Source organism: Chelonia mydas, chromosome 4 (assembly GCF_015237465.2).
Source record: "Chelonia mydas isolate rCheMyd1 chromosome 4, rCheMyd1.pri.v2, whole genome shotgun sequence".
In the NCBI taxonomy this organism is placed as follows: domain Eukaryota; kingdom Metazoa; phylum Chordata; order Testudines; family Cheloniidae; genus Chelonia; species Chelonia mydas.
The window spans coordinates 16,506,852-16,578,722 of NC_057852.1; the positions used below are offsets into that span (position 1 = coordinate 16,506,852).

Below are 71,871 nucleotides of genomic sequence, written 5' to 3' on the forward strand. Positions count from 1 at the left end.
TTGAGGTTTCCCCCCAATAGTTTTTTTCTTTGAACAAAAAGCCTTTGATTAATAAGAGAACCCTTTTTGTTTGCAATGGCATTATTTGTTAAGGCAGAAATATACGTACATATATTTATAACTGAGGCCTTTTTGAGCTTTGCAAAAAAAAAATTGGTATTATGGCTATAACCTGACTGTAATATTAAAATAGTGTGGTACCACTTATACCAAAAATAACTTTTCATAATGATGAGTATCAAATTGACTTGTGTTGAAACAAAAGAAAAAGAAAAAAGTCACATGACCCAGCATACACCAACATAGGACAACATACAGGACAAACTAACAATTAAAGATGAACAGTAAGGCATTAAAGGCTTAGTTATTAAGGCAATGCATTTTAGAAAATAGAGAGGTGAACAAAAGGGTTAAACATTTAGTTAAACAAGATACTACCTTTTTGTTTAAAACTTATAATAAGAATTGATAAAAATTATTTTCCTACTTTGTCTTAATTTAGTCCCTTTCCATTACTTTATATACATTACTATTTAGAAATAGGGAAAACCCCTGTTTCAAATATTAGTGGCTAGGATTAGAAGCAGAGCTTGCATTTCTGTTGGTTAGCAACCATATCTTCAAGAAACTTAAGAGTCTTTTCAGCTGTTGCATGCCTGAAGGGTTAAGATAATTAATGTATTGGATTTATTTAAGTAAAGTTACCACCTTAAGCATCATGATGATTTGGTTTTTTGTTTCTTGTTTTCAATTGCTCTGTTTCTGTGATGGGGGGGCTTCTGTAACAGCTATAACTTTTAAAAACAAAGGGAGGGCAGAAGTGAGGAGAAAGTAATGTTGGGAGGGAGACAGAAGCCAAGAGACATTAATGAACTTTGTGAGGTCAGTTTAAAGTAAAGGCAGCAGCAGTGAGTTCAGTAGACTGAAAGAGGGTATAATATTTGAGAGGTTATATTAGCTCTGAGGGAAGTGCGGTTCCATGGGCTAGAGACGGGGGCTTGGGAACCAGGACCTCTGTTTTTTTATCCTGGCTCTGAGAGGAGAGTGGGGATTGCTGCCTGCTCCTGCAAAACATGAACTTGTTCCCCCAGTTTATGTTGCTTTTGCGTGTGTGCCAAACAGATTGCAGGAACGCCCATCCCTGCTGAAGTTGACCATTTCTGGGCAACTCCACGCATTAATGCATCCATTCTAGGTGTTAACCAGCTCACCTATGTTATTTCTATATTCTCTTTCATCCAACAAGTCGTGGCCTCTGTCTCTCAAGGTGCTCTGTTAACCAGACTGTTTCCTCATCCATCTTATCTACCAACCTAGTCAAATCATTTGATAATTCTTTTCCCTCTGCACTTCTCCCATTCATACAAGAACCGCTCTGGGTTTTGGCTTTGGTTTTGCCAGAAGCTGGCTCTCCTCATACAATGCTAGTTGCGGTGCAGTGGCCCTTGCCCGTGGACTGCTTGGATGACTGCCAGTCTTGGTCATTCCACATGTCCCCATTCCAACATCTATTCCAATTATCCCAGGTTCCCATCTTTTAATTTTGCTAGGGCCACCTTTTTGCATTTCTGTCCCCATCCTGCAAGCCCTGCCTAAGTATCTGAAGCCTATTGTTGTCCACCAAGATAAATAGGGGACAGCACTTCTCTTTTTTGCAGATTCTCTATGGCTGATTTCAATTTTCTATTCTGTTCCTCTGCTTACTGTAACATATCATTAGAGCCCTGCATATCCACAGATATCAGCTTTATGTCTGCAGATTTTCAGACCATTTTTGCGAATTGGATGCTGGTACAAATTTTGTATCCCCGCAGGGCTCTAAATATAGGATCTCAAAGGCAGGGAAGCAGCTGTTTGCAGCTTATAGCCTCGGAGGCTGCTTCCTCGCCTTCACATGGGAGACAGATCCTAGAGCCATGGGGGCAGATGCCCTATCGCACAACTGGCCACAGGATCTACTTTATGCATTTCCGCCCTTTCCAATATTGGGGGAAAGGTGATCCAGAAAATAACATGCAAACAGGCGATGGTAATTCGTTTAATTCATCGTTGGTCAAGGAGACCTTGGTTCTTGGATCTCAAAGCTGCAACGGGAATCCCCACTCCAGCTTCCATGAAGACCAGATGTCCTCTAGCAAGGTACTCAGAATAACTCATCTGGTGGCAAGCGAGAGCAGAGGAGGCATGGCCAGAGCACGTGGAGCCAAAATGCTGAACTGCTGCCGTGAAGCTTCAGAGAAAGGATTGTTGCTAGCAGGAAGGAAATTATTGGTAAGAAATTTTCCGTCCCCTCACTGCCCACCTCCATCTTCCAATTGAGGTGCCAATTCAACCGACAATAAATAGTGGCTCAGATTGCTTTGTGGTAGTACACTCACACAATCATAATATTGTAGAAGAACATTCAGATCCTTTTGTCTTGTTGGAAATAGTTGACAGCTGAGATTGGAAGTGAAAAGAAATGGTACCTCTTTTTTCAGTGCTTGACATGAACATCAGATTCCTCACCTCCCAAATCACTGCAGTTACTGTTTTAGGGTGTGATCAAATCACTTTTGGTCAGTCCAAAAAACATTTAGGAATCAGGAGAAGGCATGGAAGGGGGAGAAGACCAACTTTCTATGTTATGCAGGTGCCAAGAGTCAACATTTGGGAGGTTTCCATAAAGTGGAATGATCATACCTCTTATGGCTCAAACAAGGCCTTGTCTATTCTGGAGCAAACTGGACCGTAATGCTGTAGTAAGACCATCGAGTTCATCAGCATTTTGGTGAAGCAGCCTGACAGTTTCATTTAACTATTTATTTTTTAAATGAGGTATTAGACTGAATAAGGCAATTAGAACAGTATCCCTGTCATTCATTTTGATATGAAGTCTAATTTTACATTATCCTCATTATCAGATTTCAAAATGCCCAACTGCATTGTAGAAACTGGAGGTTTTGGCACTGGGGGAGTAGCATCTACTTCACTTTAATGAGACATGCTCTTGTGAATAATATTGTTAAATACACATTCAGTAAACCCAAATTTATTTACAGCTTAGATATTCACATAATACACATTTAGTCATGCAGCTTGATAAATTGCACTCCATGTAACTGAAACACACCATGACTTTGAATTTCCTTTTCCAGTGGTTGAAAAATGCTACAATAGTTATATAAAGATAATTAGTTTTAAAAAATGAACTAGCAACCTAAAGAAATAAAAATGCATCCACCAACACAAACAATTGCTGATTGTTTAATTTTACATGAAGTTTGTTAGAGCAGGTTTTTTCATTTGCAAGTTTCTAGTCAGGCTTCAGTAGTAATTATTAGTGCACATTAAACGTGTTTTGCAGACAAGTTTAAAAAAATAAATAAGGTCAGGTGTTCACACTGAAAGGCTCAGAGGTTTGGGAGGTAATCCATCAATATTATTAAATGCTAACAAAAGTCATTTTGAAACCAATTTAGTGTAGAACTCAAAGGAACTCCGCATGGTTAGACTTGTCAACAATCTACAATTTTACAATAAATACATAAACATAGTAGTACAAAAATTACAGTGCCCAGAATTCTCAGTCACAAGCATAAGTAAGTGTTCAAAGGCTTTACAATAGAGCCGTATCTACTGTAATAAGTCACCATCTCCATCCAAAACATGGCCATTGCCAAACGCCTCCTTTGAAATTCAAAGAAGTACTTTCCTTTTACCTCTGTTACCAAACAATTCCATTGTACAAGTATTAAAACACAGCCTTAGCTACTTGAAGCTAAGAGCAAAATAAAACAAGGGGAAAAAATCCTCTCTTAAAGAGGAACTTGTTTCTTCGCTTGGCTTCCCTTCTCCTACCCTCCCCAACGCATTTGATGGGACCCCTATCTAGGAAAGGCTTATACTAGTTTGTGTACGTTACAGAGCTTTAGGCATTCCAGCATGGGCTATTGGTTACATTTCTTTTTAGCTCGCTGACTGATGATATACCTTTTCTTGGGCCAAGGTGGTTTTTTCTTCAAGGCCACTTTCAGTAGTTCTCAGAGTGGCTACTAAGATGATCAAGAAAAGTTGTAGCCAAACATGTAGCTGGCATTTTCAGAGACCACGCATCAGCCACTAGGCTAAATGTTTCTATTGATTCTAAGCAAGACCCTGGATAGTCATTCCCAAAACAGGGACTTCAACATAACTAAAGAAAACAGGTGCCTGTCACAGGATCATTTCCTGTAGAACATCATCCCATCCACACTGAAGTAACTACTGTGTTAGAGGACATGATTACAACTGTGCTTCCCTGACAATCGACATACAGGTCAGTCTCACGTTGGACTGTTACTGAGTTGTAATCAGACCTGCCAACATACTGGTTACTGATGTAGAAGAAACTTGAAAGAAACACTGATTCTAACATTTATCACATTAGCCAGCAGCATTTAATGCAACTGTTCAAGTGAATGTAAACACAAGCAATTACTCTCCAGAAGCTATTTAAGACTTTAATTCCATTCAAAAACAAAGACTTTCCAACCAGCTTCAGAGACCATATACATTGAAATCTATATAATAAAATAAAGATCTTTCAATCCCTGCAACAGAACAACACAACTGTTCAGGAGTTTAAGGTATCTGGTTGGCATTAAGGAATCCAGACACTTTCTGTACTGACATGAAAAATTATTTTTTAAAAGTTTTTCAAGGCAAAATAAATTTAAAATAAACTGCAATTTTTAAAACCAGGATTCAGCCTGAAAGAGACTAATCTAGAGGCAAATACTGAGTCTCCTTTTATGAATAGCTACAGAAAACTTATGGTAACAGACATGTTTAAATAAGATAGACTACACAGTGCTAAAAGAACACTGATGCATTTGTTCATATTAATCAGAAGGCCATATTTGCTCTTTAGATCTGGATTATTTTTGTGGACAGTTACTTGGGATTATTTATACCAGTCTAATACAGGGCCAGTTGCTGGTGTAAACTCCTGCAATGTACACTAAGTGTAATGCTACAGTCTATTGACCACAACCGGTTAATAAACTTAAGCCTACAGTTGGTGGATAGTCTTTATAATATGTCAAGAGTAAAATTTTCAAAATCACAGAAGTCACTTAAGTTCTTGAGAAAAACCTCAATGGCACAAATCAGTGACACTGTCCATTTCAAATAAAGGAATTAATTTTAAAGTTACTGATGATGAAACGGAGTGGAAGGAGAGCATTCATTTTGATCTTTCAAAAAGAAAACATTTTCTGTTAAAAAAAAAGTACGAATCCATTGAATTCAGATTTAAATATAACAGCAATGTCATAGCATGCACACAACAATTAGATAGTAAGTCTAGAAGGTACACCACACTGTATGGATTTGAAAAAGTCTAAGACCAGGTCCCAAGAAGCAATTTATCATAGGAGCTTTAGAAGCATGCTGTTTAGGGCAAATTTCTTCAGAATACTCTTTAATGAAGTCTGAAAGTGAAGTCCAAATCAAGGAGAGAGTCATTTGCTGTTCACCAAGAGTACACATCGCTGCCTTTCATGTTTTACCAGTCAGAAGAAGGAATGTAATTATTCATATCCTGTTTTTACATGGTCTGATTACATAACCTCTCTGTAGGAAGACCTGCACAGTTGTTCTCTGCTTCACTGCAGAATGTACAGTGGCTGAGGTGAATATGAGTCATTTTGAAAACCTAAGCAGTCACTGTCTCAAAAAAACCTCTGTTGGTATGCCATCCCAGCAAGTAGAAACACAGTCCCGCAGGTAATAGAGAGCAGCTGCCTCAGTGCATGGTTTCGGAAATCAGCATGCAACTAAGGACTAGACATTCATAGTCAGAACTTCTGTTGCAGTACGAGAATTCTGAAAGATAGAGGGAGACAAGTTTCATCAGACTACAAACATCAACTGTCTACACTTTTTTTTAAAAAAAAAAACCCCCGAAAGGATTGACAAATGTTGGGGGAATTAACAAAATGGAGTGAAAAGAAGGGTGTCAGTGACAGCCCATTCTGCCATCCTTTCTCTCACAGAATAGCACCTTACTCTGTGCATCTCCCTAGTGATTTCAGAGTGGCTATTGAAGGAGTAAGATGTTACTCAGCGTGAGTAAAGGTGGCAGAATTTGTCTCAACACCAAATTGTTAAATTAAATTACTGTTTCTTCATATAGAGAAATTTCATGTTGGACAGACAGCTGGGATTTTGTCATTTAGAGAAATTTCATGTCAGACAGCAAGGACAGAAAAATGCAATGGAAGTATCTTTTCATCTTAAATTTCAATGGCAATATCTAGCACTAGAGGCTGGGGTGAGTAAGTATTCTAGAAAGAGTCCTAGTATAGACAGTGCAGACAAATGCCCTGTCCTTTACCAATATTACGAATTTAAGTGCAATTATAGCTAGATTACAGGTAAGACAATTCAGCCATGTTCCAGAGGATCCTAAATGTTTTCTGTTTATAGTTTTCACTGGTTAGCTATATCCTTCTAGCACTTAAAATAAAGTGCCTTTGCCAATTTTGTACTTTCCACATTTGAAAACCTCTAAGCCTTCCTCTGCTTTGAATGGAGCTCCATTTAACGTGGCTGTCTTTGCTTACTTGCAACATCTATAGTACTACATCATGCCAGAGCATTTCTGTGCCTTGTGGAGTCCCTTTGCTTTTCCATCTACCTGTGCTGTTACACATTTGCTTTTATTCTTTAGGGGAGAAAGCAGAAAGTGTGGGTGTGTTATAACAAGTTTTGGAGAAAAATAAGGAAGAGGCAATTTAGTGGAAAAAAGTAATATACTGTACAGTAAAAATCTAAGCAACATGCAGAGTAAATGTGATTATTGCAGAATATTAAATATCAAGAAAATAAAAACAAAATATATTGAGACATTATGAAAAAACTTATCAAAATTATAGCCTGAATGTTCACTAGAAAAAACATGCAGGACTTTTACTATGAGATTGTAAATCAAAGTTTGGATCTAAGTGGTAGTTAGCATCCCTGTATCAAGGATCTGATGGACTGATCTGAGTCTCTTCGGGCTTATCCTAGTTTAACAACTATGTAACTCCACTGGCTATAATGGAGTTTGGCCCAGTTTATACTTGCGTAAGCAAGCAGATACTCTGGACTGAATACATATATTCAGTTGCTGAGCTTGGTCATAGTGTCAGCTTCCCCTACACCTACATACACAAACAATGTTGAACACCCACCAGCTCTCCAGTTTTGTCTGAGGATCTTATCAGGAAATTCAGCTGTGTCTAGGAGAATATTCCATATAACTCTTCAAGTGATGTATCTTTCATGGATAAAAAGTGCTACCCTGTGGTTCTGTTCTAGAGCATTAGCACAAATAAGGAAAGAAAGCAAACTGAACCTTGTGACAGAAAGGCTCAAAGCAAGATGGTCAAACCCCATACCCACTATATCTTGTCTCCATGCATATAGGACTGCCATACCTTCATTCATAAATGTGTACTGTAGTCAGGACAGGGCTTGCTGTGTCTGTATTGCATGATATACACTGTAGATTGATGCCACCAATACAACATTACTACTGCAAGGATATGCCATACTTGGTGACTAGAGCCAAGGTAGTTTAATTGTCCTTTTGGAAAAAGCAAAGAGATTGTCTACGTTATAATATTCAACATAACTGCTGCAGCAGCAACTCTAGCCTGGAGGTTGAAGCTCTCATGCATTTGAATAATTTCTGATAAACATGCATGCATTGAAGGGAAAGTACTGTATATCTCTGGGCCAGCTTTAAATGGAAAATATATGCAAGTGCATTAAGTGTAGGCTCAGATTACATATTTGCAAGTCCATCTGACTACTTAAGCATACAAGGGCTTGTCTATACTCATGTTTTTGGCTACTGGTGCAAACTCTTAGTGGAGACACAATGCAAGAGCCAGTTTACACTAGTACCCAACATTTACATTAGGGGTTTGTATCAGTGCAGCTATATGGGTGGCTATAAACCCCAGTGCCCATAAGCAATTGCCACACGTGTAGAGATACACAATGCACATGGGCACACTGGATATTTAAGCATGCATGATACACATGTGCAAACAAAGGAGTACATCTAATTGGAAAATCTGGACCTGACTGGCGTTTAATACCCAGACCTACTAAAGTTAGTAAAGTGAGCTAATTGAACCCCAAGGACTAGAGAAGAAGCAAACAAGTAGATGCTCACTATCTACCAGGCTCCTCCAGGGCCCAATTCAACTCCCACGGAAACTAATAAGGTCTCTAGCAGGGTGGTTCCCCGCTCCTGCCCTGGGAGAGGGCTGGGGCTGTGGAGAAAAGCCCAGGCTGATTAAGGGAACAGCTGCAGCTGTGGCCAGCTCAATCAGGCCCAGCTGGCTCCTATAAGAGGCTGTGAGCCAGGAGCCATTAGTCAGTCTCCCTCTGCCTGTAGAGGGAGAAGGGCCTGGCTGCAAGGTGCCGAGCAGGACACCTAGATTGGAGCAGGGCTAGGGAAGGACCAGAGGAGAGTTCCAGCCTAGAAAGCCTCAAGCTGCAGGCCTGACTACAGGCCGAATAGGTGCAGAGTTGCAGAGGGGCAGCCCATGGGTAGGCAGAGGCAGCAGGTCCAAACCTCCTTGCCTGTGATGAGTGGAGTATACACCACAGTCTTCCCCCCGATACAAGGGGCTAAGTGGGGACTGGCAGCAGCCCAGACTGAGGCAAGGTGGGGAGACCCAGAACCTGAGAGTGTGGGGATACTGCCAGGGAGGCAGCACCCCAGAGAAAGGGGCATGGGGTCTTGGGAGGGGCCAGCGGTAAGGCAGATCACTGGCCTGCAGAGGGTGCTCCAGTGGCTGGATGAGCTAATTCCTGATGACTACCAGCAGGAAGCGCCACTGGGTGAGTCCGAACGTTTACACGGTCCTTTCACTAACTTTAATTAAAAAGTTATATTGGATCCTAGTACTCAATACAATACTACACTAGGGAAGCTGTCATTGGTACAATTAAAATGTTTTCCAAAGTTGAATCTCTACATGGGAATTTATAGCAAGTGGTTAACTTTCAATAAATCACAATTTTATTTCTAGTTATATTACAGTGGTATTCTCTGCAATAAATACCACATTGCCTTTTATGAAATGATGTGCCATTTGGCCATACCCAAGATCTTTTCTGTGTGAGTGCACCTCTCTGTAAAAATCCACAACTTTATTTTCCTTTAAATATCTCTCCTCCTGTGATGCCTATAAAACACTCAATGTTGACTAAACAGCTGATGTGCTGCTCAGTAGACTAATCATAACTGTCTTACTATTGTTGTGTGCGCCCTTAAACTGTTTGTCATAGCCACTCACTTCTTGTTATACACTTATAGTATGCCCTTTGGGGTAGGGATGTACTTTCCATTATTTATATATCGTATCTAACACAACTGAACTCCAATCCTGATTGGGAATTGTGAGGAGTATGTGTCCCACACAGGTAATGATAGTAAACTGGAGACACACAGCGATTAGTGCACTTGGTTGCACCTGGAAGATGGGCCAGGCTCAAGTGAAGATGAAGCACAGCTTGTGGTAAGCATAAAGGGAGGAAGTCAAGATGAGAAGGAGGCTGCAGGGAGAGAAGGGGGGGAGGGCGGGGAACCTCTACTGCTGTTCTCTGGCTGCTAGAGAGTGGAGGAAAGGCCTAGAGAAGCAGATATATAGTATGCTGGGGGGCTGTGAGAGGACCTGAAGGAAGGTCAAGGTACGAAGTCTAGTGAGGCAGCTGAGGGAGCAGATCATAGCTGCTTGCCATAAGACCTCTAGACTGCAACCCAGATGAGGTGGAGGGCCTGGGTTCCCCTACCAGTCCACCAGGAAACACCCTGACACAAAAGGGAGAACTATTATTTGTAGCCAAGCCTCCAGGAAGAAAGTCCTGGGACACATTGCTCTGCACAAGAGTAGGACAACCTTGCAGAGCCTGGGAAGGGGTGAAGAGTTATGTTTCTGTTTTTTGGAATCTTTGCTTACCCTAGAAGGGGTGAAACTGAAGGTAACCAGGCCAGGGACCCAAGGGAGACCACCTCAGGGCCAGAGTGGCTATCGACAAGGGACGCTAGAGGGGGAGAGCCTGCTATGCCACGCCAGGCCCAGCCTCAAGGGAATGCACCAGTGGTGAGTCTACTCTCCAGCTGGGGTTTAGGTTCTACAGCAATAGCTTATGGGACATACATTTACTAAATAAAACAATGGTACAAGTAATTTACCTGTAGGTGTAATTTGATATTTTTGCCTTAAAAATCAGAGCAGTCAGTGCACATTAATCCTTTGATTATCCTAGTCTAGTACCAACACTCATACTAGCTGGAAAACACTATAACCTAACAGCTCTTTATACTTACAGAGCACTATTTATCAAAGGATCTCAAAGCACTTCACAGACAGGTAATTATTCCCTTTTTAGAACTGGGGAAAATGACAGCCAGCAGTCAGTGAGAGCTGAGTGTGATCAGCACTCTGGGGGGGCGGGGGAAAAAACCCCCAAGCTCTGGAGCTGGGATTTTCCAAGGAGCCTAAGTGAGTTAGCCTTCCAAATCCTATTTCATTTTATTAGGAGAATAATAATCACCTGCCATACGTGGATGAACTGTTGACCAAGTGTGCTGCAATACCAAGAAATCATATAGTACAGGTAAAGTTCCAAGATCCTTTGGCGGTTAAATTGAGATTGTTGGGATACTGACACTACTTTATATGATTTGTATATTTTCCAATTTTATACAAGTGTTAATGATCCTTCCGCCCCCCCTTAACATGTCTTGCCACTAGATTATGATTTAGCTGAATTCCTGCAGGCTCAGAGAAGCTACTAGCATGACTGCAGCAAATGCATACAGTGAGCACAGTATAAAACACAGATATGGCTGCTTAATGTAGGACATGTTCACCCTTGTTTTTTAACGACCATTTAAAACACACTCCTTCTGGAAGGGCATCTAAAGAAAGTATAACCACCTAAGTACACTGCAAAAGATAATCATACCTGGGAAGTATCTTTCTGGAACTTTGGAAATGTAAAAGAGAAAAGCTACAGCAGCAATCAAGTACATCGCAATTACTCGAGGAGCAAACTCCTGCAAAAGAAAAATGAAGCTTTGCTTAGTATTAGAACATGAACATCTACCTCATAACCTTTGTCTAGCAAGTGCACTGTATACTTTGCAAGGACAAAGCTTTAATCTCATTATTTTATTTACATGAATGTTGAACAGACTTCAAATCTGTTAGAAGTATCAAAACCTGAGACCGAAGAGGTTAAAGCTTAGCCCCATCTTTGTGCTTGAAACCAACCCCACCTCCATTTTCTCTGGGCAAAGGTGAAAGTCCACAATAGGAGATGCGTTGTTTTTTTTTTTTTTTTTTTTTTAATACATTCACACTGTGCCTAAGAACAGATTTCCTTAGACCGGTCCCCAAAACTCTACACTGAAGCATTTCCATTAGTAAGAATGCATTTAAAACGCCTGACTAATGAAAAAAGTTGGATCAATCAATGCCTTGTAAGTTCCTTTTGGAGCTACGGACCTAGTAAAAGGTAGTGGGAGGGAAAAGGTTACTAAATCAGCTTGGAATCTTTGACCATGTGAAGCATAACTTACCACACATGATCTCACGAGGCTTCTAAACACCAGATGGGAAAAGGGATGAAACTGTTCAGTGGAAAGCAACCTATACATTAGTTTGGTTTTTTTAAGTCCCCATTACCACAGTATCTTGCTGCCAAAAACAAAGCTTTCTATTTTTAGATGTACAGGAACAAGATCAGTAACATGGACTTGTGCACAGAAGTACTTTGAATACCCAGGCAATACTACTTACTGCTAGTGAGTGTATAGAAAAAATACAGTTTTTAAAATTTTTTTGAAGTACAGCCTATTCTAAAGTCCATTACGGTGCCAGTATAAGAACCTGCACAGATTAGCATCATGGTAGGTTCTCATCTGTGTCTAGCTCATTATATAACTACTACAACTCCTATTTTACCATAAGACTGGTATATATTTCCCTCTTTCACCCTGCCATGCTCCTTGCTTTTCAGGATTAGGTAACCTTTACAACAGATTACTTTCCTAGCTGGTGTATAACTTAACATTAGTAACTTCATAAAATATGAATAATCGGTGGGTCACTTAAAAGGCAAAGTTACGTGTGTGTGTGTGTGTGTGTATATATATATATATATATGGCTCATTTCTGGCTTTGACACAAACTCCAAGTAAGGGGCTCTGCCCCAGAAGAAGACTAGAGTTAGAATCTGGCCCCTACCTCCCCCACTTTATTTCAGGGGGGGCGAAGGCAATAGAGAATCTGCACCAGTGCTCCCTGACGCAGACTACTACTTTCCACTACACTGATCTGACTGCACACTGCACCCGTCTGGAGGCAGGCAATACACTGACCCCACACGGGTTGTTGTGTCCCAGAGGTGTGTATCTAGGGTCACAGTAGCTCCCTTTTTTTTTTTCCTCTCCTCTCCTCCCCCGCCCTTTCTCACAAGGCAGGTTTAAATAGTATGTTGTAAACCAGATTTAATTGCTGCATCTTGTTTTTAGTTTCCCATCCTGAGTTTAATATTTGAAGCTCTGCATTAGGTAAATCCAATTAAAAGCTATTCATTTTTTAACCACTCTTATATTCCAAAAGTGGGGAGACAGCCAGAAAAGCAGAGGAACCGGGTCTGCTTCTCAGCTTACCTGCACAATAGATGCACCAACTCCTCCATTGAGCCAAACCCAGTGGATAGTAGGAATGACTCCATATCCGGAGACAGAGCAAAAGATGACAGAACGCAGTCTGTGCCACTGTTGAGTGAGGTAGCTGGGATGAATCTGAGCAAAGAATACTGCAAGGATCATAGCAAGCACAGTGATCAAGTATACCTGACGCCAGTACTGTGGAAAAGGAGAAAACAAAATACATGGTTTTTTTTTCTTTGGGTAGGTGTGAAGATAATTAATACCCTTGGCAGAACATGTACAAAATTAATTAGAAATCAAATTCAGAGAAGGCTAACCAGTTTTTTGTCCACGCACTTTTCACCATATACAAAATTGCATAAGCTACTGTGTTCCCTAAAGAGTTTTAAGTTTGCTCCTGCACTAGTTTGACAGGTTGGAATTGGTTCTACTGCTGAATTCAGATACTTTACATGTATTCTTTATTACCAATGGATAAAACATAAGGTTTTGATGGGAAACTACTTTCCCCTTCCCTACACACATACAAACGGATGGGGAAGAGAAGGCAGGTTGTGGACCATCCTAATCACCCCCATTTCTGAAAAGGCCCTTGGGGATGCAGTAATTTCCCCTAAACTCTTGCCTGTGTAAAACTAATACCTGTTTATATAAACTAGAAAGCCCTGCAACCACTCTTCTCCTAACTTCTCAACTATCCCCTTTCTTTTCTCTTATCTAATACCATCTCCTGTTTTCCCCATCCTTAAGTTCTTCCAGCCTTCTAGATCCTTGTCTGTTCCAAACCATTGGGTCTTTTTGACAAAGTGATTTTTGGCGTAACCTGATGAGCTGCAAAAAAACAGTGCCTTCAAGGGACAGCTGAATTCCAGGATGCCTTCCAAAAACCCAAATTTATTTCCAGTAAGAACCAGCAATTTGTGGCAGATAGGAAACCAACCTTGTTTTTGCCAAATGTAAGCTAGTCAACAAGTGTAAACAACATAGATCAGCTGGCAGGCCAGTAATGTTGAATTATTTTTGATTGTGTGCTCACTTCTGAGCCAACTTGCTGTGTTCAACAATTCTGGATGCAATAAAATCCAGGGTTTAAGGATCTTTCGTAACACATCAGTGATCAAAATCCAATTAATCACTTTTCATGGGAAAGGTATACTAATATTTGAAAGGACTCCAGTTCCCATCACTACTCAGTTAATTCTGCACCTCTGGCAGGTTGTGCAACTAACTTCTTACATGGGGTGTGAGAAATCAGCCGGGTGAGGCCATGCAGGTCAGATATGAAGTGTTCACTTTATTGCATAAAAAGCACATTAAAACTTACATTATTACAGTAAAATGCATAAAACACTCCTGATACGTAGCAGCCCAGGATCCCAATGGAAATTCCTGCATAATCTAATGCCATCCATCGACGGCTAGTCTTCTCTGAGCGATGGCAGCAGAAAAGATGATATCCTACCGAGCAAAGCATACAGACCTGTACAAATGTTCAAACAAATCCACGTTAATTTCTTCCAGGCCTAGTTTATGGCAACATGAAATTAAAGCAAAAAAATGCACTGGGCTTAGTCTATGAAGCTGTCAAGTCTAGAATTAACCTTCTGATGCTGTTATATATTTCACACTGCTACCGGGTGTCAGGAAATCATGCTTCCTACCAATGCTGAAATAGCTAGCTGACCAAACCAAGCTACTTAGAGAAAGGTCAACTGCAGTTAAGGGGAAAAATCCTACCCAGCCTGGGTAGGCACAAAAGGCTTGATTGGCAGTGCAACCAATGAGATTTTGCTGAGGAGGGGGAGCAGGAAGATATGCAGGGCAAGTCTGTATACAGGAGTGCATGGCTCTGCAGCAGCTGCTTATATTTCAGTGCGGAGAGGTGGTCTGGATGTGCACCTAGTGTATCCACTGGCCAAACCACCACATGTAGGGATGAGGAGGGAAAAAAGTGGGAAGCTTCTGGGGTATCCAGCTCTAATGCCATTCTACAAATTGAAGAGAGAGGATTCCATCACCCCAGACTTATTCAATGTATAGTCCACTTATGCTGGGACCAGTATTTGTCCCTTCCTTATTTATTCTCTCTCAAAGAATTTTTTTGAGAAAAAGAGAGTGTGACAGTACTTCCTAAGTGGTCTTCAACAACCATGGTTTGAAAAATTTACCAGTCACCTACTACATAGAGATGTCTACAAGGAGGGAGTCACTAATTGGGTAAATGGACAGAACCCTTCCTAGTCACCCAGTTCAAACCATAGCTGATGGGAAGAGCAAGAAAGTGCTGGTCTTCCTCTCCACTCCTTGCCCATGGGGGAGCCCGTATTTCATAAGGACTTTGGCAAGTAGCTGATTGTTACATTTGAAGCTGCTGGGAAGGAAAGGGTGGGAGTGTCTCTCTCTGACACACCTCAGTCCACACACCTTTCCTTTGGGCTGGTGAGGAAAAATATTTCTTCCATTCCTAGGAGGATGGAGTCTGTGCCTTTGCCCATCTGATAGAGCAGGGTGAAATTAACTAGAATCTGACAGGTTTCACTGCCGCTGATTTCACTACTAGGATGGTATTTGCCAAACTAGATCTGCATGTATCATCGATAGTCTATGTGGCCCTTATGTGTAACCTGCAGCATGAAACATTGAGAACTATGCAGTTAAGGATCAGAGATCCATGGAAGGATCTCTCTCAGTGCAATAACTGTTCAAAATTTTAATTTGCCAAAACACTTTGTAATGGAAACAGTAAAAAGAACAAAGTTCCTGTATACTTCACTGTTACTACAGCAACTGGACAGGTGCTTCCTCTTTCCCACATATTAGCAGTTACCCATCAGTGCAAAGAGTTCATATTAAATTCTTCAAACTTGAACACCCCATCAGAAGGCCAAAGGCTCAAACAGATTCCAACTTATGTCTTCTGCTCCTAGCACTGTACCCAAGCATTGTGGGGGTTCCAAGGGTATGTAATGTTCCATATCATACATGCTTCAAAGCAGGATGTATAAATTTAAGGTCGGAAAGACAGTTCTGAGTTTCAACCTTGAATTACCAGCACACATGCAAAAATTATTCAACATCTATAAATTTTTTACTCTAACATGACAACTTTTATTTTAACAAAAATATCATAGGTTAATCTCTGTGGCACACTGAATTTAGACATCCAGCTTATACACATCAGCCTCCAACTACATGTTTGATTCAATTCAGCAAATTACACTCTTCCAATTTTTTTTTAATTGCCAAAGTCATCACATTTTAATCCTAATTAAACCTCCACACAAGAGAATAATGGATAGGTGGTATTTGAATTTTAACCAACAAGAGGCTCCTTATGAGCCAAAATGTACAAGTTACAATTACAGTATTTTTGTCAACATATGCTGTATGCAGGTGATGGTACAATTTGATGTATCTACTAAGAATCAGTTTTCTGAGTATGGATAATTATTTCTCAGTTAAAAATTAAAAACAGGTTAAAGTCTGAAAGCTATTATCTCCTTGATGAGCGCAGATTGTTGTGTTGACAAATTCTTCCCTCCCTCAAGGAATCTTCTATATTCCTTATGTTCCTCTCTTTTAAAAGCTATCAAAGAATGGGATCCAAGCAAGGCCCATCAACATAGCTTATATATAATCAGGAGGGGCCACTATTGAGAAACCTGGAGTATAAAGCACTGGAATGCTATATTAACAATTCCCACTGGACTGGGAAGCAATGAACTAGGAAACATTCTATTGGCCATTAGCCAATGACAGTCACAAAACAATCCAAACAAGTGAAAATGTAATTACTTAGGAGCCTGAATCCAACAGGAGTTGAAGACACTTAACACTTTTCAGAAGATGTTCATTGAAAGGGTGCCCCCCACCCCTTATTACTGCTTTAATCTGCCAGCATGTTAGCTGCCCTGCATGTTAAACCAAGGCTGAAAGATCTTCCAGTGTACTTGTAAATGCCACTGAACAATAGATGTGGCAAAGTACTTGCCTTGCCAACTACTGTGCTAAATATTCCCTCTAGCTGTGTTCAACCATCTATGCTTCATACTACATCTGGCTATTTAGCTGAAAAATAATTGGACAACTATACTTCTTAGTCAAACAACCACATTTGAAATCCAGATTTTTCCCTAACCTGGTTGAAATCAAGTTCTGGTTTGCCACACTGTATAACCACGTACTACCACTAAACCTCTGTGTGGATATATTTTGAAGTATAGGTGATAAAACTGCTGAAGGTTTAAGACAGGCTTTTTAGAGACTAATTTTCTACCCCAAACCCTGATGTACTGATAGTTCACCTGTTCTTCCAAAAGCACAACTACATATTTTAAATTTCCCTTTCTGTTCACAGAGCTTTCTTTGCTACTTCAGTCAAGTCTCAAGATTGAACTAAACAATTATTATCCTGAAAATGACGAAAAATGACAGTGACAAATATTTTTAGGTTTCAGAGTAGCAGCCGTGTTAGTCTGTAACATAAGCTGTAGCTCACGAAAGCTTATGCTCTAATAAATTTGTTAGTCTCTAAGGTGCCACAGGTACTCCTTTTCTTTTTAAGTATTTTTTAAAAACTCCAGTATATGTTTCAAAACTAGTTCATGAAAGGACTTACTTGAAAGCAGAAGAGGCAAATAGAACAGATAACAAAGTCTTCTCTAGAGGCACTCGCTGAAGGTAATACAGAAGTCATGTCATATATGCCCAAAGTGAAGAAAAGGAAAAAGCCCAGTAAGTGACTCCAGATGTTTACTGTCTCATTGGATAAAATGAACAGACTAAAAGAAAAAAGATACAATAGCAGATATTCAGAAAGTGGTGCGTGGAACTGATAATCATCATTTTAGCAAACGTTCAAACGTTTAACAAAAGCACAAATCTTCCTTTTAACATCCCAATCAACTTATGTTACCTTTTTAAACACAGCCTAGAAGGGAGATAAGCCCTGTAGCCATCTGTAATATAAGGATTGTCCTTAAGGAACACAGGAATCTGCTCATAGGTATACAAGCGGATTCCCCGAGGTACCAGAACAGGCCAGTACTGGTAGCTTCCTAGCTCGATGTAATGGGCACTCTTCAAAAGCTTCTGATGCATGGTGGTAGTATCACAGTCAACAGCTAAGGCAAGACTGAACAGAATATCTAATTATGCTCCAGGCATCTGATCTCTGTTATAATATGCCTGAAAAACAAAACAACATTTGCTGGATCACTTATTACAGCTTATGTCACAGGTAGAAACAAGTTTGGCCACCACAAAATTTGGCAGCTACAGTGATGCCTTTCTGTAGTCAGGAATTGCCCCTTTCCGAGCAGTTCTCCTCCCTCTGTTATGGTCGGCTAATTGCCAGGCACAATTTTCTCACCGACTACCTTTACAAAATGAGTGGGCAGAGGGCCCAGAGTCACTCCTCTAACTACCCTGTCTGCTCAGTGCTCTGTCGTGGTCAAGTGTCCGTCTGCCCCCAGGGCGCAGGGGAAGCACAAGGCGCAGGGGGGCAATAACCCTCCAGCTGAGAAGGAACCAAATCCCAGCCACGCGCTGGCCACGATTCAGCCCGAGGCTGCTCCCTCAGAGGTGGGCACGGGGAGCTGGCGCCCTGGGTCGGTCCTGGCCCCGGTGACATTAGCGCAGGGCCTACGGCGGGGGCACGATCCCCCCTCGCGCCTGCCCTAGCCGGTGCCGCGGCGCTGTTCAGCCCAGCCAGGCCCCCCACCCCGGAAGCGGCTGCCCGGCCGGTGGGGCGCCCTTTGAGCGGGGCCGGGCAGCCAGGCCCGGCGAGACGAATGGGACCCTCCCCCCGATTTCACTCTGTTTTACCCAGACGCTAGAGAGGTTTGGGTCCCCCTGAGCGCGGGGCCCCGGTACAGCCGGGCCGGGCCCGCCCGTGCCTCCCCCTCCTCAGCCCTGGGAGCGGGGTCCCCGCTCCAAACTCCCCCCCCCCGCCCAGCCTAGCAGAGCCCGAGGGGCCGGGAGAACCGCCGCCGCTCACCGGCCGGGGCCGGGCCCCCCCACCAGCACATCCCGCAGCAGGAGGGCGGCGGCGCGGCGGCTCCCTCGCTGACAGGGAGGAACCGGGCGCTTCCTCGCCGGCCGGCTCCAGCCCCGCGCGCGGATGTCGCACTCACTGCGCGACGCGCCCCAAGGCGCAGGCCTCCACGTGCGTGCGCGGCGCCCCTCTCCGCACGGCTGGGGCCCGACCTCCGCGGCAGAGGGCAGGGGCGCGAGCTTGTGACGTCTCCAGCTCAACCGACGCATGTGCGCGCGGGCGCAGCCGGGGGACCGAAGGCGGCGGTTCGGGCCGCGCGCGGGGCTCGACGGGGAGACACTGCCGCAGCCCCCGCCCCCACCTGCTCTAGCGTGCCTGCAGGGGGCGCTGTGTGGGCGGGGAGAGGCCCCCCCAGCCGCCCCTACTAGCTGTCCCTCCGGCTGCCCTGGGGCAGCTGATCTCCAGGGCACAGTTGCTAGGGTGACCAGATATCCCGATTTTATAGGGACAGTCTCGATATTTGGGGTCTTTGTCTTATATCGGCGCCTGTCACCTCCCACCCTTGTCCTGATTGTTCACCCTTTGCTGCCTGGGCCCGTACAGGTGCCAGCCCTCACAATGAGCCAAAAGCCAAGCTAGCCCCATTTCAAACCAAACAAGCCGATCCTGAGGAACCCCAACACGCTAGGTGACTCAATCACCCCCCCGCACCCCGCCGGTGAGCAGGCTGGGACTGTGGTGGACCTGCTGCGCACCCCTGACTCTCTCCCCCTGCTTGCCCCCCCCCCCCAAGCTGGGAGCCGATCCAAAAAAAAAGAAGCAACGAGCTCCAAGCCAAAAACTAGCCCAAAAGCAACTCGCAAGCCACTTAAGCCAAAAACAAGCCCAATTTCTGCATTTTTTTGGTGTGGGTTTGGCATGTCTGCTCTAGGAGCCGCTGCGGAACGGGGTAGCTGGGAGGAGGGCTAGGTCAGTGGTTTGAGTATTGGCCTGCTAAACCCAGGGTTGTGAATTCAATCCTTGAGGGGGCCATTTAGGGATCTGGGGCAAAAATTGGGGATTGGTCCTGCTTTGAGCAGGGGGTTGGACTAGATGACCTCCTGAGATCCCTTCCAACCCCGATATTCTATGATTCTATGAACAGGGTGCCTGGGAGAGCTGTGGGGTGGGTTCTGGGGGAGGTGCTTGGGGGGCAGGGATGGGGGAGTCTAGTGCAGCAGCTGAGAACATGGGGGAAGCCTGGGGTCAATATGCTCCTGCTGTCTCTTGCCTCCTGTGCTCCTTTGTGTCAAGCATCCAGCAAGAGGCACCGTGGAAAGGGAAGCAGAGAGTCTGCCTGCTCTGTGGGTAGGTGTCCAAGGGGAAGAGCAGCTATAGGCAACCCCTGCAGTTATGCTAGATGTGTGAAAAATCCAGCCAGGGTGCAGGGAGGTGTAACAGGAAACTGTGACATAATCATGAGTTTACATATTTAGTACTGGTACACAACTGTAGCTGTCTTCAAAACTTGCTGATGACCTTTGAACGTTTTCATTTGGGTAAGAATTTCTGCTCATGTCAGTGGCAAAATTGTGGGCTTCAAACCTGCCAATATGAAGGTTTTTCTGGGTCAGGTGCTATATTTAAGATTTGGTACTTAATTTTTTAGGACCATATTGAATCCTCTGATTCAGTTAATACTCGTGTAAGATAAAGGAACTCACGGGATCTTGGCCTAGGAAGCAAGTCTCCTCCCTGTCCCCAAATTCTCTAAGGGGCATGGGTTGGAGGTTTTTGGTTTGCGCTGTCTGGCATGATAGCCTTCATAACGTCATGTTTCTTACAGGAAGCTACAATTATCCGGTGTTTGGCAGCCTTGTTCTGTCTAGTGTTGACAGTCCTCTTTTGTGGTGTATGAGAGTGGTTAATTTTAGTTTCTTGGGTTTACAAACTCCCCGTGTAAAGTTCAAACAGTGTTATGGATTTGATTCTCTAGCACATTTAAAAACAAATAGTTATTAAAAAAACAAAAACAAGATTACCTGACTCCTCCATTAAAACTACTGCAATACTTTCTCTTACCAAGCATGATGCATCACTTGTTATGACTTAGTAGCCTGCCAAAGAATGTATTCTGTATTCATTTGGTAAACTATCACTAGCTGCACATAATCCAATATTGGTTTCTCTTGCATGATTAGTGTGTATAGGTTCATAGTCATTTAGGACCCTTTCGTACTCCCATTGTTGTGAATGGGAGTTTTGCCATTGATTTCAGCTGACTAGGATTGGGCTCTAATAGGGGATAGTGTACCAGCCCTCACAGTGACTTGTCGCCTCTTCCTTTGCCTCCTTTCACCCCTCAGCACCGTTCCCTGTGCAGTTGCATTCAGCTCTCCTTGCACGTTTCTGTTGACTACCTTAGTTCAGTGGGAAGAAGCCCCAGGCAAATGTCTATTCGAGCTCCAAAAGGGAAAGCTTAGCAGGTTTGGCAGCTTCAAAAGGTGCATCAGTTGGGGAATTACAGTCAAAGCTCTGCTGTCCATTTCACGTCTTCAGTAAGTTTCCCCCTTTCCATTCTTCCAGCAGGAATCAGTGTCATGGGGTGGCCATGGAAAGGTGGTGGAGTGGTGGTTGTGATACAAGGGAAAACGGGACAGTGAGCAAAGAATATTTGTCATGCATATAGTGGAGAAGGAAGAAGCCAATGAAGGCAGAGGTTTGCAGGCACAGGGAAAAGATTGTGCATATAGAGGGAGAGACCTATTGGTAACGATGTGGAGAGATTATAATGCCAATATTCAGATGTAGGCCTCAGTCCTTCAAACGTGCGTAACTTCACTTACATCAGTAGTTCCGCTGAAGTCAGTGGGACTACTCACGTAAGTAAAGTTACATGTGTCTACTTGTTTGAGGGATCAGCCTCTTTCTGTTCACCCTGTCTCAATTTTTATTAGTAACAATATAGTCTGTTGATCAGGAATACATGCTTTAAACGCTTTATGCAAGAATAACAATGGCATAGTGAATTTTTATGATGAATACGGTAAATTAATTAAAATTTTCACAATATGTTTCAAAAAGAAATTTGCTAGACCAGAGCCATTCTTGGTGAGTGAAATTCAACTCTATGCAAGGGACCAGTACAAGGCCAATGCACTACTGAAGTCCTCAAGATCGGATTTATGTAGCGCGTAGTCCTCATGTGAATCCTCTGCACAGGGGTGACTCTTCCAATACATAAAAAGAGGTATATTTTCACTTTTCAGATATATGAAAGTAGAAGTAGTTGCCTTTTTTTGTCAAAATGAGGTGAGTTTCTTTAAATAGCCATTGAAAAAATGCTTATTTTAAAAATTACATTAGTCATTCCCTTCAATCTATACAGAACATTTACTGTAGACGCCAGCCTGTGGTGTTATTTAGTTGAGAAAATATTTTATTTAACAGAGAAAAAGGTTTACCCACGCTCTTGCAAACACTCAAACATGTAAGTGCTTTAGCAGTTTTACAAACATGAATCGTAAGATTTCAATACAGACCAAGTTGCAGTGGGCACTAAACTGCCAGTCTTTCCAAACTATGGGCCTGATGCAGCGAGGAGTTGAGTGCCTTCAGTTCCCATTGAAGTCACTGAGAGTTGATGATGTAAAGTACTTAATAGGAGGTGTGACTCAGTACGTTGCAGAACGAAGCCCTTCATACTTGCGCTGCCTGTATTGGTTAAATAGAGTGAATATTGAAAATGTTTTGCAGTGTTAGTATTTCCTTTGCTCCAGTGTACACTGTATTAAGTGAACAATGACCAAGGCAAAAATCTTGCAATAAATAGAAATCTTCTAAAGCAGCGGTGTCCAATACGTTCGCCACTAGCCACACGTGGCTAATAGACTATTGAATTGTGGCTAATGCATGTGGCTTTTTTATAATGTGGCTAATAAGAAAAATTCAAAACCACAAGTGTGGCTAGCAGTGTGGCTAGCATTGAATTTCTATTGGACACCGCTGTTCTAAAGGATCATTTTGCCTCGTTTTTCAAAAGGATCATGGGTCAGATTGTGAGCTGCTGTAAATCAGCGTAGCTCCACCAATTTCAAAAGAGCTATGCAGACTTAATCCCTCTGAGGATCTGGTCCCATAATCATAACTTTAAAATTAAGATAATGGACAATAATTCTTCCCCATAACATGCTTTGCTGTTTTCTTACAGTTTCCTTGTCTCCTTTTGATCTTTCTGAGCAAATATGTGAAAAATACTTCACCAAAACGTCTTTGCAAGTTTTAAAGATTTTCCCATGGCAGAGAAATTTGCGCTGTGAAATAAAAGACTCAGGATTCTGGCTACTTGAAATCTAATGACAGCAAGGAGCCAGATGCTGTAGCCTTATAAATTACAAAGGTATTATATAGCCAGCTGCACTATATAACCCCCAAATTTTATACTTTTCCATATTATAATGTTTGGTTCCACTAGTTAATCAGCTCCAGCCACACAACGACTCTCATATGTTTCCAGTGATCAATCATGCACTAAATGTTTTAGGTGAATGTTCTGAAAGTGCCTCATGTTCCTCCTGCTTCTAGTTCTTCATGTCACCATAAACAGCAGTTGTTTCAACAGGTTATGATTCTTTAGCTACCAACTGTTCTGGATCCATATTTTCTTTAGTGTGTCTTAGGACCCTAATAAGCAATACACCCATAAGACCTGGTCATAGGGACCCCAATTCAGCAAAAACCTTAAGCTATGTTTAACTTTAACTTTAAGCACCTGAGTAATCCCATCTTTATAAGCAAGGCACTTAAGCATTAACTTAAGTTCCAATAAAGTCAGTTAGCTTAGTGGCAATTAAAGCTAAGCATGTGCTTAAGTGTTTGCTGCTCTTCTTCTCTGCTTCTTTCCCCTTTCCACTTGGCTTCCTTGTCCTCTGGCCACTGATAGATCCCTACTTCACCAGCTGTTGCTCAGCTGGGAGCAGAAATGTTTTAGAAAAAGTCAAGGCCAGTAACCTGATGATGTGAGTTGAGAAAAAAGTGGTCACTCTATAGATACTCCTGTATTTTATTCCAGTATTATTCATCTCTTGCCATTTTCACTCACTCTACATAGTAAAGTTATGGAGTCCTTTTGTTTAACTCTGTAAATGTGCTTTACCTTCCAAAAACCATGTTTTTCCTCTTCTTTGATTGGCATCTGAGTTGTCTGTTTCTTAGGCTTTGTTCTTGATCTTAGGTTCAGTCTGCTGGTTTTCTCACATTTAATGCTGTGCAGCACGTATGTCCCTTTGGAAACAGGAATTATGAGGTTAGTTTCAAAGATTTTTCGAAGAGGATGCACACAGGCTCCAGTCCTGAAAGTGGATTTACACAGGCAGACTCTTGCAGATCTGACTGTAGAGTCAAGAGCGTTATAGTACTAACCAGTCACATTTAGGATGGAAAACAAATCTCTTCAGTAGCCATTGTGCCCACTTGGTACCTGGGAGTAGCCAGGTGATGAAATTACTTGTGGAAGTAGGTTGCTGTTCAGAGCTAAGCCACTTGGGGTTCAATTTACAGCCAGCCCAGCATGGTGTACACAAATTGGTACGGCACAAGATGTTTTGCACAAAGATATTGGAATTTCCCAGACACAAAGTATTAAGAAGTCATAAAGGACATGGCTCAATTCATCATAGGATGATGAGAAGGAACATAACTCTCATCCTTGTTAGGCATTTCAAGTCTTTATCTGAAGCATGGGCCACTTCCTTTTTTTTTTTTTTTTTTTTTGGTTCACATCGGCTTTGCCAAGAAGAGGAAGTGGACAAGCAGAAGATGTATAAAAATGTGTTGTTCACACCTTGCTCCCTGAAGCCAAACCATCTGGTCAAAGGGACTGCAATCACCTGGTCAGGGAGAGTGCCCTCTACTAGGTAACAAATAGTCATGTAGCTGACAAGCACCCTATTAAAACTCCATCTTTTAAATTTCTGGTTAGGAAGACTGCTGCAAAATCTGGAACGTGAAGAAGAATACAGCTACCATGTCACCTTTAGTTAGTCACCTGAATTAACTCTTATCTCAAAATATTCATTGCAACTGTGAAGTTGAGCTGGAGAGCCCACCTTCATGTCAGTTCTAACTGATAGGAGAAAGATGACTTGTGTACATGTGTTGTTATCCAAGTGACAACTTGGTTATGTTAAGCTAAATGTTTCTCAGAAAGTACTTACCCCTGAATGACTAAAATGTGTGATGTGTACTTGCATTTCACTAACAAATTTAGTCTTAGGTGTCTAGAAACTACACCTAATCAGCAAAAACAATGAGGAGTCTTTGTGGCACCTTAGAGATTAACAAGTCTATTGGGGCATAAGCTTTTGTGGGCTAAAACCCACTTCATCAGATGCATGGAGTGAAAAATACAGAGGCAGGTATAAATACCCAGCACATGAAAAGATGGGAGTTGCCTTACCAACTGGGGAGGGGAGGATCAGTGCTAACGAGTCAATTCAATTAAAGTGGAAGTGGGCTATTCTCAACAGTTGACAAAAAGGGGTGAATACCAAGGGAGGAAAAATCACTTTTGTAGTGCTAATAAGGCCAATGTAATCAAGGTGGCCCATTTCAAACAGTTGACAAGAAAGTGTGAGTATCAGTAAGGGGAAATTAGTTTTTGTAGTGACCCAGCCACTCCCAGTCTTTATTCAGGCCTAATTTGATGGTGTCCAGTTTGCAGATTTCAGAGTAGCAGCTTTGCTAGTCTGTATTCGCAGAAAGAAAAGGAGTACTTGTGGCACCTTAGAGACCAACAAATTTATTTGAGCATAAGCTTTCGTGAGCTACAGCTCACTTTCTGCAGTTTCTCGTTGGAGTCTGTTTTTGATGTTTTTTTGTTGAAGAATTGCCACTTTTAAGTCTGTTATTGAGTGTCCAGGGAGACTGAAGTGTTCTCCTGGTTTTTGAATGTTATAATTCTTGATGTCTGGTTTGTGTCCATTTATTCTTTTGCATAGAGACTGTCTGGTTTGGCCAATGTACATGGCAGAGGGGCATTGCTAGCACATGATGGCATATATCACATTGGTAGACACTGAATCAGTAATTCAGTTGAGGGTGCTGAGGCTGAAGAAACTCATTACACTAACTTAGAACTATGTAAGTTACCAAAAGAAGCCCTCAGTGTTTCAAAGGGCTTGGCTACATTTGCAAGTTAGAGTGCATTAAAGCAGCCCTGGGCGCCCTAATTTCTGAGGTGTCCACACTGACAAGGCACATAATGCGCCTGGACTCTGCAGCTGGAGCGCTCCTGGTAATCCACCTCCACGAGAAGCATAAAGCTTGCTGCGCCTTGGCTGAAACGCCCGGGTGTCAGTGTGAACGAGGTGTTGCATTACTGTGCTGTGATTGGCCTCCAGAAACATCCCTTAATCCCCTGAAGTCAAGTAGCCACTCTTCTCATTTGTTTTGAAATCGGCTGCAGGCACGCGGATATCCCCTTCCAAAGCTCCGTTTCTGACAGCCGGCATGCTTATCTGCCCCGGGACAAAGCAAACCATTAGTATGGAATGCTGCTGTTGTGAGTGTGGGGGGCGAAGAGGGGGTCTGCCGCTGTCTGAAATTACAAGACAGCATGCTGACACGCTCTCAGCTCCCCAAAGCACACTGTCTCTCCCCCCACATACACACAACAACTCCCTGTCACACTCCACGCCCCCCCCATTTGAAAAGCACGTTGCAGCCACTTGCACACTAAGAAAGCTACCATAATACACTGCTCTTTGTGACGTTGCAAGAGCTGCTAATGTGGCCACACCAGTGCGCTTGCAGCTGACAGTGTAAACACAAGGCAGCGGTCTCCGAAGGCTGGTTTAGCTCCCAGCGCTCTACATCTGCAGATGTAGCCATGCCCAAAGAAAGCAGCCTAAAATTCACACTGATTTTGTGATCAAGAGAATTAGCAGCTTCTTAGACGAGAAAAGGAAGAAACTTTGAATTGGCTTGTAAGCTAAAGATTTTACCACTATTTAAATCTTTGGTCAAAGTAGCATAACAGTCACTGATGAAATTCCAGAGAAATTAGAATACCTTCAAAATAATTACCTGCATATTTTGTTTTGGGTTTTAATGTGTGTTCGTCAGTGACAAAGGTTTGCTGTATCACCTGGGCAAGATAACTTTGAAATGAATTGACATTCCTTGATAATTAAGTTAACTTGTCTGAATTCTTCTGTCAAATTGTTTGGTTAAACTCCCACGTGCAGTCCCATAATTCTATTGGCAGATAAGATTGATTTGTTGTAAGGGATTTAAGGAACAATAGCTCCATTTTGATACCAAAATCACTTCCCTGGACTATTACGGAACTAGGGAAGTTTGGCTTTGTAACAGAATTGTGATAAGACCTTGAATGAATTGAACTGATTTATTGTCTCTTCAGTTATAACTTCCCATGTGCAGTTTTTGTATTCTAAACATCATCTCACAATTTTTATTTTGTTTTCTGTAATTTTTATCTGCTTTGTGCTATTTTGGCTAATAATACTCATACATTTATAATAATTCTCCAGTCGTAAGGAACAGAGCTACAGAACAGTGAGAAACTTAGTAGAGGGATCTGGTTAATTTAATCAGTGTATGTTTTATAACTTGTCTTTTGCACCCATTTTCTGTAGAAAAATGGATAAAGTAGTGAAGAAAGAGGAAACATGTCATTAAAATGTCCAGGAAAATTTTTGAATAAACAAAAAAATCGTTCACTTTTGAAATCTGTGGAATGAAAATGATTGACATTTTCATAATTCTTCCCCGACTTTTAATAATCTAATTATTAAAAGCATGATAATATTTTTCATTTTCTTTCTTTACATTGCATCTTATCGCAGCACAGTGTGGGAATGAGTTTTTAGCTGCATTCTGATTTTCTGGCCACAGAAGTTGTGAAACAGGAAGCTTTTTACAAGAGATAATAACTGAAGTCCAAGATAATTGTTTAATATTTGTTACCTGTGTAGCAAACTCAAGCGTATGAAGAGTGTACTCGAGGATACATATAATAGCTTCTTCTAAAATCTTCCTGCAGATGTCACTCTGTCACTGTAGAATCAGGCTTAACATTTTTCTTTAACAGTCAGATAAATGGCAAAACTCTTGTTAATTTTAATAGGTGCAGCGTGAGGCTCTTAGACAGTAAATTGTGTGTGTGCGAGGCAAGGGCTGTTGGATTGTTTTTATCCATTGATGGAATCTTCTTAGCATTAGTGGAGACTTCTGCTTTGCTTCAAGATTCACACAAGAGCCCTTCAGTGGACAGGAGTGAAGTCTGTATTCGGGCCATCTTTGTTTGTGAATAAAAAAACGGCAATTGGGTTGAAAATATCAGGGATCTTTCATTTTCTGGGTCTTAATGCTTACAGAAAAGAGCTGTCTTTCTGTCACGTTGTGTCAAAAATTCCTACTTCCGTTTGCCTGTATATAAATGCATGCAACTCTTTTCGGGGAATTAGTTCACGTTTATATACAGGGCTCATGTATGTGTGTATTGAATTGATGCTTGTGTATAGAATGTAAGTGATATACGAGTGTATACTTTGTTTATGATACATGTGTATTCTATATGTGTGTGTAATGTGGGTGGAAAGAACACATGCAAGTGTATTTGATTGTACAAAAATACATGCAGTGCAACCTTGACTATCTGAAACAAAGTTATCTGAAACTGGGTTATATCCTCCGACATCCGCTCTCTTGATTAGCCAGAATGTAATGTAGTTTAATATATGAAACTAGGATTTAGAGCCTTGCAAGAGGGGAGAGGCTTAAGGGTAGAAAAATAATAGGAATCCCTGGGAACATCGTATGTTTCACCCACTACTTTTAGATTCTGGTAACTTTGACAGCACGTATCCTGTCTCTGTTAATGTGTGAGTTTAACACAATCTTCTCCTATTAAGAAGGGCTCAGGATTTTAAGACCTTTACTTGGTGGGCATCACTTGCTTCCTCTGACATGTCTTTCTTTGACACGCTGAATCTCTTGGTTTTTGGCTTTCAGTTCAAGCTTCTGAATCTCGGCATCTGTCAGTGGTGCGATAAATTCTCTATGGTGATAAGAGGACAGCTGCTAATAGCAAGAGTAAGGAAGGAATTTTGGCTCTTTCCTATTGTGTGAGAGATTACAGTCAGGAAAAAGCACTACACACATGATAAAAAGGCACCTTTTCTGCACGGTTTACTATTTTCCTCCAACCTAGCAGCATCTTTTCTATCCATGCTAGGCTGCCAGATATGCACATAGCAGAATCCAACACTAAAAGGACTGGAATTTATTGACAAGGGTGGACTAGGTATGTGCTGTATGCAGAAATAAAGAAGTTGCATTATTCATGTTAAACATACGTTTTGAGAAAAGGACATCTGCTTAATAATAAAAAGAATCACATTTTGGAACCAAACAGTGAGCCTGCTCCCGCTCCCACCAAAAATCCCTGTGAATTAAAAATGGGAACAGAATCAGAACTGTTTTGTCTAAGTGTTTTCTGTGGTGTCTTGAATATTGGTAGTGTGGTTTTTCACGTTTAAAAACCTTTTGTATATAAAAACAACAGCTGGACATCGTAACACCATAGGAAGCATTTCTAGATAAAATGTTTTGACTGTAACGACCTAGTTCCTTCAGTTTAATGGCTCTATTTTAGTTATTTACAGTGAGGATGAAACTGTAGGGGTGGGGGATGACTCAGAACTTGGCTTTGGTTGATAGAATAATTTTGGTGCTGGGTACTCTCAAATTTTTCCGTTCCCTAATGTGCAAACCTGATCATTCTTGCAAAAAACAACCCCAAGTCTCTATTCACTAGGTCCAAAATTTAATAGCAAAGTGCTGTAGGGAGGATCTGTGTTACTATGATACCATAACTGTGTAAAACAACCTTGTTAAAAAAACACCCCTCCTATAGAGGACAAGTCAGGCTGGGATTTTCAATGGAGCCTCAGGGAAATGAGGGCAGGATTTTCAAAAGTATTTATAGATGCAGATAGGTAGGTTTCCATAGCACCCAAGCAGGTTAGGCACCTAACCTCATTCACTGCTTTTGAAAAATCCCACTAGGTGCCTCTGCATCTTTAGGTATCCCAATATTTTTGTGAATCTAGCTCTGGGTGCCTAATTCTTATTGACATTCAAGAGGAGTTGGGTGCCTAACTCCTTTAGGCTCCTGAAAATTCCACCCTATTTTTCATGTGCAGCATAGGCCCCTAACTCTGGTCTGCATGATTCTGATTTAAGCCCTGATTAGCTGGCATTTGTATTCATTTAATGCTGGCTTCTTCAAGCTTGACCTGTTTAATATCTGATATGTCCTTTATCAGAGGAGTGCATCCTGCACTTGAAGGGAGACGACCTGGATCATCCAACAGGTCTCGTTTCTTTAATTCCATTTGCTGTGTGTCTTTAGATGTGGAATACACTGACATGACTCCTCCAGGACCAAGCAATGATATACTGGAGACAATAGCCAAGAGGGAAAGCCCTGCAGTAGTTTGCAATAGTGAACTGAAACAGGTGTCACTTTAATGCAGCATGTCTAGCAGTTTTCAGGTGATGGAGGAAGGTTAATAGTACACAGAGAGAAATTTATCCCTTTCCCACACCTAAATTGTGTGCCTATTTAATGGACTCTCTTGCATCTTACCTTTCCGGAATTCCTAGATTTGAGAACCTCACAAATGCTAATCGATGTTGAATGATAGCTAATAATATATTCAGCAATTATTTACTGCCTCTTGTCCCAAAGGATTCTAGAGCCTGGAGTGCTCTTGAACTTTAGCAGTTCATCTAAGAGATTCTAGAGATGGGCCTGAACCCAAATGCCTCTGGATCTAATAACCCCAGACGGAAGATTCAAATCCAGATGTGGCTCTAGTTTTGAACTTTGTGGCTGGCCCTTATATAAAATGCTGAGCCAAAATTTAACCCCTCCCTTGACCTCTGAGGAAATCCTTATCCAGAACCTAACTTTATATATGGTCCCATGTTTAAGTCACCCTTATGCTTAGGCCATAGGGAACGTGTTTGCACTGCTGATGAATAACCATATATTATTTATTTGTGAATTACCCTGGAATTGTTTATTAATTTGTGAACACTTCTGATTTACTCTAAGATTTTTGTGTGAAATAATAATGATGGAGTCTTATGTTAAACTGTATTAGAAGTTCAAGATCAAAGGAACTATAGAGACAAGTATGTGTGCAGAAATTTTTCGTTTTGGTGTCTATGCATTTTAAATGAAGTTGGTCATTTGGACCAATTAATACATTTTATCTTGTGTTCTCCAATCTTGTGATCTATTGGGGGTGGGCATATGTAGAAGATGTTTTGCTTATTAATTTATTATTTATGTATTCTTTAAGTGCCCATAATGTGCTTGAGTGATTCAAAACACAAAATACAGGCTGGCGCTGCCTTGAAGAATTTGCAGATTAAGTAAGATATATGGTATAGTGCAAACAGAATGCACTGGGAAGCCCAGAGGAAGGAATCAAGATTGTTATTATTTATTGACTTGCTTCTTATTGACATTCCAGAAGCAATAGTACAAAAAAATTCAGTTGTGTCTTTTCCATTTCTAACATCTTTGATCTCGTACACAAGTGGTACAAATGAATTACTGCAGCTCAGAGCTAAGAGTAAACTCCGTAGAGCTGTGCTGCCATGGATTTTGGGTGGATAAGTGGAGTGAGGAGTAGATATTGTGGAATGATGGAAAGAGAGCAGAGCTCAACCCCCCACTGTCAGCTCTGCAGCCATAAGCCATAGAGAGCAATTTGATTTGAGTATATGGACATCCCTGGCAAGCCAAACTCTTTTCCTGGGTCAGCTGCACAAGGAGCTGAAGAGGCACAGATGCTTTCTCCTGAACAGCGCTGAAATTTTGAAGGGCAGCTGAATTTGCTAATGTTCTATGTTTTGATACAGAATGTGAGAAATGTTGATGAGCCATGAGGCAGAACAGCTTGCTTTGTTGCTGCTGTATTGACTCTGCCGGGCTGACAGTAGTTTAAAAAAAATTGTTTTTGTACATAAGCTGAGTAAATATATAGAACTTGGAAGACAGATAGGGAACAGCTATGCGCTGTAGCGTGGTCTCTTTCGTAGGGTAGGTTTTCTGCCCAGAATTGCACTTCCATTTTAAATCATTTTAAAATAATTATGGAAGGATGACATTTTGGGAACATTTGTCTTGTGTTAATATGGCTAATCTTATCCAAGTTTTGTCATGTGGCTATACGCTGGGATTACAGTGGGGTCAGATTTATTTTGTTGAACATTACACTGAGGTCCTTAATGGTGAAGTATTACCTAGTGGGTTTTTTTTGAGGAAAAAAGTACGTTCCTGGGAAATTATTCAGTAGATAGGCTAGATCAGGCTTTTGCAGCCAGAGGCTCACTTGAGGGACTGTGCTGTAGTGGGTACCACAAGAGATATTTTAGTGGACATAGGTAGAGTTGCTTCTGGGAAACTCATTTGCATCCTTTCTGTCACCATATTAACAGGTTCAGTATGTGTGCTCTCCATTGTGTGCTTGATCATCAGGATTCTAAGTTGTGGAGGTGCAGGGGGACAAAGCCATGGCCCCATCAACACCTCATTCCATTTTGGGTGGCTAATGCTGATAAACTGCTAGCTTGCGGCAATGCCTGCATTGCCATATGAGAATATATCTGGCCTTCTGCTCCTTCTATTCCAATGTGCCCTCCGTTTCTCTCGCTTGCTTTTAACATTTCCCTGCCTTCTCAAAGTTTCCAGTCCAGTTTCCTGATTTACAGAGTCCACAGGTCATCCATCTTCCCAGAGGTCATCCTAGCTTCAGTACCATTGAAAGCAATGGCAGAAAGTGGCCACCTTGACGAAGGGCATCCTCATTTTCATAGGCAAAGACTATAGGGAAATGGTGACCATCTTGATTTAGGGCAGCCTGTGGCTTCAGTCCCATACAAAGTAATGGGAGATGGTGCCCATTTGGTGGAAAAGAATATGAGATGCTTAAAACAAGATCAAAACCATGTACTGCAGGCATTCCCAGGACCCAGTTTGACAGGGGCTCCCTGCACAGCTGCAGCTCTGGAGCTGCTGAAGCAGGGCTGTAGTCATGAATGATCACAAACCATCATCATCTGATGGCTGTTGAGAATTCTAGTGAAAGGAGTCTCAGTTCATTTCCCACTAAGGAAGTGTCTTTATCACAAAAATCACCACCAGAGTTGACACCGCTGGTGGCAGTCTCAATAAAAAAGACCAAGGAATGAACTGGCCTAGAGACTGAACTACCTCTCTCTCATCCTTAGAGGTCGTGCCCTCCAGCTCAAGAGTTGAGGGATATTGGTGGGACAGCGTGGGCACTGCTGCTTCTGGTGCTGCACTTGCTTTGTGGCTTAATAGAGGATTTCAGGGCTGTCGTTCTGGCAAGTGTGATGAGAATTAAATTCATACAAACACAAGCTAAAGTTGGAAAATACAACATTCCACCAACGTCTCAATAGCGTTGTTGTCTTTTAACTCCATACCATGCTCTGGCCCCAGCACCTGAAAAACAAATCAAGCCTAATTACATTGTACACCAACCTAACAAACTTGGAAAGTCATTTTTATAAAAAGCTGTCCAAAGCCATTTTGCCAAGTATGTTTTAAAAACGCAGCCACCTGTTCAAACACAATATTTTCCCGTACAACAAAGGCAAGGTAGTAAAGACCATTCAGATCTGGAGTTTAGCACTCGGTGGCCTGATTTTCAGATGTGCGGAGCATCTGCGGCTCCTATTGACTTCTGTGGGATTTGTGGGCACTCAGCACTTCTGAAAACTTGGCCATTAGTGAGATGGCAAAGGCCACATGGTAAGTCATTGTCTGCTCTGGTATCAGAGCCCAGCAGTCCCTTTGCTATTAGCCCAGCTGTAGTTCACGAGACCACGTTGCCTCTCATGCTGTTGATATGCCCCCTTTAATCTTCATAGGCCAAGCTGGCTGTTCTGTAGATGAGTCAATTCAACACAACGCTGATCACTGTGGGAGGGAGCTTGTGTTGACCGTGGTAGCAAACGCAGCAACCCAGACAGCACCGCTGCTCACAAGTGTGAGCTGATCTGCGGTTTCCTACAAACCCATGGGACTTGTATCAGAGGGGTAACCGTGTTAGTCTGGATCTGTAAAAGCGGCAAAGAGTCCTGTGGCACCTTATAGACTAACAGACATATTGGAGCATAAGCTTTCATGGGTGAATACCCACTTCGTCGGATGCATGTAGTGGAAATTTCCAGAGGCAGGTATAAATATGCAGGCAAGAATCAGGCTGGGGATAATGAGGTTAGTTCAATCATGGAGGATGAGGCCCTCTTCTAGCAGTTGAGGTGTGAACATCAAGGGAGGAGAAACTGCTTTTGTAGTGGGCTAGCCATTCACAGTCTTTGCTTAATCCTAAACTGATGGTGTCAAATTTGCAAATGAACTGAAGCTCAGCAATTTCTCTTTGAAGTCTGGTTCTGAAGTTTTTTTGCTGCAGGATGGCTACCTTTAAATCTGCTATTGTGTGTCCAGGGAGGTTGAAGTGTTCTCCTACAGGTTTTTGTATATTGCCATTCCTAATATCTGATTTGTGTCCATTTATCCTTTTACGTAGGGACTGTCCAGTTTGGCCGATGTACATAGCAGAGGGGCATTGCTGGGACATGATGGCGTAGATTACATTGGTGGATGTGCAGGTGAATGAACCGGTGATGGTGTGGCTGATCTGGTTAGGTCCTGTGATGGTGTCGCTGGGGTAGATAAGTGGGCAGAGTTGGCATCGAGGTTTGTTGCATGGATTGGTTCCTGAGTTAGAGTTACTATGGTGCGGTGTGTAGTTGCTGGTGAGAATATGCTTCAGGTTCTCAGGTTGTCTGTGGGCGAGGACTGGCCTGCCTCCCAAGGCATGTGAAAGTGAGGGATTGTTGTCCAGGATGGGTTGTAGATCACTGATGATGCTTTGGAGAGGCTTTAGCTGAGGACTGTATGTGATGTCCAGTGGAGTTCTGTTGGTTTCTCTGGGACTTGTGAACATGAGTTTCATGAATCTCAAAGGCTACCCTGGGAGACTGTTGGGGGGACCGTGAATAAGCTGTGTTCTGTAGAAATGTTCTTTAGTGACAAATTTTGTGGAGTCATGGTGTTAAAGGTTGGAAGGGATCACCAGATAAATTAGTCTGACCTGTATAACACAGGCCACCAACACCACCCGGCCACTTCCACACCAAATCCAACAACCAGAATTAGACCAAAGTATCACAGCCCTTGAAAAACTAAACTAGTGTGTGCCATGGTCAAAGAATAGCAGGGAATGAGGTGCACCAGTGCCTGAGGCCCTGTCAATGGGCAGGAAGTTGATATAGTGACGTATCCCCAGACGATCCCAGCAAGTAATCTATACCTCAGCTTCCTGCAATAACTAGTTCACAATCTCAGAGATCATTTCACAATGAAAAGAGCTAGGAACTTGCATTTAAAGACAAAAGAAAATTCAGATTTTCCTTGACATTTCTAGTTCCCCAAAATGAAAGGGCAGGGGGAAGGGTGGGGGGAAGGGCAAGTGGACTGCAGCCTGGCCAGATCTTTAAATAGCAGCACTCTATCTTGAGTTCTTTCCCATGATGTGGTATTGCTTCATGTATGTTGCTTCCACTTGACTATGATTTGGTGCTGCTTTCAACAAGAGGCCTCTGAGTAGTCAGGAGCAACATCTTTAGGTGGGAGGATGCAATTCCTACAGATGCTGGGCTATATCAGGAAAGATGACTTCTATTGTGCACCCCTTATTAAAAAAGGATGTGATCGTTTTCTAAAGCAATGGTCCTGAACACCATAGCTTAAAACAATGTTACCACAGCAGGGCCAGATTGTGAACACCTCTGTATGGCTGAGCAGTTATTCATATGGGTAAGCCCACTGACTCCAGTGGGCCTATACATGTGTGTGATTGCTCACCAATATGAGTAAGAGGGGCACAAAATGTCCCACAGTGGTTCGAATCATTACTGTTGTATATTTATGTTTAATAAGGATGCCAGAGGGAGATGCACAGATACTACACAGTGGGCATAGGATAGATGAATGGGTTGTGATTTTGATTTGTTTTTGGCCGCGCAGTTCTACCTCTTACATTCCCCAAGCTCTGTGCACCGTATCCTGCAAGTGAATGCAAAATACCTATGGAATGAGTAAAAGAATTATTTAACATTGTGTTTCCTCTGAACCACATCTAGAAAAAGCCATGGCTGCATTATTATTTCATATCACTTCTGACATGAAGAGATCAAGCAATTCTCACCTTTTTGAATGTCAGCCTTTGACAGCGGTAGAGAGACCAACTGTGGCTACTGCACATGAACAGAGGTTTATGGGCACATTGTGGGAGAGGTACTGGTGATTTACTTTCTGGTTTTGGAATGTATTTATTTCTGTTTTGATGGACTAGTAAAGTATTAGGATGTGGACTTGTCACACAGGCTTGCCAGGCTTACAGATATCATCCCAAGTGGTCTGCCTAAAAAAAGGGCTGGCATCGCATCACATGGAATGACCAATGATGCATCATATATTTTTAATAGACAGAATGTTTTAATAAACATCCCCCTTCCTAAAACGCTGCGTTTTAAAATAGGCTTTGCCTTGAGCCATGTAGCTACCCAGCTGTGAATTTTATAAGGCAACAATCTCCACATCGTTAGATGTTATGACTGATACTCTAGCTACTGAAATAATAACTATTTATACAGAGAAAAGTTTCAAATTACAGTTAACTGAAGTTCCTTTCTATGGTGAAAAGTGTGTGTGTGGTTTTTTTTTAAAAAAGAGTGAAGCTCCATATTTTCCATCTCTCAGTGAGTTTCAGATCAAATGTGGTTAGCTTACACATCAAAAGATGCTTTGTGTACCTATCAGCTCTGCACACACAGTCTGGAGACTTGAAAATCAAGCTGGACTTTTCTGTGTGACTTTTGCATTCCTAGTTAAAGACCCTACAATCCAAACTCAGTTGAAATTTTGTGTTGATGTGGCAGAATAGAATCCAGCTCACTCTTCTGTAGCTGCATTGGCTATATGGTTCTAGTAGTAAAAAACTTGATATATTTTTTTTGTCAGAAAAGTAAGTTGATATGCTTCAGAGACTGAGTTTAGAGGGGATACATTCAGAGGGGAAGAATATTCTAATGGTTAGGGCACTAGTGTAGTGTCCGGGAGACCTGGCTTCAAATCCCTGCTCCTGTGTGACTGTGAGCAAGTCAGTGAGGCCCAGGTCCGCCAAGGTATTTTAGCTCCTAATTTCCACTGAAATCAATACCGTAGATTCTAGGATCTGCGCTAGGGTTGCCAGGCATCTGGTTTTTGACCAGAACGCCCAGTCGAAAAGGGACCCAGCACTGCTGACCGGGCCTCTAAAAGTCCGGTCGGCGGGACTAAGGCAGGCTCTCTGTCTGCCCTGGCTTTATGCGGCTCCTAGAAGCAGCCGGCATGTCCAGCTCCTAAGTGCAGGGCCAACCACGGGGGCTACCATGTGTTGCCCCCACCGCAAGCATCAGTTCCGCAGCTCCCATTGGGAGCTGTCGGGGTGGTGCCTGTGTGTGCGGGCAGTGCACGGAGACCTCTGGCAGCATCTCCACCTGGGAGCCGGACATGTCGGCCGCTGCCAAGAGCCACCTGAGGTGAACGCTGCCTGGAGCCTGCACCCCTCACCCTCTCCCGCACCCCAACCCTCTGCCCCAGCCCTGAGCCCCCTCCTGCCCCCAAACCCCTCCCAGAGCCTGCACCCCATCCTGCGCTTCGAACCCCTCGGCCTCAGCCCGGAGCCCTCTCCTGCACCCCAAGCCTCTCATCCCCGGCCTCACCCCAGAGTCCGCACCCCCAGATGGAGCCCTCACCCCCTCCCACATCCCAACCCCTTGCTCCAGCTTGGTGAAAATGAGAGAGTGAGGGTTGGGGAGAGCAAGGGAGGGAATGGAGTGAGTGGGGGTGGGCCTCAGAGAAGAAGCCAGGTGGGGGCAGGGCAAGGGTGTTGGGTTTTCTGCAATCAGAAAGTTGGCAAGCCTAAGGGCCTTAGCCTCTCTGTGCCTCAGTTCCTTGTTTGTAAAATTAGGATAACAGTACTTCTCAGCACAAGGGTGCTGTGAAGATAAATACGTTCTCTGTCCTACTGATCTTGACTGTGGCAGTGTGTCGGTAGAATTGCCCCCGGCCTATCCATTACATTTTACTAAGTCAACTTTCTTACCCCTCTTGTTGGTTGTTTTTCTAATTGTAATGCCCCCTCAGTGTGTGGGTTTCACTCACAGAGATTTCAAAGGGTGTTTCTCATCGATCTAGTTGAAAAGAAAAAAATTGCAATTTTTTTTTTTGAAATTTCAAAGTTGCAGGGACCAGTTTTCTTCCAATATTTTTGAAATTTTTCATTTACTGAAAACTATCTTTTTGGTAAACAAAATATTTTGGTAAAAATTTTGCCATTAATTTTGATTAAAAAGTCACAACGTTTTGAAAACTGAAAATATTCGAAAAAGTCACCAGGTTTTCCCAAAAAGTTTTGTTTTATAAAGAAGGCCAGTTTTTCAAGGCAAATATTTTTCCTTTACCAGCTCTAATTTCATACATTACCCTTTTGCACAGTGACAAAGTTTCATTCAGGAGAGCTTGTCATTTAGAATAAGATGAACTAAAAGCAAAATCTGACCTAGCTGTCAGCTAACTACATACATAGGTCAGATTTTGCTGTCAGTTATGATGATGTACATCTGGAATAATCCCACTGAAGTCAATGGAGTTACTCTGCATTTACACCTGTAGAAGTGAGCACAGAACCTAACCCTCTCTGTATAAAAATAGAGAGCTTGTCATCTTTAGGCTGCAGGCTCAAAGTCAGGCTAGGTCAGTAATGACTGTAAATTGTTACCATTTGATGGCTGTTGAGCGTCTTATGTGAAATGAATCTGTGGGTCTTAGTCAACTTCCTAATGGAGCGATCCATGGAAGAACCCGCAAGAGGAGCTGAGCTTATGGCAGTGAAAGAGTCAGTGAGGTTTCCTTGAACCATCCCCTGTGGTTGGAGGGGTGGCATATTTTGGATGCCAGGCCATCCCCAACCTCAAATCTGGATGATCCGGGGGCAGAATGATTGTGGGCATGCTGCAGGAATGGTTGCTGCTCCTCTAACGGTCTCCCCCTGGCGACATGGCTCCTGTCCTGCGGCTGCACCAAGGGTACCCAGAGAGAGTTAATACATGTCTGAGTTGTACTGTTTCCTGGTTTACTATGCCGAAATCCCCAGGCTTTGCAAAGCAACGGCACGGAGGAGAGTAGCTTCCCCCACTCCCTTCCATTCCCCTGCCCCCCGGTACTCCGTAGAACTCCATTTGCACAGAGATCCATTAGAGGAGGGGTGGGACAAAAGGCAGGCTTCTGGAAAGGGGAAGATGTGTGTTCCCCATCACGGATTTATAGACATTTATTCACCACTTGTTTTAGCCCCTTGTTTTTCTCTGAGCCTTCAGATGCAGCTCTTCCTCTTCAGCGTGATGCTGATGGTGATTCTACCTTGAAGTGTACTGGCTAAATGAGGCAAACAAGCGGGTGGGGGTGCAGGACTGGGGATATGGGGGGACAAAATAAATTCACCCCTTGTCAGCACAAGATCTAACCCCTCTTGGCTTAAATTGGCCTTCGGTGTTGCACAGACCTTGTGCTGCCCTTTGCAAAGGAGTGAATTTCACCTCCGACGGAACTGCCTTGCATTATGCTACCTTCTGCATTATGCTACCTTCTGCAGTGCAACAGCAAAAGAAGGATTAGAGCAAGTCAGCAGGAGTATTTCATTGATTTCTATCTCTTTCCATGTCATTTCAGTTTCCCTCAGTTTAATAAAACTAGTTTTCAGACGAGGATTCTCAGCTCTTCAGGTATGTCTACACTACGAAATTAGGTCAATCTTATAGAAGTTGATTTTTAGAAATCGATTTTATACAATCGATTGCGTATGTCCACAGTAAGCGCATTAAGTCGGCGGAGTGCATCCTCACTACCGTGGCTAGCATTGGCTTTTGGAGTGTTGCACTGTGGGTAGCTATCCCACAGTTCCCGAGTCTCCGCTGCCCATTGGAATTCTGGGTTGAGCTCCCAATGCCTGATGGGGCAAAAACATTGTCGCAGATGGTTTTGGGTACATGTTGTCAGTTGCCCCTTCCTCAGTGAAAGCAATGGCAGACAATTGTTTTGCGCCTTTTTTCCACGCAGATGCCATACTGCTGTCAGCAGACGGTGCACTAGGACTGCTAATTGTCGTTGTCATCCACCGCTTCCACTGCAACTCTGCTCTCCTGCTCTTCTGGTGCCATGAATCCACCTCGCAGGTCCTCTCGTCGTTCTGTATAAATATCTATTCTCGTGGCATCTATCATCATCCACCGCTTCCGCTGCAACTCTGCTCTCCTGTAGATGCCATACCACGGCAAGCATGGAGCCTGCTCAGCTCACCGCTGCTGTTGTGAGCATTGCAAACACCTTGCGCATTATCCTGCAGTATGTGCAGAACCTGCAAAAGCAGGCGAGGAAGTGACGACAGCACGATCATGATAGTGATGAGGCCATGGACACAGACTTCTCTCAAAGCACGGGCCCTGGCAATTTGGACATCATGGTGATAATGGGGCAGGTTCATGCCATGGAATGCCGCTTCTGGGCCCGGGAAACAAGCACAGACTGGTGGGACCACATAGTATTGCAGGTCAGGGAGGATTCTCAGTGGCTGCGAAACTTTTGCATGCGTAAGGGCACTTTCATGGAACTTTGTGACTTGCTTTCCCCTGCCCTGAAGCACAGGAATACCAAGATGAGAGCAGCCCTCGCAGTTGAGAAGCGAGTGGCGATAGCCCTCTGGAAGCTTGCAACGCCAGACAGCTACTGGTCAGTCAGGAATCAATTTTGAGTGGGCAAATCTACTGTGGGGGCTGCTGTGATCCAAGTAGCCAACACAATCACTGAGCTGCTGCTATCAAGGGTAGTGACTCTGGGAAATGTGCAGGTCATAGTAGATGGCTTTGCTGCAATGGGGTTCCCTAACTGTGGTGGGGCCATAGACGGAACACATATCCCTATCTTGGGACCAGACTACCTTGGCAGCCAGTACGTAAACTGCAAGGGGTACTTTTCAATGGTGCTGCAAGCACTGGTGGATCACAAGGGACGTTTCACTGACATCACTGTGGGATGGCCGGGAAAGGTGCATGATGCTCGCAGCTTCAGGAACGCTGCTCTGTTTCAACAGCTGTAGGAAGGAACTTACTTTCCAGAACAGAAAATTACCATTGGGGATGTTGAAATGCCAACAGTTATCCTTGGGGACCGAGCCTACCCCTTGCTCCCATGGCTCATGAAGCCATACACAGGCACCCGGGACAATAGGAAGGAGCAGTTCAACTATAGGCTGAGCAAGTGCAGAATGGTGGTAGAATGTGCATTTGGACGTTTAAAAGCTCGCTGGCACAGTTTACTGACTCAGTTAGACCTCAGCAAAACCAATATTCCCACTGTTATTGCTGCTTACTGTGTGCTCCACAATATCTGTGAGAGTAAGGGGGTGATGTTTATGGCGGGGTGGGAGGTTGAGGCAAATCTCCTGGCAGCCGATTACACACGGCCAGACACCAGGGCGATTAGAAGAGTACAGCTGGGCGCCCTGCACATCAGAGAAGCTTTTAAAATCAGTTTCATGACTGGCCAGGCTATGGTGTTACAGTTCTGTTTGTTTCTCCTTGATGAAAACCCGCCCCCTTGGTTGACTCTACTTCCCCATAAGGCAACCAACCTCCCCCCTTTGATCACCACTTTCAGAGACAATAAAGTCATTATTGTTTCAAAATCATGCATTCTTTATTAATTCATCACACAAATGGGGGAAAACTCTCAAGGTAGCCCTGGAGGGGTGGGTGAGGAGGGAAGCATAGGGTGGGGTGGTGGATGAGGGGAGGCGGGAAGGACAAGGCCACGCTACATTTCAAAACTTATTGAATGCCAGCCTTCTGTTGCTTGGGCAATCCTCTGGGGTGGAGTGGCTGGGTGCCTGTAGCCTCCCCCCTGCGTTCTTGGGCGTCTGGGTGAGGAGGATATGGAACTTGGGGAGGAGGGTGGCGGTTACACAGGGGCTGCAGTGGCGGTCAGTGCTCCTGCTGTCTTTCCTGCAGCTCCAGCAGATGCCTGAGCATGTCAATTTGCTCCCCCATTAGACTCAGCATTGCATCCTGCCTCCTTTCATCACGCTCCTGCCTCATTTCATCGCGTTCGTTTAACATTTTCCTGGACTCTGCCATTGTTTGCCTCCACGCATTCTGCTGAGCTCTTTCAGTGCGGGAGGACTGCATGAGCTCTGAGAACATTTCATCGTGAGTGTGTTTTTTTCACCTTCTAATCTGCGCTAGCCTCTGGACGGAGATGAAAGAGGGAGCGTAGAAACATTTTCAGCTGCAGGAGGAAAAAAAAGGGAGAGTAGTATTTAAAAAGATACATTTTAGAGAACAAAGGAAAGACTATTTCACACTGAATCAAGCAATTCACATTACATAGCACATGTGCTTTTGGTCAAGGTCGCATTTTGCCTCTTATATTGAGTGCTTGCCAGTTTGGTGTGAGACATCACACGCGCTCAGCTGGGCAACAGAATTCAGCTTGCAGGCAGCCATGGTAAGGCAAAAGGTTTCAGCTTCTTCAACCTTCATAACATGTGGGAATGGTTTCAAACAGCAGCGCCCTTCTTTCCCATACCAAGCAAAGCCCATTGGGTTGGCCATTTAAAAGGCGGGGCTGTGGTTTTAGGATGAATGTGCAGCACAACCCAATCCCCCCACCCAATTCCTGGGATGATTGCTTCACCCCCCCATCCCCCACCACGTGGCTAGTATCAGGGAAGATCCCTGTCAGCCAAACGCGAACAGCTCAGTCTGAACGGGCCTCCCCCCACCACATGGCTAACAGTGGGGATGATTTATTTTCAGCCAAAGGCAAACAGCCCAGCAGGAACGGGCACTTCTGAATGTCCCCTTAAACAAATTCCCCTATTTCAACCAGGTGACCATGAATGATATCACTCCCCTGAGGCTAACACAGAAAGTACCTCCAGGAGAGCTTCATGGAGATGTCCCTGGAGGATTTCCGCTCCATCCCCAGACAAGTTAACAGACTTTTCCAGTAGCTGTACTGGCCGCTAATCCCAAGTCTTCTGGGCAAATTAATCATTAAACATGCTTGCTTTTAAACCCTGTATTAGATTTACAAAGGTACACTCACCAGAGGTGCCTTCTCCGGCTTCATGGTCCGGGAGCTCGCCTTGGGAGGGTATTGGCTCCAGGGTGATGAACAGTTCCTGGCTGCCGGGGAGAAGGGATTCTCCGCTTGCCTGCTGTGCGCTATCCTCAACCTCCTCATCTTCTTCATCCACAAAATCCTCATCCCTGTTGCGTGAGACTCCCCCCTTGCAGGTGTCCATGGACAGTGGTGGGGAAGTGGTAGGGGCCCCTCCTAGAATTGCATGCAGCTCATCATAGAAGCGGCATCAGTGGGGCTATAACCCGGAGTGACCGTTTGCATCCTTTGTCTTTTGGTAGGCTTGCCTCAGCTCCTTAACTTCCATGCGGCACTGCTGTGTGTCCCTGTTGTAGCCTCTGTCCAACGTGCCCTGGGAGATTTCGGCAAATACGTTGGCATTTCGTCTTTTGGAATGGAGTTCTGCCTGCACAGATTCTTCTCCCCATACAGCGATCAGATCCAGTCCCTCCCGTTCGGTCCATGATGGAGCTCTTTTGCGATTCTGGGACTGCATGGTCACCTGTGCTGATCAGCTCGCCACACTGGCAAAACAGGAAATGAAATTCAAAAGTTCCCGGGGCTTTTTCTGTCTACCTGGCCAGTGCATCTGAGTTGAGAGTGCTGTCCAGAGTGGTCACAATGGAGCACTCTGGGATAGCTCCTGGAGGCCAATACCGTCAAATTTGACACTACCCCAAATTTGACCCAGCAAGGTTGATTTTAGCGCTACTCCCCTCGCCGGGGAGGAGTACAGAAATTGATTTTAAGAGCCCTTTAAGTCGACAAAATGGGCTTGGTCGTGTGGACGGGTACAGGGTTAAATCGACCTAACGCTGCTAAATTCGACTTAAACTCGTAGTGTAGACCAGGGCTTTGTGTGTGACTGCCCATCTCAAACCTAGTGCATACTGATCTCCAAGGGCCCTGATCTTGTGTATATGCTCAGTTCTTGCTAATTCACTGGGAGTTGAGAGCACTTGCTTTGCAGGGTTGGGACCTAGCATTGATTGGTACAAAACCAAATCAAATATGTTATCTATTGCTATCTGAGCAATGCTTCTTACAACTGGCATGGTTTCACTCAATCCAGTATTATCCATGCGCTCAGAGCTGTTGTTCCTAAGGTGATGTCTATAAGTAGCAGTTAGCTGGCAAGGAAATGTTTCCTCTTCAAAGAAAACATGAGTCAACTAGGGTTGCTGCTTGTTTTTGCTTTGATGGCTGCATCTGTTAGACAGTGATTTCCAGCTCATTCCTCTTATTGCTGTCACCCATCATAAACTCTATTCCCAGGGGCTCTGGGAATCTTGTGCTGTACTTTAGAATGATGTGTCTTCGATGAGAGAGGAGTGTATTTCTCGAGAGTGCTGCTCCTGCCAGCCTGCCCTTCTGAATTGTCCAGGCAGAACTATGTAATCTGGGCTTGTCTTCACGGTATATCATGGTATAATGCAGTCTGTGCTAGAACAATGCAGCACAATCCTGGGTTGGGGAGCCCACTTTCAATCCTGCCATGTGAACTAGTGGGCTAGCAACGAGGGTACCACAAAGGGACATAGACAAGAAGAGGCCTTCCCACTTCTCCTAGTATATTAGCGCAGCTGGGTGCATAAATTGTTGGGGTAGCAATCTGAGCTTGACAATGAGGGCAAGTGGACTGACGTGGATTGGTGGGTATTCATGAGAGACCATCTCTTTCTCCCCAGCACATAAAGCAGGTATGGGTGAATTAGCTCCTTCCCTGGAGAAGGAAGAGAGTCTGCTGGTGCCTTCGTTCCCTTTCCTTTTATCTCCCGTGAGTACCTGATTTCACGCCAGAGCCAGCGTGATGTGTGCTTCCTAGTGCACTGGTTTGATACCGAAAAGGGAACTGTGCATTCCGTAGCACAATATTTGCATAGCGTGCACATGAATTCAGTTAAGTCTTGAAAGTCTTTGTGGGTTATGACATTCCCCTAAATGTGCTGAGCTTTCTTTAACCTTTCATAAAACATTGTGATCTTTATGGACTGTATCATATTGTGCAGTAATGTGCTTTATTGTCCACAGAATAAGCTTTTCTTAAGGATAATTGGAAAGCTGGAAATGGCTGCTATCGGCTGAATTTTTTTTTTTAAATACATTATTTCTGAAATGGGCCTGGTGTAGTAATGACCCTGTCTGTTCAAGATTTAAGATTTGTCTTGGCAGAGAAAATTGATCCATTTCACCTTTGTCTAATGGAAATTTTTATCTGGGATTATCTGTTTATGTAAATGAATGTTCCTCTGAAAAGAGAACTTGAGGGGGCTGTAAATCTCAGTGACACTTCAGTTTCATGGGGGGAAAATTGGAAAGGATTCTAGTATTTATCTGCCTGAAATTGGTTATAAAAACAAAATGATCTTCATGTACCTGCTGCATCTGATGTTTCTTGGGATTTCATTACATTATTTTGAATAATGCAGTGTTACAATAAGAGAACAGGGTTCTCTGTTAGTAGCTTAGAAGTTGTTGGGGTTGTGTTTTCTAGCGTAAGAGCTATCAAGAGAAGGCAGCCAGTTTGGGACAGCCAACTTCTGTGTCCTAATAGGTACCAATTAGCACTGATCTAGCTCCATTTAGGGCATTGCAGACACACCATGTTCCCTTTTCCTATGTAAAGTATGAATCTAATTATAAGGAAAAATGCCTTTTGCTAATCAGCATTTGTCTATAGTAGATAGATCAGTACTGTGAATTTAGCATTTAAGCCAATAGGTTTTACATCATTCTTATGATCAGATGATTTAAAAAACAAAGAAGCAGATTTTGTTGCTGATTTGCCTCTTGAGAACTAGTCGATTTAAAATATAATGGGCCAAATCCTCCGCTACTGTAAATCAGTGTAGCTCCATTTATGTCAATAATTATATCTTTGCCTGTTTACACTAGCTGAGGATCTGGGCCATTAAATTAGCTACTGTAAATATTCTTTCTTTTTAATGTTCTTGGTGGAACTGAATGAAAATAGAAACAAGAATTGATTTTAAAACAGTCAATCAAACAAACAAAAAGTAAGGATGTCTTCTGATCTACTTTTAAAATTAAGACAAAAGGCGCAGTATTTTCATGTAAAACAATGTTAACCAGTGAATGTTTAATACCCTGCTAGCCTTGGTATAACCTAGGTTTATGTGATAAAGTTCTGCTGTAGATGCTTTGATGCTCAAAGGGATCAGGAAGGCACTCGAAGCAGTAGGACATCAGCACATTTTTCACATGCACAGCTCTCACTGCCATCACTGGCAATGATACTGGGTAGCTTTGCTGCAACAGAGAAGAAGCAAAGCCTACATCTTTGAAAGATGAAGGAAATACAGTGTCCTGTGATATGCACTCAGAGGTACAAAACTTCACCCTGGATTGTCAAATCTGAGCACTCAAAATTAGCCTACTAAATCCATATTCAGGTGCTTAAATAAGTGACCTAATTCTTCAAGATTATTGGAAGCTGCTGGTTGCTCAGAACTTTTGAAAATCAGATCATTCATCTAGGTGCCTAGTTAAGAAGCCAGGAGCCTACTTTAGACACCCAGCATGAAATCTTGCTCCACTGAAATCAAGGGGAGTTTTTCACTGATTTCAATGAGACCAGGGTTTCACCTCAGTTTTTAAAAATCTTGGGCATAATCTGTGCTGTAATTAGGTGTAACACAGGTCTTCCAGCAATTCAACTACTATAGCAGTGGCTATTACAAAAAAATCTGCATTTATCAATGGCTTTCAGCCTGTAGGATCTAAGGGACTGCACATCATACAGTGTGATAACCTTTGCCCTTAAACAGGCAATGTTTACCAAGCCGTGTAACAGTATTTCCCTCCTGCACATCATTCTTCAGGAAATAAAAAGGTAATAAGAATCCCTCAGCACATTTGAGAAGTTATTTTTTTGTCATTGAAGAACAAAAAAATTGTTTGAATGTTCTGAAAATAGTTATGCAAGAAGTTTGAAGCAAAATTATGAAGATGACACAATTGGCTGTTCTATTTTAATGTTCTTCATGTATGGGGCTTTCTCCTTCACGGTTCAGGGAATAGAAATTGCCAACACATTAAATCTTAAACCAAGGATAAGCAGCAGGTTGCAAAACTCAGTGAATCACAACAATCAGATACACCCTATTCAAAATAGAAGTGCAGAGTTTAAAATACAAGGGCCTACATTTTCAAAAATGACTAGTAATTTTGAGTGCCTCATTTTTGGGGTCCAACTGGAAAAGTCTTCAAGGGACTTGCTTTTCAGAGAATGGATAGACAGTTGTTCCTGAAAATTAGGTCTCATCAAATTATCCCAAGTTGGGTCATCAAAATCACAGGTCACTTTTGAAAATTTAGGCCAAGCCATGGAGAAAGGCCGGAGCAGAGCAGGGAAATAGCAGTATCTTCTTTTTATATGTAGTAGCAACTTGCATCCCAAAGTGCATTAAAATGTAAACAAACTTCCATAAAAATTAGACAGAGAGAGAGTTTCATTGTCCACTGAAATTTAACCACCTCTGGGGGAAAACAGGAAACTGTTTGAGTACACAGCTCTGCTATATAACTGGTTAGGACTAGACGTGAAAAATACTGTACCTAAATGAAACTGCAAGTGAAATTATATAAGTGGAATGTTATTACTTGCTGAGGTGGAATGTGGCCAGGTAACCTGAATAATTCCCCTACTCTAATGAAAAGTGCCATGGGATCCTCAGTGACTAGACATGGGCAGGACCGCAATTTTCAGTCCTACCTGGAAAGTCCTTTTGGGCTTCCCAATTCATCCGCTCTTCTCTGTTTTGGGGCCAGATTCACCCTGCATTAGACAACTTTTACAGAGGTGTAACTCTCTTAATTTCAGCAGAGCTGCACCAGCTGGAGTAAACTGGCGCTGAGTCAGCCTCCCCCCTGCCCCCCGTCTCTCACACATGCATACTGTGGAAAGTGTAGAAGATCTTTTTATACACACAAAGCATGAAAAAATACCTCCCCCCACCCCACTCTCCTGCTGGTAATAGCTTATCTAAAGTGATCACTCTCCTTACAATGTGTATGATAATCAAGGTGGGCCATTTCCAGCACAAATCCAGGGTTTAACAAGAACGTCTGGGGGAGGGGGTATAGGAAAAAACAAGGGGAAATAGGTTACCTTGCATAATGACTTAGCCACTCCAAGTCTTTATTCAAGCCTAAGTTAATTGTATCCAATTTGCAAACAAATTCCAATTCAGCAGTCTCTCCCTGGAGTCTGGATTTGAAGTTTTTTGTTGTAATATCGCAACTTTCATGTCTGTAATCGCGTGACCAGAGAGATTGAAGTGTTCTCCGACTGGTTTATGAATGTTATAATTCTTGACATCTGATTTGTGTCCATTTATTCTTTTACGTAGAGACTGTCCAGTTTGACCAATGTACATGGCAGAGGGGCATTGCTGGCACATGATGGCATATATCACATTGGTGGATGTGCAGGTGAACGAGCCTCTGATAGTGTGGCTGATGTTATTAGGCCCTGAGATGGTGTCCCCTGAACAGATATGTGGGCACAGTTGGCAACGGGCTTTGTTGCAAGGATAGGTTCCTGGGTTAGTGGTTCTGTTGTGTGGTATGTGGTTGCTGGTGAGTATTTGCTTCAGGTTGGGAGGCTGTTTGTAGGCAAGGACTGGCCTGTCTTCCAAGATTTGTGAGAGTGTTGGGTCATCCTTCAGGATAGGTTGTAGATCCTTAATAATGCGTTGGAGGGGTTTTAGTTGGGGGCTGAAGGTGACGGCTAGTGGCGTTCTGTTATTTTCTTTGTTAGGCCTGTCCTGTAGTAGGTGACTTCTGGGAACTCTTCTGGCTCTATCAATCTGTTTCTTCACTTCAGCGGGTGGGTATTGTAGTTGTAAGAATGCTTGATAGAGATCTTGTAGGTGTTTGTCTCTGTCTGAGGGGTTGGAGCAAATGCGGTTGTATCGCAGAGCTTGGCTGTAGACAATGGATCGTGTGGTGTGGTCAGGGTGAAAGCTGGAGGCATGTAGGTAGGAGTAGCGGTCAGGAGGTTTCCGGTATAGGGTGGTGTTTATGTGACCATCGTTTATTAGCGCTGTAGTGTCCAGGAAGTGGATCTCTTGTGTGGACTGGACCAGGCTGAGGTTGATGGTGGGATGGAAATTGTTGAAATCATGGTGGAATTCCTCAAGGGCTTCTTTTCCATGGGTCCAGATGATGAAGATGTCATCAATATAGCGCAAGTAGAGTAGGGGCATTAGGGGACGAGAGCTGAGGAAGCCTTGTTCTAAGTCAGCCATAAAAATATTGGCATACTGTGGGGCCATGCGGGTACCCATAGCAGTGCCGCTGATTTGAAGGTATACATTGTCCCCAAATGTAAAATAATTATGGGTAAGGACAAAGTCACAAAGTTCAGCCACCAGGTTAGCTGTGACATTATCGGGGATAGTGTTCTTGACGGCTTGTAGTCCATCTTTGTGTGGAATGTTGGTGTAGAGGGCTTCTACATCCATAGTGGCCAGGATGGTGTTATCAGGAAGATCACCGGTGGATTGTAGTTTCCTCAGGAAGTCAGTGGTGTCTCAAAGGTAGCTGGGAGTGCTGGTAGCGTAGGGCCTGAGGAGGGAGTCTACATAGCCAGACAATCCTGCTGTCAGGGTGCCAATGCCTGAGATGATAGGGTGCCCAGGATTTCCAGGTTTATGGATCTTGGGTAGTAGATAGAATATCCCAGGTCGGGGTTCCAGGGGTGTGTCTGTGCGGATTTGATCTTGTGCTTTTTCGGGGAGTTTCTTGAGCAAATGCTGTAGTTTCTTTTGGTAACTCTCAGTGGGATCAGAGGGTAATGGCTTGTAGAAAGTGGTGTTGGAGAGCTGCCGAGCAGCCTCTTGTTCATATTCCGACCTATTCATGATGACAACAGCACCTCCTTTGTCAGCCTTTTTGATTATGATGTCAGAGTTGTTTCTGAGGCTGTGGATGGCATTGTGTTCCGCACAGCTGAGGTTATGGGGCAAGTGATGCTGCTTTTCCACAATTTCAGCCCGTGCACGTCGGCGGAAGCACTCTATGTAGAAGTCCATTTGTGCTGGAAATGGCCCACCTTGATTATCATACACATTGTAAGGAGAGTGGTCACTTTAGATAAGCTATTACCAGCAGGAGAGTGGGGTGGGGGGAGGTATTTTTTCATGCTTTGTGTGTATAAAAAGATCTTCTACACTTCCCACAGTATGCAGCCAATGAAGTGAGCTGTAGCTCACGAAAGCTTATGCTCAAATGAATTGGTTAGTCTCTAAGGTGCCACAAGTACTCCTCTTCTTTTTGGTTCTACAGTGACACTTTTAGATCTTCAGGATGCTGCCGCATGTACTCAGCATTGGGTAAAGCCCCGTGGTGCCTCAAGAAGCAGGCAATATGGTGTTGCTGTGGGTAAGTGGGATACATAGCACAGAACAAAGGAAACATTTTATTGGCTACAGAGTTTTATACATAAACAACTGAATTACAAATGAAGATGATGCCGTTCAAACTTCAACAGGTTTTTTTTCTTCCCAGATCTACTGTACGTCAGGGTTTAAATGCTGCAGTTCACTTGTGATGCATGTGTGAGGTTGAACAGGGGAAGTACATTTTGCCAGCGTAAAATAAACAGGGTCTTATAAATTCAGCATGTGGCTGTACCTCTTTCAATAGATTTTAATGCCTACCTGGCTTGTGTAGCTGTACACTGTAAAACGGCATCTCTGTCTCTCCTCTCTGCACCCCCAAAGAGCTGTTACACACAGTGAAGAAAATAAAAAAAAAGTGGACCATCTGTAGATGCAGATGGGGATTTGTGGATGGTGAACAAGTTGCAGTCACTGAGAAAGCAGAGATGCCCAAAATGTGTCATCCAAATTGACCAATCAGGACGATGAGGGGAACATTAGCCTGTTTAGATGCTTATTCTTACAAGCCCACCCCAGCAACTGTGCAGCTCCTGGAGTCAGTCAAACACTCAATCATTCCTTCTTTCCTGCTGCTGCTTAGCAGCCTGAGATCAGAGCTGTCAGCGTATCCGAGGCACAGAATCATAGAACAAGAAGGGACCTCGAGAGGTCATCTATTCCAGTCCCCTGCACTCATGGCAAGACTAATAATCTAGACCATCCCTGACAGGTGTTTGTCTAACCTGCTCTTAAAAATCTCCAATGATGGAGATTCCACAACCTCTGTGGACAATTTATTCCAGTGCTTAACCACTCTAACAGTTAGGAATTTTTTCCTAATGTCCAATTTAAACCACCCATGCTGCAATTGAAGCCCATTGCTTCTTGTCCTAGCCTCAGAGTTTAAGAAAAACACATATTCTTCCTCGTCCTTGTAACAACCTTTTACATACTTGAAAACTATTATCATGTCCCCTCTCATCTTCTCTTCTCCAGACTAAACAAACCCAGTTTTTTCTATCTTCCCTCATAGGTCATGTTTTCTTGATGTTTACTCATTTTTGTTGCTCTTCTCTGGACTCTCTCCAATTTGTCCACATCCTTCCTGAAATGTGGTGCCCAGAACTGGACATAATACTCCAGCTGAGGCCTAATCAGAGTGGAGTAGAGCGGAAGAATTACTTCTCGTGTCTTGCTTACAACATGCCTGCTAATACATCCCAGAATGATGTTAGCTTTTTTGGCAACAGCGTTACACTGCTGACTCATATTTAGCTTGTGATCCAGTATGAACCCCAGATCCCTTTCCGCAGTACTCCTTCGTAGGCAATTATTTCCCATTTTGTATGTGTGCATCTCAAAGGCCAGCTTGTTTTGCAGACCAGGCATATTGGAAGCATTTTTTTTAAGAAGGGGAAATACAGGATATTCGTATGCAATATATGGATACAGTAAAGTGTAATATAAGCACTAAGCATTGATATTATTACTGTACTAAGTAAGTTTTGTTTGTATTACGGGGTTTTTTTTTTGGCAAAGTTATAACTAGAGCTGTACGGGAACCAGATTTTCCATTTCATGGGAAATTCCACAATTTTGAGATTTTTTTTTTTTTTTTGCATTCTGACATGAAACAAAACCAAAAAATTCCCGCCAAATGAAATCCTAAAAAATTTAGTTTCAGATTGATCAAAATGCTTCATTGCAATTTTGACTTTTTTATTTATTATAAAATAAAAAAAAATTAAATGAAAACTAATTTTTAAACGGAAAATTGAAATGTTCCATTCTGAAAACCTTGAAATGGACTGTTTTGACCCACTGGAACACTCTTTGGTTTTTGGTTTTGTTTGCAAAACAAAATCGTGTCAAAATTGACACTTTTCTGTGAAATTTTTTGATTTTACTGAAATGACATTTTCTGTTGGAAAACTGTCAACAAGCTCTAGTGAAAACTAAGGGATGGTATGATAAGCCTATAAATGTTTGAAAAGCATAAAAGGGTGAAGAATGATTTATTGTGATAAACGGCATAATTAGTAGCAATGGGATGAAATTAAGAAAGGGAAAATTGGGTTGAATGGAGGACGGGACTTGTGCTTCTGTGACCCTTCAAGGCTCAGTATCAGGAAAATCTTGCTGTCGGCAATAGGTGGTAAGGTAGTATTTCAGGGGAAGCGCCATCACTTTGAATTGTGCTTCAGGGCTTTGGCCCGCTCTCAGGAATTTCCGGTTCTTTGAGTTAACCTTGTGTTTCAGGGCTTCAGCTGACCTGTAACTAGCGGGGGTTTGGAAGAGACACCCAGTTTATTCCATAACTGCCTACTGCAGGGTTTCTTGCATTTTCCTCTGAAGCAGCTGCTTGGTCACTGCCTGCTTTTGGGAGCAGGACATTGGTCTAGATGATATTGGTCTAGATACTACTGTTCTAATCCAGTGTGGCAATAACTATGTTTGGATAACGACCCTAATTACCATTGAGGCCTCCCCTTCAGCCCCCCATAATTTTCAGAGTAGAGTACTTTACTTCTCTATCCACAACACTACTTAATTCAGGTTGGATTTTTTTTCTTTCCTTCATATTTATCCCTTTTGGGGGAGGGAATATGAGCAGCTAAGGGAAATTAAAATCTGTCTCAGGATAAGAGATTGTCATGCTAGCAGGGCCCTATTCTGCCCTCAATTATACGGGTGTAGCTCTGGTGAAGTCAATTACACCTTTGTAATTGAAGGCAGAATCGAGCCCACCGTGCTTAGAGAGAAAAAAAACAGGTTTGACAAATTTGGTTGGTTGCTATACAATGGTGCATATCAATGGGCCCTGAGTCTGATCTCAACTACACCTGTTTTACACTGGTAAAACTCTGTTTACATCAATGGAGTTACTCCTGAATTACACCAGTGTAAGTGACTTTAAAACTGTTTTCATCACTGGACCAGACTGAAGTAAACCTGTCGTGTTCAGTATATAAGCAGAAAGGCTGGTCAGTTGCTTGTTACACTGGTTATTGCAATGTCCTGAAAAGTTTATCAAGCCATTCCATTCTGGTGCCCTGCTATCTTGAACTCATGAGCTCAGTACATGGATCGTCGTTCTGGTGAATGGTATGGATCAGGAAAGGTGATAGACACTTACTTTACTATGATAATCACAGAAGTGAAGGATTAGTTAGTGGGAGGAAGGTGGTGTATGAGATTTCCCCATACAGCTTCGCCAACACATCCAAATCTTACCTGCAACACTTATGCGTACTCCTGGACCAATTTGAGGAGAGACTGTGGGCCAGATTTGGATCTCAGTTTCACCAGTGTAAATCCATTGATTTTTATGGGGTTACCTGATTATGTGACAGGGTAACTGAGTTCAGAATCTGGCCCTGTAGTTTGCACAGAGGGTTTGTGATGTGCACAAAGATTCATTAGGGTCCAGGGTGACACACCCCATTTATTTGCACATGTGACCTAATCAAGATTTTTAACCCATGTTGCTAGCGGTAAAAGACAAGAAGACACTAATCCACTTTGCTCTTCAGCCTCTCAAGTACTTTCCCCATTTATTTTCTCACAGTGACCTTTCTTTTAAATAGGCAGTCAAATATGTGAGGAGCTCAGTGGCTTGTGAGGTTCCTGACATAAGGGAGCCTACTCATAAAGACATGCTAAGCAACAAGCATCTCCGTGGTGCAAAGTCTTTCTACTGGATTCATTTATACAATATAATTGGAGTCCATAACATTTCCTTTGACTTACACGGACACAATATATCTTATAATGAAGTTATGTAAAATTATTACTACAATGGGTAAAACTTTAATGAGCATAATTATCTCCATCAGTCTTAATTTAACATGTATTGCTCGCTTTTGGATGTAAACTGGTATGTGTGGTAGCTTCGGGTGTAAACTGGTAGCTGTGTGTTGTTGAACAGCTGCTGCATTTCTGTGATGGATGACACGAGTGTGTGTGTGTGCACATGCATCTGTGCGCGTGCCCACACACGCGAGTTGGGGGGGTCTGTAGAGCTGAACTATGAGACCATTGCACTATTAGTGGCTGAGATCAATAGGTTTTCCATCTGATGTGAAGCCACGCCTTAGAAACCAAATAGTCCAAGCAAAATTGCATGTTTGGTTTGAAACCTTTTAAAAGTGTTTCTGAAATTTGATATGAAAATTATAACAGAGCCTTGAAGAGTTCTAGGCACTGTACAAGATACAGCAAGAAAAGAGGGTCCCTGACCAGAAATGTACATTATTAGGTAGTATTACTTATTGCCTTTCCCACTTTGACTAAGTACATGGAAAATACAGGGGACCAACAATTATGACGCAGTGAAATATCTGACACACCACAGTTCCACTTCTGCTTAAGAAATACGTTTTGTGTTTCAGACATCGATGCGTGACAGCAGTTGGGACAACTGTAATAGTGGCCTCTGTATGTCCGCAGCTCAGATAATAGTCATAACAATACCATAATTACTTATCACATGACCTACTGGAGAAACTGGGCAGGGAGGTGAAGTGACTTGTCCAAAGCTATGCCGCATGAGTCATGGGCAAAGCCAGGAGTAACCCCAGTGGCTCCTGATACATCACAGTGGCCTTTCCTTCTCAAACGGCTTCTACTCTCCTCCTCAGAATTTGTTCCATCAGGTAGAGCCTGTGAATAAACACTAGGGTAATCTCTGTTGCTGAATACCTAGGACTAGCTGATGCTGTACCCCTATGTCCGAGTCCTATGACAATTTCCACCAGCTGATGATCTGTCTGCAATGTCCCTTTCACACTGACCTAGCAAAAGGGAAGGATTCTCCTTTGTTCTGTCGACCAGTCCATGTTAAAGAATGATAACTCTGGGTCTGATCTAAAGCCATTGAAGTCACTGACAGTCTTCCATTGACCTGGAGGTGCTTTGGATCAGGCCCTTTCTATGTATTTGGTTAATGCATATACAGGCCACAAAGAGATGCATCCTTTTCTCATTGTTTCTCTCCCTTCCCACTCCTCTCGTATTCCCTGTTACCGCACCTTCTCCTCCTCCTTTCTCCCTCTGCCCCCACCTACACCCAACAAAGTCTTGGGTTCTTCCGGCTTGTAATTTGTTGCTAATCAGCTGTCAGTGTCGGAGCAATGATAAGAGGTTCATCTCTTGCTGAGGGTAATGGCCTTAAAAGTCACAGAGTCAATGTCAATGGGATCGCTCCAATTCAATCAGAGAGCTGAATGAGGGATGGCACCTGCTGACATTAGCACTCATTTTGAGCTCAAGCATCTGGGCCCTAGTAAATAACCATCAGTGGGTGGGTCCGGGGGACAGGTCATTAGCACCACGAAAAATAAATATCGCTTCCCTTGATGGCTGCAAGTAATTTAGCTCAGACGAGGAAATTTCACCCTAGATTAAGTATGATGAGCCAATATCAGTCAGAGGAGGCCAAACAGTGAGAGCTTGATGAGATAGAGGGAAATTTATATGCAGCTGGCTGAATGCAAGATGAGTTTAAAGAAATGATGTACTCTTCCAGTCTTCAGCCATGTGCCGGAGCAACGCTAGTCTCGGCTCCCTCCTTGCACACACAACACATTTTTTCCCATTCGGTTTTAAATAGCTCTGTATTTTGCTTGCACATTTTGCAGCTCTTGCATGTAATGCCTTGGAAGAAGCGCTATGCCAGCTTGCAGAGAGGAGCTTGCCATGCCTGCAGGCTTGCGCACAGCTCCTGCAGCAGCCAGGCCTAGTTGTTTATGAACACAGAGAGAGGTTTAATTGTTTTGGAGGTCCCCAAGGCCGCTTGCCCACCTCCTTTTTGTTACGCAAATAGTGTAATAAGCCACCTACCGTACCTCTGCTCTGCTTTTTTATTTGTCTCATTAATCTCATCTACCAAATGCTGGGTGGCTTTTAACAGTCCTTTTTATTAGAAGCCGCTCAGTTTGCAGTGGGAATCACATTTTACCTCTGCTGGGAACCTTAGTCAGTGCATCTCTCTCTCTCTCTCTCTCATTGGCCTGGATACATCCCTGAAGCTCTGGCCAGAGGGTGTGGTCAGTGTCCCTATTATACTCTGAATAGAAATTAGCATATTGTAGCAACCTACTTACTCCTCCCTCTCCATTTTATCTTTGGGAAAGAACCAAGTGGGATCAGGAAAGGATCCTGATAAATGTCCTGAGCTCATCCCAGGCTTCCAGTCCTGTGAAGTAGAAGCCAAATGGGACCATGAAGGATCCGGAAAGGACCAATCTGTTGCTGGCAGCATGAACTAATCAGGATGCAGAGAGTGAATGCCCTGGGCAGAGCCCCTCTATTATAAGGATTTGGGCTGCCATGGAGAGACAGACCTGTGCTGAGGGCAGAAGGAAATAGATTGGAACCCCAGCAGCCAAATGGAGATGGCAGATACGTTATACCAAGATAGGCGTGAAGGACAGAACTGATCTAGTACAGAGCCAATGAACTGTGGCAGTGTGCTTTGCTACAGCCTAGAGGGAGACTTCAGCTTTGGCCTGCTCTCAGGAGTTTCCGGTTCTTTGAATTAAGGCTAAAGAATAATGCTGACAGAGAAATTCTATTCCACAGCCATGTTGCTTTGCTCTTTGTTAACACCCACCCAATGTACTTCATTATGTTTGAGCTTTTGGCTCCCCACACATCTGATTTGCTTATGCTCCCTGCTGTCTGACTGAAATATGTCATCAATCACATATAAAGCAGTTATGCAGGTTCCACCCAGCATTAACAATATGACGTATGGTGGAGATGCAGTCACTTGTTTTCCACAGAACAACTTCATTATGAAGCAGAGGTTCACCATCATTGGAATAGCAATTTGCACATTGTAACGCATTTAATAATTTCACACTTTCATTCTGTTTCCCTGCGAACTAAGGATCATTTTTGCCTGAGTTCCTACTACTGGGTTCTATGGCATACCTCTCTGTTGGTGCAAATACCGGAACTGGGCAACTGCGTGAAATACTGCTCCTTACTGACATGCCACGCAGCACATACAGTTATCCAATCTAGGCAGGTCAAAAGACTCAAGTTCCTGAGTTTTTATATTTGGGATTTAACATTTTCACCCAAACATAAAATGACTGAAATTGACCAGCATCTGAAAAGTGTTCCTTCTGTTTTCCAGGGCAGATCCTAACCTCGTGTAAATTATAGTCAAAGGCCCTTGTTTTTTAGGTCTTGAACCAAAACCCATTGAAGTCAATGGATAAATGTCCGCTGACTGCCGGGGGTTTTGGATCAGGCCCTCAGGTGTCTATATAATGTACTGCAATGTGCTAGTGAAAGGTTAAAGGTAGCATAGCCTAACCAGATAGATCTTTTAAACATCCAGTTTCCCTAATCTATCTGAATCTGTGGAATCAATAAGGCAGTAGTGGAAAGCTGTATAAAAGGAAAGTGGACGTATTTGCCCTCTTGCTGGTTTTATGACTGAAAATGTTTTGGCTGATGTTCCGTTTATAGAGGTCTTGATCCCTTTGAGGATGCCCAGCACAAATATAAACTGTACTGAGCATACCGTGCCAATTTGACAGTATAATTTACAACCTGCAGTTGGGCTTTGTGGTTTTCACCTCTGGAGCCGAAGTGTAAAAGAATGCGATGTTAGCATCACATATTTATGTCGTGCTTTTCACGCAAAAGGGTGCCAAAGTGAGTGTTATCTATCTATATTTCGAATCTATATTGCTTTACCCATCATAGGCATGCCGTCAGTGCTGGAGTGGAACGTGCCAGCTCTTCAACAGTGCACAGCACCATGGCATAAAAGTTTATATATTGTACGTTTTAAGGCTGTATTCTCTATGTAAACTGGTGCACAGTATTGCTGGAACATTATTAAATTTGTGCATCAGACATACATGTAGTACAGACATATTCATGCCTTGAGTTTTGCAACCACACTGGTTCAAAGTTGGGCACAAGAGCAAATTAGGTTTTTGCTATGGCTCTTTCCTTGAAGAGGTTAGTCAGCATGTTGGCCACTTCTCTGAGCATCTTGCTAAAGGACTAGAGCTGGTCAAAAATTTACTAACAGAACAGTTTCCCACTGGAGAATGCTGACTTGACAAAATCAAAATGTTTCATGGGAAACTATCAATTATCGAAACATTTCATTTCAGTCAAGTCCCAATGTTTAATTTCAACTTTATTGTTTTCGCTAATTACATTAATTGAAACAATAAAGCCAAAATGAAATGCTTCAATAAGGTCAAAGAAAATAGAAAACAAAATATTGTTTTATGAAAAATTTTAAGAGTTCAATTTTTTGTCTTCAATTGGGATGAAACCAAATTTCAAAATCATGGCATTTCCAACCAACTGGATATTCTGTATTTTGACCAGCTCTGCTTTTTTCTCTTCCAGTGTCTCTGGCTGGGGCAGAGAAGCTGGTTGCCTTCTGGGGAATGGAGTGGGTCATCTTCCCAGATGTCTTTCACTCAAGAGAAGGAAGCTGGCAGACCAAGCTGACACCTCCTTCTGAGGAGAGAAGCCAACCAACTTACTCCTCTCACAGGCAAGAGAAGCAGACAGGTGGCCCTGGTATCTTCCACAAGGGCAGCCATCTTAATGCACTGAAGTTGTTATTCACTTGTACTAAGCATAAAGACTTCAGCTGATTCCATCTGTTGTCTCTTGTGTAATGCTTAGATTGTAAGATCTTCATCTTCAGGTTATGAGTTAATACAGTGAGTAGCACAATAGGACTGAGGCTCGTTGGTGCTTCCTCATTTGCCTCCCAGCCCCCTCGCCCCTGCCACCACTTCACCCCTGGGGTGGCAACATACCCACTTTAGGCTTGACAACCTGCACTTGTTTGCTGTCTGCCCCAGCCAGATAGTTGGCTTATAGACTGCTATTGCTCTGCCTCGTCCAGAAGGCCTGAGCCTATTTGCTGTCTGCTCCAGCCAGGGAACTGGGCTAAAGACTGCTAATTGCCCTGCGCCACCCCAAGGGGCCAGGGCCCTAGAATTGTTAGAGGCATACTGTGCTAGCCAATTGACAGGGGATTATCAGCCACTAGGCAGCAGAGTGAGTGGAGTGGTCTCCCTTTGACGCTGACAGGGAGGAACCACTCGAAGCCACTACAGAAAGTTTTAAAAAGGGGGAAATGCCCTTAAATAAAGATGCATGCATATTGTGCTTCAGCCTTTGGACAGTTGCTACAATCTGACAATTCTTCATAATCTTGGGCAATATTTTGCATTACACCTGTTGCCCACTCTCTGTTATATCTATATCTCCCCAGAAGCCCCACTTTCTGAATGGCCTTGGGGGGATATCCAAAAAATACAGACAGCCTCAATTTTTGAATGATTAAAATTCATTCCTATAGGAAGTTAATTTTGGGGGGATAAAACTGAAATTAGGATATTCTGATATTCAAAAAATTGGAGTTCAGACAGAGCATACTTATATACAGAATAACATTTGGGAATGATTGTGCTATGGATCCATAGCCAACATCATTTATCCCATCCCTTACAATTTTATTTTCTTCTGTTACCAAACTCTGGTAATTTGGTCAACAGATTAGTCCTGTAACCACACACTTAGATGCCATTAACAAAATACAGTTTTCTACAGAGCAAACCTGCATGTTGCTGCTGGTACTGATTTAGTTCCACCTGTGATGGATGAAGAATATAGTGTACTGGATGAAACTACCTGGAATAACAAAGAGAGTTTTAAAAAACTGCGTTTTTCCAAAGTGGGACATTAGGATCCTAGAAATCCCCCCCACTGCCCATCAAACAAGCTTTACAGTTCCAGTCCCATGGGCATGGTAGAATGTAGAGACTGGACTATCCAAAGGATCAGCATCTGCTTTCCAAAGATGCAAGTGGACAAAACTAGAATGATCATCTGCCCTGAAAAAAAGACATCTTTTGTCGTAATCTCTACCAGAAATCGGAGATACAGAGATATCTAGCACCTTGCAAATAGCAGGGATTTTTTTTTTGCTGTATAAAATGCTATTTCATTTATCCTGCTACATATTTAAGCCTAGTTAGTCCCATTCTCAATCCCACAAAAGTATCCACAAGGATGGACTCTCAATGGTAGAGAGGTTCAAAGCAGTACAGGGGATTTAGCCATATATTGGTCATTAAAATTCCGTCTTCCTTTGCACTATTTTGAAAATCTCAGCAGAACTCCTTGTGGGTGTACAGTTCACCTGCATGGATCCCTTTGCAAAACTGAGGTCTATGGCGAAACCATCAGCAACAACCATATTTATGGCACGTGTACCTTATTGTACTCACTGAGCTTCGGTGGCCAAATCTAGGTATGATGTAGACATTAGGCCAAATCTGGCTCTCAGTTAACCTGTTGCAATGTCAGTAGATTCAGTGGAGATGCACCATTGTCATAGAGTGCTTGTTCCATTAGCTCAGAAAGGATTCAGAAGTAGTTCTTAAGCAAGTATGGGATTAAGTAAGTCTTGCTTGGCTTTTGTTTTAGAAAGTGTATTTCTGTATCCATTTCAAATTTGTTTCTGTGTTATCACTGGAAAAAAAGCAGCTTTCCCTTGTATTGTTTTTTTCATAGTGTTTGTTTTGTCATGTGTTAACTTGCAAGTATGTACTTATAAAATGATGTGCCAAATTCAGACTGGAGTAAGTAGGTGCAACTCTACTCATTGTAGCCACTCACAGTGGGTCTGATTTTTGCATTTTGTGTTCTTCCCACCTTGTGATAGATGGTGTTTTGCTATAATTTGGTTTCTGTTTCCTGTGTTTGTACACAAGCAACTTGATGAACAAGCCATTGACAAAGTCCTGATGATGAACTAATTGCCATTAAAACAGGTATTGTGTGCATTCTACCAGCTGACATTTTGAACTTCTCCTTTAATGCAGGCTGCCCGTTCTTATTTGGGAAATGGAGGAGGGGTAGGTATTCCCCAATTAAATCTGGTGAGGTCACATACCTCCTAATTACAGGCTGACTCATTCTGTCTAAATGTGACAGATGTGCTTGGAAAATTGCATTTAATACCTAAATATACGCGATCAACTGAACAGCAGATTTGAATCATGATTGAAAGTATTTAGCCTCTTAAATTTTTTACTGATGTTCTGATCACATCTCACAGGGTCAGCTGCCCCGCTTTCAGGATGCTTTGTATTTGACACAAGATGGATGAGATAATATCTTTTATTGGAGCTGTGATGGGTTGGATCACAGAAACCCACTTGGGACTGCCACCCTATGTGCTGAGACTACCTCTGAGCCCATTTTCCCTGGCAGCTTGGGACTTCAGTGCCCTGTCTTGTTGAGCCAGACACGCTCGCCTGCTACAAACACAGACCCAGGTCTGAACCACGTCCCCCACAAGCTGCAGAGTTAACTAAAAACAGCTTAGAAAGTGCTCCTGACTCTAGCACCCAGATACCCAGTTCCCAATGGGGTCCAAAGCCCAAATAAATCCATTTTACTCTGTATAAAGCTTATACAGGGTAAACGCATAAATTGTTCACCCTCTATAACACTGATAGAGAGATATGCACAGCTGTTTGCTCCCCCAGGTATTAATTACTAACTGTGGGTTAATTAATAAGTAAAAAATGATTTTATTAAATATAAAAAGTAGGATTTAAGTGGTTCCAAGTAATAACAAACAGAGCAAAGTAAATTACCAAGCAAAATAAAATGAAAACACGCAAGTCTAAGCCTAATACAGTAAGAAACTAAATGCAGGTAAATCTCACCCTCAGAGATGTTCCAATAAGCTTCTTTCACTGACTAGACTCCTTTCTAGTCTGGTCCCAATCCTTTCCCCTGGTACAGTCCTTGTTCCAGCTCAGGTGGTAGCTAGGGGATTTCTCATGATTGCAGCCCCCTTTGTTCTGTTCCACCCCCTTTTATAGCTTTGGCATAAAGCGGGAATCTTTTATCTCTCTGGGTCCCCACCCCTCCTTCTAAATGGAAAAGCACCAGGTTTAAGATGGATTCCAGTACCAGGTGACATGGTCACATGTCCTGTGAGACCCTAAGCCTCCATTCTTCCTGGCCTGCTTCACAGGAAGGCTTGCAAGTAAACAGAGCCATCTACAGTCAATTGTCCTGGTTAATGGGAGCGATCAAGATTCCAAGCCACCATTAATGGCCCACACTTTGCATAATTACAATAGGCCCTCAGAGTTATATTTCATATTTCTAGCTTCAGATACAAGAATGACACATTCATACAAATAGGATGAACACACTCAGTAGATTATAAGCATTGTAATGATACCTTACAAGAGACCTTTTGCATGAAGCATATTCCAGTTACATTATATTCACACTCATTAGCATATTTTCATAACATCATATGGAGTGCAACATCACAGGAGCCACTTCTGTTGGAGAGAGAGACAAGATGTTACCTCACCCACCTTGTCTGTTTAAAGCCCTGGGACCGATATGGCTACAACAAACCAGCATATTTTGTGTGGCACAACAGTCCTAAAACATTGAATGACCCCTCTTGCATAATATTATGTTAAGTTAGTAAAACAGAAAGCAAGCCATCCTTCCTGGGAGTGAATACAAGCATTGCCCAATGAGGGTCAAATCCTTCACTATTGTAACTCAGTGGAATTATACCACAGAGAATTTGGCCCTGTATGTGCAGACTAGGGATAACATGAACAAGACACACACATTCAGGAAGGTTAAATTGAGAGTCCACAGGGAAGCCCTTTAAAAAATACTTTAGGTTACAAGATGACACCCCAGGGATAATTCTGATCTCAGTTACATAAGTATAAATCTGGAATAACTCCAGTGAAGTGAATTGTGTTATTTTGGATTTACAGTGGGAGCAAAATGTTGGTCCCCACTGTTCAATTTTTGCAGAATAGATGATGATAAGGCCACTGTAGTTATTTGGGGGTATCTTCCTCCAGGATTTAAAAAAAAACACATTTGTGTCACACAGAAGGCAATAAAGTGTTGCCTTGTATGTGATATCAAAGCAAAATGTACTACTCTTCAGCAGTATTTCTATTGCATTGAATACGTATTAATTTTTGTGGGCATTATTCGCTACAGAATTCACTCAATTAGATTGGCTTAAATCCTCATCAGCGTTTGTTCAATATTTTGTAATGGTTAGCAATATGTAATGCTTAGTAATAGTCAAGTGCTCACTATGGCATGGCAGAATGCGTCCGTGTCTGCCCCACCTCCCACTCTGAGCCTTGTCTCTGAGGATAGGTCTGCCGCTCACTACTGGTGTTTGAGTAAGACAATTTGGACTAGTCATGGGAATCATTCACATAGGCTCCAGGTTTGTAACATTTTTGGTGGAGTCAGGGGTCAGGAAGTGATGTCCCCAGATTGGCACAGCATGATGGAGGGATGGCCGGGCCAAATCTGAGTGGCATTCGACCCCGTGTGCCAGGTTGCAACACCTCTCAAATTTAGGGTGGGCGGGCAGGTCCCGTGGGCCCCTCCTTAGCAAAATTCTGGTTGTGCTGCTGGCTCAGCTGTGGAAGGGGGCTAGCCCTGCTTTTCAGAATACTGGTGGAGCCTGGTCTCCACGGCCCCATATAACCCAACACCTATTATCACCCACCCTTGTAACAGCGACTACAGCACGCAGATAACATTAGATGTGGACAGGCATATAATCCCAGCCCCAACAGAGACTCAATTTCATGCTTCGACACTTCTGATTTAAGACCCTGATTCAACCAGGTTCTTAAGCACATGCCTAACTTTAATGCAACTACTCACATGCTTAAAGCCAGGCACGTACTTAAGTGCGCTGCTGAATTGAAGTCTCAATCACCCACCGGAGTATACTGTGCAGTGATTTAGATCTTGAGCGAGCAAAGCTCTTAAGCACATCCTTAAATTTAAACATGTCTGTAGTCTCATTGACCTGAGTAGTTTGAAGCTAAGCACATGCTGAAGGGCTTTGCTGGATTGGGGCCTTAACTGGGACAGAGACAAAGTTGGGTTTAAAGTGAGAAACAGTTGAGCGGCAAGGGGTTCCTCTTGGGCTCAAGCTATGCAAAGGAGTCAAGGAATTGAAAGGCTTTAGTAGTATCCCATTTTCCTGGAAGCCGAGGTCAGATGGAAACCTTTCCTTTCCAGGGAATGCTGCAGTCACAAAGGCACAGGTATTTCCCCTTCAAGGAACCAAAATCGCGAACATCCTTTTGAATGTGCAATGTATTATTGCATAATATTCAGTACCAAATTTCTTCTCTCACACCACTGCCCCCTTCCCTTGAGTGGAGTATAAATCTTTGTGGCTGGAGAGAGATTTGTTTCCTGAAATATGTAATATAAAGATTGTATTGATCCAAAACAGCTTTCTGAGAATGGGACCAGGATGACGTGCACACAGAATCACAGATACATTAGGGCAATGTAGAGGTAGACTCAGAAAAACCGAATGGTAACAGTAAGAGCTGTCCATGAGGATTAGCTACTGAGTGGTCAGATAGAGGTTGCTGTTTTACTTCTATTTAATTTGAGTGAGGATACAATATCTGGGGTGAAGTTTGGGACTAAATGAAGTATGGACCCAAACCTTTACTCAAATAAGTAATATCATTGAAGCCAATAGAACTACTAAGGTGAGTAAGGACTACTCCATATGAGTAAAGGACTGCTGAATCCATGGGGCATGCTAAAACGAAGCACTGACATACATGCAAAACTTCAAGCACATAAGTAGTTTTATTGAAATCAAAGGCCCTTGCCACATGCTTAAAGTTACACTCACACTTAAATGCTATCCTGTCTCGGGGCCGATGCTGATAGGCATTTTCCTTTAGAAAAGACCACCACTGGTTTTGTGCTTGGTTGTCTGTATTACGTGATCCTGACTGCACAGCGGATGAGTGTTTCCTGTGGGTATGAGCCGTTTTATGCAGTGTTAACATTATTCCTTTACAAACTGTATTTTATCTTTTAAACTGATTGGTGTCAAAAGGGTGATGGTATCAAGATCTACGTGGAGTGCTCAGGTCACCCAGTAATATATGGTGCCCCGTTGCGTTATGGTGATAGTGCCCTGATACGATTTACATTAGCTATCCTTTTTTACCTTGAACTGTAAATTACAGCAGCTGTTGAATTTTATTTACAGCACTTTAACTATTTAAGTAGTTGTGCTCCTAACAAGCGCATGCATATTTATGGAGCTACAGTACCACTTGAGCTCAGCATGATTGAACAATAACCTGTTTTGGTCCTAACAAAGGCAGTACGGAAGGAATTGTGTTAATAACGACAGTGATGCAAAGAAATAAGGCGCCAGATCCGCAGCTAGTGTAAACTGGTGAAATCCATGGAACTAAATCAGTTTATACCCGCTGAGAATCTGACCCAAGGTCAATAAGCAGATATCATTGTGTGCTTTGTCAGGTGACACTTAAAAAAAATTACTGTAACATAAACCTTATTATCCTGGGATGGTTTTTTTGAGCGGGGGTGTTGCAGCTTCACAAAGAATTTCTGTCCCTTATAAATGATGTGAAATCAGCATTACTTACTTGGCATAAAGTATAGACATTAAAGAGAGAAAAGACCTTGCCAGTACAGGATTTTTCCTTGTGGCACTACATCTACTGCTTTGTCCAGCCCAGTTTCAAATGACCCCAGCTGATGTCAGCAGAAACTTCTTTGGGAGGCAACCAAGCGAACATAGCAGCAAAAACTTTGATTCCTTTACAACTTTTAAAAATGTTAAATACATTTAGTGCTAGTGAAAAGTATCAGATCTATAGCCCTGTTCTCTAGGAACAAGATAAAGAAATCCTGGCAAATCAAGTATGTTTCTTAACACCTGGGCACAGTTCTCTTGTGTAAATGAGATGAAGCGTGGCCCTGTGGTTGGAGAGCTAGTCTGGGACTTTGGAGACCTGGTTTAAAGTCCCTGCTCTGCTTTAAACTTCCGGCATGACTGTGACCAGTTCAGTTCATCTCTCTGTGCCTCCATTTCCCATCTGTAAGATGGGGACAATAGCACTATCCTATTTCACAGGGATGTGGTGAGGCTAAATCCGGTAAAGATTGTGAGACATTCAGATGCTATGGTATTGAGGGCCATATAAGTATCTGACAGAAATAGGCTGCTGCTTATGCATGTGTCAAAGACTGACAGGTGCCATGGCAGCATTAGCAGGGGAATCCTCTTAATTATGGTCTCTCTTGGTACCATTTTTGTCACTGTCTTTTGTACAATCCCACCTCCCTCCAGAATCCCCAGTCTCCAAATATCTCTTGTGGCTGATTTCTCCATCCTTCCCTTTTCCTTGGCAAAATTCATCCACTGTGGGCACTGACCTGAAGTCCAAGACAACGCCACAATGGAGCGCTCGTCCACCACCTCCTGTAGGTGCTATTTGCAGAAACCTTCTTTATAGCTCCGTAGCCATAGAACAACCAGTATAGTTTAGGAAACTTTAGCCCTAGCCGGGTTCGGGCTGAAATTTGCTGTTTCTTTTCCTACCAGATGGTGATTCCGAGCCCTGATTCACCTCCCAAGTACATGCAGTTGGGCCCCAAAGCAGAAAACAAGCTCCATCTTCTCCTTAGCAATGTACTGTAAGAGTTCTTGGCTTCTGGGAGAGGCAATGCATTGAGAAACATAGCGTTAAAGGCGCGTTGCACAGGAAAACATGGGCTGTTACCCTAAGCAAGCATGTGAAATACTGTCTTTGTCTGTATCTGAGCTTCACTTCCAGCCAGGGGCTAAGCTAGAAGAGATCCAAAAGCAGAGAGGAGCTCCCCAGCATCTCCCTGGATTGGCAAAGCCGTGCTGCTACATAGCTGTCCCTGCGCCTTGATGGGTATGGTGAGAGCTCCCATTCCTGTTTCAATCTGCCTTAACCACTGCTTCCAAGTCTGAATGTTCTGAGAGCTCTCACTCCCTACCCCTGCTGATGCGTGATCATGGATGCCATAAAACACCACAGCACACCTATGCAGACAGGTGTCCAGAAAAAACAAGACCCCCTATGCTCCCTAGGAGCAATGTTGATGGTGAGAGAGCTGATGAGCAGCAGTGTTTCATCCTAATGGTTTGTATGCATCTTTTCTGTATTTTATTTCATGTTATACATGTGTTTGGTTAGAAATACCCAAACTGTGAGGGAAGGATGGGCCCGGGCAGCCATATTCGGAAAAGCTGCGGAGGCAGGCAATTGAAGATTTGCTTTCAGTCAGAGTAGGCTGAAGTTTTGCCTGCTTCTCAGCGCAGACTCTTGTGCGGGGAGCTGATTGTTCTCTCGGAGTTCTCCTAGAGTTCTACTGGGGCAGGAGTTACTCTGGAAAAGCCCAGGGTTTCTGCAGCTGATGAGGTCAAAGCAAGTTTTGCCATTGGCGAGAATGGAAGGAGGAGCAGGCCCCTGCCTTCGAGTTCTAACAGCGGGGGGAATCCAAGGCTCAGATCCTCCGTTATTTAGGTGCTAGCAGTACGTGAGCACTGGTGACAGGAGGAGGGTTTAACTCACTTTGGTCTAATTAGCTTTAGGGTTCAGTTTTGAGTTTAGTGCTCATCTGTTTTGTTTCCATGTTTTCTTCTGTAATGGGTCTGTTCTGTTCTTAATGCTTTCGGATATTGGTGTAAATAAATCTGTCTCATATTTATTGCCCTGTGTGTGATGTTTCTACTGCACCTATTTTGGTCTGCCTACAGAATATGTTAATTTACAGGAATGGATGAATCAGGGAAACATATGCTGCCACCATGTAGATAACCAAAAAGGGGGCCGGTGATAGTTCAGGACAGCAAAGAAACTGTCAAGGAGACTTTCTAGTGGGGGGCATACAGACCATCACGACAAAGCTGCTGATCATCGTGAGTCATGAAAATAACCTAGAAACTATTTGGATTATTTGCAAACTTTACTTTGCTATATCTTCTTCATCTGTACGAGTTCTCTCATTTTCTCAGCTTCTTTGACTCTTTCCATATCACTGTCAGAGGAATGTTACTTTTAACAGAAAGTATTTATTGGATTTTTTTGAATACAGGTATTTTATATGCCCTAAGTATATTGTACAGCACAGTTATCCTCTGCTGATCTCTCCTGCTGCGAGGCACTGGGAAGGAGTGCCTGGTCTTGTTGATTTGTATCTCCGGTATGCATCTCTGAATCATACATATCCTGTTTGTCTGGGTTTCATACATTGGCTTCATTGTAGTGTGAGACAGGTTACTCAGCTAAACTAATTGGCAGCTTGGTATAATATAGCTTTGAAAATGAGGGTTCAGATTCTGCTCTGTTTGCCCAATATAACCCCAGTGAAGGCGTTGTGACTTGAAACCAGTAAAGTCCATGGGATTGCATTGGCGTAAGCGAGAGCTGCATTTGACCTGATTCCTTCTAAACCTCTGGGCTGGAGCCAGTATAGAGTTTTTACTAAAACCTTACTGAGCAAGTGTGGACTAAAAATCAGGGCCCTCATCATGTGGCCCTATATGATTTAAGAACAAACTTCTGCACACAGCCAGGATTGAGGCTCCCTTGTGTTAGGCACTCTACAAACACACGGAGACTGTACCCCAGCCCTGACAAGCTTGCAATCTAAATAGATAAGACAGAGAGGTGGGGAAAAGGAAAGGTTATTTATTATCCCCATTTTGCCCCACAATTACTGGCAATTGCTCAAAAGGATTTAATCAGGATGGCTGAGTCACTACAGGTATTTTGAAAGTATATCCCCCCAATAGTGTATAAATCATTATTACCCATCTCGTGTATTACATTTTGCCTGGGGATGTCAAAGGGCTTTACAAAAGAGGTCAGTATCACAATCTCCTTTTTACAGATGGGGAAACTGAGGCACGGAGTGATTAACTGATTTATCATAGAATCATAGAATATCAGGGTTGGAAGGGACCTCAGAAGGTCATCTAGTCCAACCCCCTGCTCAAAGCAGGACCAAGTCCCAGTTAAATCATCCCAGCCAGGGCTTTGTCAAGCCTGACCTTAAAAACCTCTAAGGAAGGAGATTCTACCACCTCCCTAGGTAACGCATTCCAGTGTTTCACCACCCTCTTAGTGAAAAAGTTTTTCCTAATATCCAATCTAAACCTCCCCCACTGCAACTTGAGACCATTACTCCTCGTTCTGTCATCTGCTACCATTGAGAACAGTCTAGAGCCATCCTCTTTGGAACCCCCTTTCAGGTAGTTGAAAGCAGCTATCAAATCCCCCCTCATTCTTCTCTTCTGTAGACTAAACAATCCCAGCTCCCTCAGCCTCTCCTCATAAGTCATGTGTTCTAGACCCCTAATCATTTTTGTTGCCCTTCGCTGGACGCTCTCCAATTTATCCACATCCTTCTTGTAGTGTGGGGCCCAAAACTGGACACAGTACTCCAGATGAGGCCTCACCAATGTCGAATAGAGGGGAACGATCACGTCCCTCGATCTGCTCGCTATGCCCCTACTTATACATCCCAAAATGCCATTGGCCTTTTTGGCAACAAGGGCACACTGCTGACTCATATCCAGCTTGTCGTCCACTGTCACCCCTAGGTCCTTTTCCGCAGAACTGCTGCCTAGCCATTCGGTCCCTAGTCTGTAGCGGTGCATTGGATTCTTCCGTCCTAAGTGCAGGACCCTGCACTTATCCTTATTGAACCTCATCAGATTTCTTTGCCCAAGGTCACACAGGAAGTCTGAGCCAGAGCTAATAACTGAACTCAGATCTCCTGAATCCCAGTCCAGAAGCGTAACTGCGAGTTCATACTGTTTTGAAGTGAGGGCATTGTAATCTAGTGGAAAAAGCAGCTTGAACTGACAAAAGTCATCTTTTGTTCCCCATTCTCCCCCATTCATTGACTGCAACGAAATAATGGCCCAAAATGATTTTTTTTGAAAGCAGTTTAAAAAAATTATCTGTTGGACTGAGATACCCTCTGTGCCTTATTTCTGCCATGAGCCAATTTTTGCAAGTGATTTATAACCCCCCCCTTAGGTCTAGGGGTTTATAATGGAGACGCTGCCAGACCCTTAACTATAGCATTGTGCAATGCAACACTGTAATACAATGAATAATATTCATGAATCTGCCATAATGTTGGATATTATCACTCATTACCATTGTATGAAAGGGATGATTAAACTAATAGTTACTGAGAGACATTTCTGCTGACAGGAGGCAATGATTAGAATAAACTGACTTCAATATACATTTAGAACTGGGAATAATGGGATGTGGCAGGAAGCCAATAAGCGAACATGGCCCGCAACTCTGATCAATGAATTACCCTTTTTTCCCTTTGCCGCAGTACATGGTGTTTAATGAAAAATCAATAGCCCCCTGTAATTCAAAACCGTAATCAATCGTTTGACCTGAAGCTTTCCTTCCCCCCGCCCCCCCTTGCAGGGAAGATGTCTTAACCGACGACACAGTTCATTTGCAAAGAGCAGTACTTCACAAGGCACACAGAAGGAACCTGACACAGGACCACAGTGATTTATACCTGCCGCAAAATATATGGAAAAACTGTCCTGAGGAAGTACATTGGGTACGGCCACAACCTCCCTCATCACTCTCCCTTGCCTTAGATTGGGAGATGACAGGAAAGCTCTTTGTTTTCCCCTCTCCCTCATACTGCTCACCGGGAGGAGTCTTTTCAGAGCTGGCCCCAGGGAGCTCACTGCCTTAGGCAAACTGGGAACTATTGGCCCCCTTTGCAGGCGGCAGCCACTCCTGCAGCCAAGAGTCATGAAACGTTTTTGCTGCCTCAGGCGACCGCCTGTTCTGCCTGTATGAGAGAGCTGGCCCTGCCCCCCGGCTTATTAGCACAACCTGGCAAAGAGAACACCAGCTATAAGAAGAACTCTGCAGGGGATCGGCCTGGACTTTTCAGGAGTAGCTTGCAAACTGGAGATGGTCGCTTTTAGTCGGTGCCCTGCTTAGGTTGTGCAGTGTGGGGTCACATCAGGAGAGGCCTGTTATGTCACTATGAATATGTTCATTTTCTCATTTGATGTTTTGCCTTCATTAATAATGAAGGCTCAGAATCAATATTGCAGTGCTTCATGCATCTTCTAGTTCCTCCTTACATGCACAATGCTGGAGCACCGTCCAGCTTAGACAGGCACTAGAGAAACGTTTCATAGGCTGCAGGCAGTGTATTTTACCAGCAGTCATGACAAACATTGGGCTGTTACAGACACGCCTCTGACGTGGCAGGTGAAGCGGGAAAAGTTACAGTTGGGATGGGGTTGAATACTTCGAGCCAGATCCCCCCTTGTGTAAACATTGACTTCAGTGCAGCTTTGCTGATTTATATTAGCTGAGGATCTGGCCCATTAAGCCTGATTCTTGTCTCAGTCATGTTGGCGTAAATCAGAAGTCACATCAACTCCATTCCGAAACCAGTATAAAAGTGATGTGAGTGAGAGACTAACCAG

General features: G+C 43.1%; 1 protein-coding gene and 2 long non-coding RNA genes across 7 annotated transcripts; 1 reads left to right on the forward strand and 2 right to left on the reverse strand.

Moving 5' to 3' along the window:
- Window positions 1-3,015: 3,015 nt before the first annotated feature.
- PAQR3 (progestin and adipoQ receptor family member 3) lies at window positions 3,016-19,018 on the reverse strand. 5 transcript variants are annotated; one of them, XM_043544887.1, is made up of 7 exons: window positions 18,847-18,983; window positions 17,628-17,899; window positions 17,331-17,493; window positions 14,037-14,192; window positions 12,710-12,907; window positions 10,999-11,089; window positions 3,016-5,847 (listed from the first exon to the last, which is right to left on the reverse strand). In XM_043544887.1, the coding sequence occupies exons 2-7, from the start codon at window positions 17,810-17,812 to the stop codon at window positions 5,768-5,770; spliced, it is 873 nt and encodes a 290-aa protein (XP_043400822.1). In that variant the 5' UTR covers window positions 17,813-17,899; window positions 18,847-18,983; the 3' UTR covers window positions 3,016-5,767. The 5 variants fall into 5 exon arrangements, with proteins under 5 accessions (XP_043400822.1, XP_043400820.1, XP_043400821.1 ...); XM_043544886.1 differs by lacking the exon at window positions 3,016-5,847 and adding an exon at window positions 7,446-7,594 and having other exon boundaries at window positions 18,847-19,018; XM_037896742.2 differs by lacking the exon at window positions 3,016-5,847 and adding an exon at window positions 7,446-7,594 and having other exon boundaries at window positions 18,711-18,849.
- On the forward strand, window positions 7,556-12,715 carry LOC122465412. The gene is made up of 3 exons (XR_006290258.1): window positions 7,556-10,130; window positions 10,360-10,400; window positions 10,570-12,715. It is a non-coding gene; the product is annotated as an uncharacterized LOC122465412 (long non-coding RNA).
- Window positions 19,019-22,155: 3,137 nt separating the features above from the next.
- LOC122465591 lies at window positions 22,156-25,035 on the reverse strand. The gene is made up of 3 exons (XR_006290535.1): window positions 24,108-25,035; window positions 23,842-23,969; window positions 22,156-22,400 (listed from the first exon to the last, which is right to left on the reverse strand). It is a non-coding gene; the product is annotated as an uncharacterized LOC122465591 (long non-coding RNA).
- Between the last annotated feature and the right edge of the window lie 46,836 nt (window positions 25,036-71,871).

Coding starts and splice junctions, on each gene's coding strand:
- PAQR3 (XM_043544884.1), bottom strand. CDS start 18,976: ATGCGTCGGTTGAGCTGGAGACGTCACAAGCTCGCGCCCCTGCCCTCT. Junction 14,193..17,330: donor TTTGCCTCTTCTGCTTTCAA/GTAAGTCCTTTC, acceptor ACATTTGTACAG/GTCTGTATGCTTTGCTCGGT. Junction 7,595..10,998: donor TCCAGAAAGATACTTCCCAG/GTATGATTATCT, acceptor TTTTTCCAAAAG/GACAATTAAACTACCTTGGC.